At 52.6% G+C, this 57904-nt stretch overlaps 2 protein-coding genes, 1 long non-coding RNA gene and 1 pseudogene across 11 annotated transcripts; 2 read left to right on the forward strand and 2 right to left on the reverse strand.

Annotated features, from left to right (window-relative positions):
- Window positions 1–1066, forward strand: part of LOC110743674 — a 1696-nt pseudogene extending 630 nt beyond the window's left edge.
- Window positions 1067–13630: 12564 nt separating this feature from the next.
- Window positions 13631–15834, reverse strand: CHST14 (carbohydrate sulfotransferase 14). Its single transcript, XM_003900772.3, has one exon. The coding sequence runs from the start codon at window positions 15578–15580 to the stop codon at window positions 14450–14452; it is 1131 nt and encodes a 376-aa protein (XP_003900821.1). The 5' UTR covers window positions 15581–15834; the 3' UTR covers window positions 13631–14449.
- Window positions 15835–18564: 2730 nt separating this feature from the next.
- On the reverse strand, window positions 18565–47031 carry BAHD1 (bromo adjacent homology domain containing 1). 9 transcript variants are annotated; one of them, XM_009209928.2, is made up of 8 exons: window positions 46787–46864; window positions 41208–41299; window positions 27195–28640; window positions 24774–25156; window positions 22781–22940; window positions 22246–22322; window positions 21358–21458; window positions 18565–20861 (listed from the first exon to the last, which is right to left on the reverse strand). In XM_009209928.2, exons 3-8 carry the CDS (start codon window positions 28624–28626, stop codon window positions 20672–20674), a joined length of 2343 nt encoding a protein of 780 aa, XP_009208192.1. In that variant the 5' UTR covers window positions 28627–28640; window positions 41208–41299; window positions 46787–46864; the 3' UTR covers window positions 18565–20671. The 9 variants fall into 9 exon arrangements, with proteins under 9 accessions (XP_009208192.1, XP_009208193.1, XP_009208195.1 ...); XM_009209929.4 differs by lacking the exon at window positions 46787–46864 and adding an exon at window positions 45483–45828; XM_009209931.3 differs by lacking the exon at window positions 41208–41299 and having other exon boundaries at window positions 24774–25153; window positions 46787–47031.
- Window positions 46931–54587, forward strand: LOC108586697. The gene is made up of 3 exons (XR_001904303.3): window positions 46931–47020; window positions 52035–52208; window positions 53279–54587. It is a non-coding gene; the product is annotated as an uncharacterized LOC108586697 (long non-coding RNA).
- Window positions 54588–57904: the final 3317 nt, after the last annotated feature.

A 57904-nucleotide genomic window follows, 5' to 3' on the forward strand; every position in this document is an offset into this window, starting at 1 on the left:
TAATCCTTGAAGGAAATGACACTCAGCTTGTTTCAAATTCAGCAAGCCACAACAGTTAAAAACAACGATATCAGGAAGTTTTTGGATGGCATCTATGTCTCTGAAAAAGTAACTGTTCAGCAGGCTGATGACTAAGATCTAAGAGTTGTCCAGCTACAGAAACAAGATACCAGATGGCTGCTAAAACCTACTTGTGATATTTAAATGATGCAATAAAAGACCTATTGATTTGGGGGAGGGGGGGGGAAAGAAGCATCCTTTAATGCTGTTCTGGGTGATGTTCCTCAAGCTGTATCCTCCAGCCAGGTCCTGGAAGACTTATTTTCCAGGTTTCTTCTAGAAAAGGAATGTAAAACTGAACTTTCTAGACACTTCAAGAACTGGAATGATAGAAGAGAAACCACCCGATATCAAGGAGTCAGGTGTGGTGATACAGGGACTTGTATTTTTGAGTAAGGACACGACACCACAGAGGAAGATGGCAAAGAAGAGAGTGTCTCCTGAGGGCAGGGAGGAGGCAATGCCAAGAGGAAGCTACCCGCAAAGAAGGGCACAGTCATGGGACTAGAGCACTGTCCAAGACTGGCCACCACTCCACAGGCTGTTGAGTACCACGGAAACATACAGTGAGGTCACCAGAACAACTGGAAAAGCTACCATGTTGTTGGGGGGGCAATGTGAGCAGCTGGGATGTTCAAAAGATTAGTGGGGGAGCAGGACAGAGAGGAGTCTGCACTTCTGGGAATGACAATGCCATCTTATTGGTCTTAGAGTCTGCTAAGGGCTACACATCATTTAAAAACACTAACTGGTAAATTGCTTGATATTTGATCTTTGAGGGGGTCAAAGTGAATCACTACTTTCTGAGTCCTTTGAGACAGACTTTAAAGTTGAATCCTCTGACATTTTGTAGGTTTTCTAATTTTCCTTGTGACAATTATAGGCCTGGCCACAGATTTAAGAAAGAATATATCGGCTGGGCGCAGAGGCTCATGCCTGTAATCCCAGCACTTTGGGAGGCTGAGGCGGGCAGATCATGAGGTCAGGAGATCGAAACCATCCTAGCTAACACGGTGAAACCCCATCTGTACTAAAAATACAAACAATTAGCCAGACATGGTGGCAGGTACCTGTAGTCCCAGCTACTCGGGAGGCTGAGGCAGGAGAATGGCGTGAATCCGGGAGACAGAGTTTGCAGTGAGCTGATATCACGCCACTGCACTCCAGCCTGGGCAACAGAGCGAGACTCCATCTTAATAATAATAATAATAATAATAAATAAAGAGGGAAACATGAAGAGTTATCAGTAACAGAGCGCAGCATTTCTCATGCGTGAGTTAAGTACCCCCAATGAAAGAATAAGAAAAAATGCCCATATCTCTGGGCATGTACTCAAGCAAGAACAAACATGAAGCTAAGGACACATATGCTAAGTAAAAAAACCCAAAACTTACAAATTCAAACAAAATTACAACAGAAACAATTCAGATTAACATCATTAACTTCATATGGCAAATGATACTGTGTTTTCTGCAACTGAATTCTACCCACCTGACTATGGTGCCAACCGCTAGAGTACAGGCTTTTTGAGTTTAGCAACTTCGTTATGCTAAGGGCTCAACTTCTTCACCACTTTTTAAATATCATCACCATTTACTTATTAGGTCTGCCCGTTTTTTTCCTAATTAGAATGGAACAATTTGGGTGGAACTGCTTGGCTTCATCTCTGCTGTAAATGTAAACTCAGAAATGGCAATGGAGTGGCAGTGCTCTGTATAAGGCAGTCATTCCAGCTACTAGGAATATTATATAATAATTTGTTTAATTAACATCAATATTTAAAGTTCAAAATTAGAAGACTCCCCAAAATACTTCCTTGAGTCCTCGTTTGACAAAAACCCAAGACTCTTAACCTTTTTTGGTACCACAGCCCCCTTTGGTGGTTTGGTGAAGCCTCAGAAAAATGCTTTGCATAAAAAATACATCAGATTGCAAATGAAACTAATTATATTGAAATGAAACTAGTTATATTGAAATTGAGTTATCAAAATTTTAAAAATATTTTATATAATACTATATTGATATGTATAGCATTCACTGTCCCCTTATCTGTGGTTTTGCTTTCTGCAATTTCAGTTACTTGCAGTCAACCATGGTCCAAAAATATTAAGTGGGAAATGCCAGAAATAAACAATTCATAAATTTTAAATTGCACACCATTCTGAGTAGCATGATGGAAACTGGCACCATCCCGCACTGTCCCTTTCTCTTCACAAGAAGAAAAGAACACAAGAATACAGTACAATAAGATATTCTGAGAATAAGAGAGATATATCACATTCATATAGTTTTTATTACAATATAATTTCTTTATTTTATGATTGCTATAATTGTCAGTCTCTTACCATGTCTCATATATAAATTAAACTTTATCATAGTTATGTATGTATGTATAGAAAAAAACATAGTAATATTGGGTTTGGTACTAGTCACAGTTCCACTGGGGCTCTTGGAAACATTTCCCTCGTGGGCAGAGGGGGACTACTATACCTATGAATACATTAAGGATCTCATAACAGATTTAATAATTCCCGTAATTTCTTTTTTCTTTGTTTGTTTTTTGTTTTTTGTTTTTGAGACGGAGTCTTGCTCTATCACCCAGGCTAGAGTGCTGTGGCACAATCTCGGCTCACTGCCATCTCCGCCTCCCGGGTTCAGGCCATTCTCCTGCCTCAGCCTCCTGAGTAGCTGGGACTACAGGCGCCCACCACCACGCCCGGCTAATTTTTTTGTACTTTTAGTAGAGATGGGGTTTCACCGTGTTAGCCGGGATGGTCTCGATCTCCTGACCTCGTGATCTGCCCGCCTCGGCCTCCCAAAGTGCTGGGATTATAGGCATGAGCCACCACACCCGGCCAATTCCCTTAATTTCTAAGTGGTGGTGAGTATAATTGACATTTCAACAACTGTAAAGTTATATAAAAAATCTATGATTTCTATAAATGACAAAGTCACAGATTTTACTATTTCATAAAATATTTTATATATTTCAGAAGAAGTTAGTGAAAATACGTAACTTTCCCCCCAACTTTACCAATGCCCTGAATTCTGTCCACAGACCCCTAAGGGGTCCTGAACACCCCAGGTAATGATGCTTGGCCTAAACTTTACCCAAACAAGAGGGTTAAAGTAATACACATATATTCAAGAGTAACTGCAGACTTGGATAATTAGGATCTGCCCAGGCATATGGACCATCCGTCTCTCTCCTTCCACGGAGAAGCATGGCCCAGCCCCAAACCCAGCACTCCTGGCCAGCAGGTCTCTGAATGTCTGTGGAACCATTCTATGAGAAGCTTAACTCTCCTGGCATGATGAGGTTCTTACCTGGATCTTCTCCTTTCACCCTTTTCTCTTAAAGAGTCACTGCAGGGGGAGGTGTCATCCTCCTCTTAGCTCTCAGGCACTCTGCCCAGAGAGGAGCGCCATATTCCATGGCATACTTGTGTGGCTCCCAACCCAGGAGGAAAGACCTTAAAGAGATTGCTCATCCCCTGGGAGTAGGAGGGTAACTCCCCAGAGTGCAAGGACCACCGTGGCTGTTACGCAACTGATCATGAGGAGACCCCCCAGAGTAAGAAGGTACCAGCCAGCCATGTGGTTGCCCCCTCCACCCACTCTCTGGCTGGAAAGGGCTGAAATGTCCTAGGGTTGCTAGGCAACAGGACAGAATTCAGTGATGACTGTACCCAGAGGATTGTTACATCCTAAGTACTATGTGTGTGTGTGTGTGTGAGAGTGAGTGTGTGTGTGTGTGTGAGAGAGATGCATCACTTTCCCTGGAGGTCTAGAAGGGTCAGGAAAAGTCATATTTCTAAGGTAGCCTAAAAGGACCACTTGGGGTGGAGGGGTTCCAGACAGGGCTGACTATGGAGGCCAGGGTTCACTGCAGATGGTATGTTACAGGTGTCCCCTGCCCTGGATTACCTTTCTTTCTCCCAAGCCAGACCCTGTCAAACTCTGCTGTTCATTTGTGGCTAAAGGGGGCTGTTCAAGGTGCTAAAGGGGGCTGATAAATGAAGCCATCATAAAAAGAATCCAACTGCTAAGACATCACAGCTGCATGAGATATGAGGGCACAAAGCAAATTACCAGCATCCAGTCCCAGGGCAGCCTCTTAGTAGCATGGGACAGCCCTCGCTGAGCCTCAGCCCCCATTTCCATAAAACGGAGTCAAAAAACCTGTCAGAGTGACTATGAGGATGAAATGTGCAGGTCCACCGGAATCTGACATGAGGAAGCCATCAGAAAATCTAAATTAAGGGATGTTCTGCAAAACAGCAGATTTGAATGCTTCAAAATGGCAATGGTATGAAAGACCAAAATAATAATAATAATAAAATGAAAGTTGTTTTCGATTAGAGGAGGCTCAGAAGCCGTGACAACAAAATGTAGTGCATGACCCTTGATTGAAAGCTGAATTTTTTTTTCTTTAAGAGATAGGGTGTCGCTAAGTAGCCCAGGCTGGTCTCTATCTCCTGACCTCAAGCGATCTGCTCTCCTCGGCCTCCCCAAGTGTTGGGATTACAGGTATGAGCCACCGTGCCCTGCCTAAATCCTGGATTTTTTTTTAAAGTCATAACACATGTTATTCAGGCAATTGGGAAAATTTTAGTGTGGACTTACATAATACTGTTGTATTAATGTAAAATGCCTTAGTGTTGAGTACGGTATTCAGTTAGATAGCAGAGTGTTCTTTTCCTTAGGAGACACATGCAGAAGTTTTTTGGGATGAAGCATCATGATGTCTGTAATGGAGTCTGAAATGGTTTAGCCTAACATACATATATAGAGAGATAAAACAAATATGGCAAATGTTCAATGGTGAATCTAGGTCGTGGATGTTCATTGTTATAAAATAGTTATAACTATAAAGTAGTTCAATGGGCATCTTCAAAATAAAGAAAAGGAAAAAGGTGTACTGACCCCTCTTAGCGCAGGGTCTGGCACAAAGAAGTAATCGGCAAATGGTGGCTCCTTACTATGATGAGCTGACTTTTGCGTCTACATGGGGATGATTTCCTAAACCAAGAGAACAATGCCGTAGAATGGTGGAATGACAGGCTTCTGGCATGGGCTGGTGGCAGGACTTTGAGTGCTGGAGGCTTCCCACTCTGCCTGGCTCTTTAAGGAGTGTGAACAGTACTCCCAGATACAGAGGGCTCCCCCGCCTCAGATGGCGGCATCATGATCTTCACACTGTGGGAGGAAGATGTCTGGGCCCAACCAGATTAGGTCATCAGCCAAGTTCAGAGTCTGGCCTTCAGACTTCTCTGTGGAAGGTAAGGAATTAGAGCTGAAGATGATACTTTTCATCCCAGCCTTGTTGGAGGCAGCCCCCTAGGTGCAGAATTCAGAGAGCAGACAGTACTTTTGTGAGAATGAGGAGATGTTCCTTCCTTCCTCTGGAGACCCAGCCTGTGTCCTGGTGTCAGCTGCACAGACACACACAGCAGCCCTGATCAGTCCATTGTATGTAATATTGGCTTCCATGTATTGAATGTCAGGCACTTTCTGTGACTTATTTTGAAACCTCACAACAATTCGTCAAGATAGATATTATTTTGCTCATTTCACTTGTGAGGAAACAGAAGGTTTAAAGGCTTGTTCAGCTGGCCCAGCCAGTAAGTGCTGGAGCAACAGAGCAAGAATCTGAATCTAGGACTTCCTGACTCCTAAGCTCTCATGCCACTGCTGCACTCCATTCTTCTGTGCGTGGAGTTTTATGCTGTGCAAATCTCCCTTCCTCATGTGGTCTGCAAGATCACATAAGGTGGTGAAGGTGACAAGTGAGGAGACTGAGACTCAGAGAAGGGACTTGCTCAAGATCATCAGAAGCTTGTGGCAGCGCCTGGACTAGAATGCCAGAATCTGCTTGCTCTGTCTCCTTTATAACTAAGAGACTCTAACAACCATCAGAGGCCAAGCCCAGGACCCAGCCCTGCCTTGACCACTTCTTCCATCCTGGACCCCAAGCTCCTGCTATTGCTTCTTTAGTGGAACATCTCTCCTTCCTTCCAGTTGTCTCATTTTAAGAGGCAATATGCCAACTGCCAGATGTCCATTGAGATTTGTGATTTCTCTTCCTGCAGAAGTTCCTCTTCCCATCCATCATTCCATTAATCCATTTATCCATCCAACTACTTATCTACCTGGTCATCCATCCTTCCATTCACACGTGTTACACACATACCTCTCCCTCCATCCAATCAATCATCAGGCCTTCCACTGATTCAACATTTATCAAACACCTGCTACTACTATGTACCAAGTACAAAGAGAAGACCTGGCTCTTGCCTTTGGAAAGCCTCAGTTTGTAGGATAGACAAGTAACAGCATGGGTTGAAAGCTGTCCTAGAAGTATGCACTAGGAACCTTGGGACTTCAGAGGAAGAAAAGGTTAACTAGTCAGTAGCTGAGAAAGGCCTCAGGGAGGGCCAGCATCTGAGCTGCAATTATGGGCCTCCTTCCTTTTCTCATCCTCCTCTGTGGCCATTGCTCCCCCAGTCCTCTATCTAGTTATTTTTTTATCTGTTGGTACCTGGGCTGAGGATAGTCTCAGTGGGCAAAAATCAAATACCCCTCCCCAAAAGTTGCACAGGGGCTAGCGTTTTCCTTTCTGGCTTTCCTGCCATAGTTAGGCCAGCTCATTCTTTCATCTGTCGGAAAAGCTCTCTTTTTTTTATTACTGGACACCTGTACCCAGGCAGCAGAACTTCCAGGAGACTGGCCTGCCACTGTGTCTGTCAGCTTCTACGGAAGAGGCTTATTATACATTCTCATGGGGGAGAGAGGGATGCCTGTGCTGCCAGGAGCCAGCCGACCCCCAACTCTGCTTAGCTCTTCAACCAGAAAGACTGGCCCCACCCAACCAACCCCCCTATTCTTGGGTCTGTTTCCAGTGCCTTCCACCAGGCAGCCTGTGGCCCTTCAAAGCAGCACATTAAGAGCCCAGCCTGATCTCCACCTCCCACGGACTCCTCTGCTCTGGTGGCCCCTCTAGCCACGATGCTTGGAATCTGAGGACTCTGCTGCCCGTGGGCTCTGGCGGGAGTCACAGAGGCAGCTCAGTCTCTCTAGCACTGAGAACAGAAAAATAATCAGGTGATGCTTGTTGGGCTCCTGCTCCTTGGGCTGCTGTGAGGCTGAATATCTGCTTTTCTCCATCTGCAACCAGGCAGTGAGGCAGCAGCCCAGCAAGTCTGGGGCCATTGCTGGGCCACTGGCAGGAATGGCTCCTCCTTCCCGAACCCTTGAAGTTCCTCATCTCTCTCTGCTCCCCAGTGCCCTACCCCAAGGCTGAGGCTGGCACAGCTTTCCTGCTAGAGGGCTCAGGGGGCAGTAAATGACCTGGCCTGAACTTGGTCCTCCTTGTCCCCTCACAGTGGCAGATCAGGGCTGATCCTGTGACTCCCTTTGCCTCTATGAGTTCTCCTCTGTAGATGAGTCCTCTGTTGAAGCAAGGATCAGGCAGTGATGAGCTGAAGAGCTCAGCAGAAGGACGCTACAGAAAATCTGACATTCATATGTATGCAGGTCCCCGGACACTCTCTTTGAGGGAACTTTCCTTCCCTCTCAGGCTGCCCCTGGAGTTTAAGTCCAACCAGATAATCACATTGAGAATAAGATTGGACTATATCCTGGAAAGGTCCATGACACTAGCATCTAGATTCGGCCTCTGAGTAAGTCTGCTCCCTCCACCCCAGCTAAGGATGTGAGCCTATGAGAGAGGAAAGCAGACAAAGGTGAGCATCAATATCCAACAATTAATGACAAAGACATAAACCAAACATAATCAAAACCTGCAGTGAGTTGGGTAAATTGCAGAGAAAATGTCCTGAATATTATAGCATGAGTATTTCAGCACAGTGATGGTACATGTCTTCCATGGTCAAATGAAGGGCAGAGGCCAGGCATGGTGGCTCACATCTGTAATCCCAGCACTTTGGGAGGCCAAGGTGGGTGGATCACTTGAGGTTAGGAGTGCAAGACCAGCCTGGCCAACATGGCGAAACCCCATCTCTACTAAAATACAAAAATTAGCCGAGCATGGTGGCACACACCTGTAGTCCCAGCTACTCGGGAGGCTAAGGCACAAGAAATGCTGGAACCTAGGAGGTGGAGATAGCAGTGAGCCAAGATCATGCCACTGCACTCCACCCTGGACAACAGAGCAAGACAGTCTCAAAAAAAAAAAAAAAAAAAAAAGAGGGCAGAGGCAGTGGTCCAGCTATAAAGCCAGGGGATGGCCATGGGGGAGAGTTTAGTTCAGTACCCCTAGGACATCGAGAGCTCTTGCTAGGCCCACAGCTGTTTTCTGGTTGTTCCAAAGATCACTGTGTCAACAAAACCCCTGGGGGCCAACTCCCATAAGTCACAGCAGACGTGCCAGGTCTGCGCAGAGGTGCACTGCTCAGCTTGTTCTTCAGGAGAACTTGCTGTGAGAAGTGCAGCTGGCTGAGAGCCTCCGGCTGCCACACCTTTCTGTCTGGCTCAATATTCAGGTTTCCCCTGGCTGCTTCTACCCAACGCCTGAACATGCCTGGGGTGCTAACGCTGCACCATTTCTGCCCACAGAGAACCCCTCTAATAGGCAATGTTTGCCTGTGATTCTCCACTGGCCTTACAGAGACTTTCTCAAGATGCACTGTAATCTGAGACTCTTCCTACCCAATGCTTCCTTCCTTCTCTCCTTTCACAAATGTAGGCTCTTTCTGCCTCCTGCTCCTCCCTTCTCCTTTATCCTTCACAGGTGTTTTCTCCAATAAACCTCTTGCACATCTAATTCTGTCTTTGTATCTGCTTCTCAGAGGATCTGAACTAATAGTCTAGTACATTCATGGTCTGGGTGCAACAGTACTGGAAAGCTGATCTTCAGGTAGGCAAACGTAGGGGATTTTATAATAGTCGGAGAGACTTGTGAACAGAATCATTTGAGCAGTGTTGAGAAGGAGGGCTGGAGAAGGGTACACGAATCAGAGAGAAGGAACATGAGGCACATCAGCAAATCCAATAAGCTGGGTAGTTTATAATGCATATTCATTTTGAAGGGAACAAACCTTAAATGGACAGCAGTGGATTGGTTAAAGAAAATGTGGTACATACACACCATAGAATACTACACAGCCATAAAAAAGAGCAAAATCATGTCCTTTGTAGCAACATGGATGGAGCTAGAGGCTATTATCCTAAGAAAATTAACACCAGCAACAGAAAACCAAATACTTCACAGTCTTACCTATAAGTGGGAGCTAAACATTGAGTAAGCATGTCCGCAAAGAAGAAAACAATGGACACTGGGACCACTTGAGGGTGAAAGCTGGGAGGAGAGTGAGGATCCCAAAAGTGCCCAGTGAGTACTATGCTCATTACCTGGGCAAGGAAATAATTTGTATGCCAAACCCCTGCAATACACAGTTGACCCATGGAATAAACCTGCACATGTATCCCCTGAACCCAAAAGTTAGAAACAAAAATAGAAAAAGAAAAACCTTAACTGGAGCTGAGTTTTAATCCCAACCCCGCCATCAATTTTGGGCAAGTCGCAAGTCACTTTGGCTCAATTTCCTCATCTAGAAAATGGAAATAATTTTACTTACCTTGCTGGGTTGTAAGAATGGAGAGGATGACGCTTGTAAAGCACCGGCATGGGTACTCTCAGTTCACAGTAGCTACTGTTCATTATTAGTCTTTCTCTTTAGGAAGAGAAAGAATGTCTTCCTCTTATTTAGAGCCAGGCAGGCGCTCATTCAAAAACAAAGATCCTTGCAGCCTGGGCAACACCAAGTCTCTACAAAAAATAGAAAAAATTAGCCGGGCATAGTGGTGTACACCTGTAGTTCAGCCACTCAGGAGGCTGAGGTGGGAGGATTCCTTGAGCCTGGGAAGTTGAGGCTGCAGTGAGTCATAATTGCACCACTGCACTTTAGCCTGGGCAACAGGGCAAGACCCTGTTTCAAAAAAAAAAAAAAAAGAAAAGAAAAGAAAGATCCATCCTGAGCGGGGGTCTTGGGAGCTTGGCCCTGTGGTGATAGGCCCATGGAAAGGTGAGGGTTCAGTGTTCACCCAGGGGGGTGGGTCAGCTGCCCGTGTCTGCCTTATCGTGTCCTGAAGGGGCCCTGTGTGGTGTGGGGGCAGAGGCGAGAGTGGGAAAAGGAGCGGGAAGAGCCTCCAAATGTAAGGTGGTTTCTGGGCAGTACCTTCAGATGAGATGAGAAATGGACAAGAAGTGGAGCCTGGAAGTAGAATCACAGTCGAGACAGGAAGGCCCGCCTGCTTTGGGCTCCTCCCCTTCCCTTTGTCCATAGGCCTCAGCCGTGAGGGAATTTAACTGCCCCTGTGCCTAGGACACCTGGGTTGGGTTGTCTGGGGAGTAAGTTCTAAAGGGGCCCCTTGTCTTTTGAGGGGACAGGCGGTAGGGTAGGGCATGGCTCCAGAGGGTCGCAATGAAGAGGATGAATCCGCCAGGTGCGGTGGCTCACGCCTGTAATCCCAGCACTTTGGGAGGCTGAGGAGGGCAGATCACAAGGTCAGGAGTTCGAGACCAGCCTGGACAATACGGTAAAACCCCATCTCTACTAAAAATACAAAAATTAGCTGGGCATGGTGGCAGGCGCCTGTAGTCCCAGCTACTTGGGAAACTGAGGCAGAAGAATTGCTTGAACCGGGGCGGAGGGTTGCAGTGAGCGGGGTGCAGCCACTGCACTCCAGCCCACACCTGGGTGACAAGAACAAGACCTCTGTCTCGAAAAAGGGCAGTGGTGAAACCGGCCTGTAATCAGCACTTTGGGAGGCCGAGGAGCCAGGCGAATCGAGGAATCCAGGAGATGAGACCATCCTGCTTCTTCACGGTGAAACCGTCTCTATTAAGAAATACGAAAACTGGGGTGGCGGGCAGCCTGTAGTCTAGCTTCGGGGAGGAGGCTGAGGCGAGATGGCGTGAACCGGGGAGGCGGGCTTGCAGTGAGCTGAGATCCGGCCCTGCACTCCAGCCTGAAGTGACAGAGAGATCCGTCTCAAAAAAAGAAAAGAAAAAGGGAGAAAGGAGATCCCCAGAGGAGCCACAGTCAGGCGTCAGTCCTGAGGGAATGCCCCAGCCCTGGTGACCCACAGCCGGTAGTGCCTCCAGCTCTGGCCTGGGTACCCAGCATAAAGCAGGTCCCACCAGGGCCCGCTGGACGCCACATTTCTATGCCACCTCCTTGGCAGCTTCTTTTAAGAAGTCTGTTTTCCTGAAAGGAAGCTAGATGACAAATTATTTTCCTCAGGTGCTGACTAGAGGAAAAATAATGACCCAGAAGGTGGCATTTGTCTCCCTTGTCCCCCTCTCTCCTCTTCCCCACACCCTCCTCCCCACACCACAGGTGTCCAGTTGTGGCTGTCAGGATGCTCTATGGCCCAGCACCCCTTTTCTGCCTGGGAGGAGAGTAGCCAATAAATTAACCACATCAAGAGCACGATCTGTCTCCCACTCCTCCAGGGCAGGAACTGGTAAAAGTCAGCTGGGCTCAATTGGGTTCTTTGCAAATGAGGGAATGAAAAAACTGAGGAAGGAGAGTGTTTGCAAATACCCCTGACTACAACCCCACCTACCCTTCCTCTAACTTCGCTTTCCTATTCCTTCTTCTCTCTACCCACACCTTCCATAAGCCTTCTTCCTTTCCTCCCTCCCTCCCTCCTATTTGGGAGGCAGACAGACCTGGGTTGGACACTTTCGGCAGGTTATTTGTCCTCTCTGTGCCAGTTTCCATGTCTGTAAAACAGGATGACCCCACCGGCACGTGGCTGTTGTGAGGATTAAATGGAGTGAGTACAGCAGCTGGCCCCAGTGTTTGTTCTCCAGGTTCTCTGTTTGTGCTGCAGGCCCCAGTTAGGGGGGACTGATTAGCTGCTGTATGTCTGGAGCCGCTAAAGGTCCCAGGCAAGGAGGAAAAAGAGGGTGCAGTACGGGGGTCCTGAGGGGTCGGAAACTCAGAGAAGGTCTGACTCATTGGTAGAGGAAGTAAACCCAGAGGTCAAAGGGGCCCTGCCTAGAGGTAGTAGTGATCTCCAGTGCTGGGCCGGACACAGTGTCCTGGCTTCTCCCTCATCCCCACAGGCCTCTGAGGGGTCAGGTGTTCAACCAGCATCCAAAAGAACATCCACTGAGCCAGGTGCGGGGATGGGCCCTTTTATTCATTTTGTTTTCATTAACTCCCTCCTACCCCAGCAACCTGCATGAGATCAGTGTTTTCATTCTCACGACACACTGGAGAAAACAGAGGCTCTGAGAGATAGGTAGGCAGCTGGTGAGGAATAGGGCTGGGACTTGATCGGTCTAGGTAAAGTCCCCAGAGCCAAGGGGACTCTGAAGAAGGACATCTGAACCAGACAGGGGGTCAGGTAAGGACTCCTGGAAGCAACATGGCCTGATGAGTCATGGTGGAGAGCCATAAGTGCCCATAGAAGCCCCCTACCCCAAATTTGGGAAATAGTGTTAGTTTTCCTCTCCAAAGTCCAACCAATAGCAAAGCTAGGGACAGGCAGCACCTGCAAGGGGGCCCCCCCGCCTCCCTTCCTTGGACCCCACCTCTTACCATAGCCTCAGGTCCCTAAAGTACAGCAGTTCCCACTGGGGGTATGTGAAATAGGGCTAACAGAGAATGGCCAGGTCTGCCCTTGCATCTCTCCCATGGGCCCAGCAACTCCTGGTGGGCCTGGGATCTCTGGAGAGCAATGGGGCAATGGGCCATACTGAAGCCTGTCCTCTGCTGCTCCAACTGTGTTCCTTCCACAGCTTTCTCTGGACCTAAGACAACAAGAGCCTGACCCTCACTCAACCTCCTTGCCTGCCTTCCTTGTAATGCCAGAAAAAATCTCCTTGCTCACACAATTTTTTCATTTGAAAATGGTCTGGGGCCAGGTGCGGTGGTTCACACCTGTAATCCTAGCACTTTGCGGGGGCCGAGGTGGGCAGATCACCTGAGGTCAGGAGTTTGAGACCAGCCTGGCCAACATGGCAAAACCCTATCTCTACTAAAAATACAAAAATTAGCCAGGTGTGGTGGCATGTGCCTGTTGTCATCCCTGCTACTTGGGAGGCTGAGGCATGAGAATCACTTGAACCCGGGAGGTGGAAGTTGCAGTGAGCCGAGATGGTGCTACTGCACTCCAGCTTGGGCAACAGATTGAGACTCCAACTCAAAACAAAGAAAGAAAGAAAGAAAGAAAGAAAATGCTCTGGGGGACCTTCTCGTTCAACTCTTATTGAATAAGAGGAGGAGGATCCTGTATCTCCTACCCACCTACTTTTTTAGGGAATAATCCAAGTAGGTATGCTCTGGACCTGAGGCCATTCCTAACAGGGCTTGCCCTTTGGTGACATCCCAGAATCTGAGTCTGTGATCTGGGATAACCTATTAGAAAGCCCCCGAAGTCTCCACGGAATGGCAATGGCCCACTGGACCAACCCAACCAAGTGATACCTTACTTTCTCTACCTACAGGCTGCCTCCCCTGACATGGGGAGACAGACATCAAGGAGATCTGCTGGGCCCACAGGAGCTCCAAGGGAAATCACAGAAATGCTCACCTTATATATAAAACTGCTTTATTAAAAAGTCAGCTATTAGGAAAACAAAGCCCTTACAAGGGTTCTATCAAAAAGTACAAATTTTAAATAAATGCATCAGAAAAATGGCAGCCAGATATACCAGCCACAGTCACAACCTCAAAGGCCTTGTAGGGAAGGAAGGGAGAATTAGGGAGGAGGTTCCTAGAACTCAAGGAAGAGGCTGGGCACAGGGGATCTTTGGGTGCCTGCAGAGCTGGGTCCTGGAGCTACCAGGCAAGGACCCTGCTTCCGTTTTCCTTTCCTTGGAAAAATGGAAAGAACTGGCAGGTGCAGGAAATGTTGAGTCTGGAGCAGAAAGGCACAAAAGTCATTTATAAGGTATGATTACTCACTCCAGTCCTGAGGCACATGGGTTGAATAAAATGGGGGATCAGAGCCACAGGGTCCCCTGGCTCTGGTCATGCTTGCCCCTGGCTGGTACCATCTCTGAGTTTGGCCACAGGTTAAATTAAGGTAGACCAAGTGGACTGTGTAATCCCGGCAGCCTGGGATCTGGAGCCAGTCTTTAGATCAGGTATGTTGCTTCACTGGCAAACTGGTGTCTGTCCCCCAAGAGACCCCCCCCAATGAGAAGCAGCAAGTCTCCTGCCTAGCCCTGTCCTCTGAGTCACTGTGGGCACCCACCCTGGACAAGGAACATCTGAGGGCAGTCTCCGCCATTCAGGCATCCTGAGAAGCCCCAAGCCCCAGAGCCAGGGTTTCTCCGAATGACAGGCAGATGCACAGGAAGCTGGCGTTGAAACCAGTCCCCACCAGCTGCTGGCCCCACACCCTATGGTCACTGCTGACACGCCTCCTTGGTGACATTAGGCAGTGGGTAGGCAAAGAGGGAGAAGTCCAGGATATACTTAGGCAGCACATCCTGCAGCAGGGCCCGGGGGGCACTGCACAAGTGGTAATGCAGGCTTTCGGGGCTGGCTGGCCGGTACCAGGCCTGGCGAGCTGGAAATTGGACGTGGGGTGGTGCCCGTACCCACTCCAGCACCTGATTGGCATCAGCCTCCAACCTCTCATAGGAGCCCACAAAGTCATAGTGCACGGCACAAGGCTGGCACAGGTGGTACACGGGCATCCAATGCTCATTCATGCGTTCAGGGTCTTCGTCCACCAGGTATCTCAGGAACTCAGGGAATGTGACATCGTCGCCTGCGGGGCTGGGCCCCGCCCCAGCCCTGTACCGCCTCACTATCTCAGCCCCGTAGCGTTGCTGGTACTCTCGGATCTCGCCAAATTTGTTGCGGTAGGCAGAGAGGAGGCGTTCCAAGGGGTCCCGCACAAACAGGAACTTAAAGTAGTGCTGCAGGCGGTAGCGAATCTCCTCAGGCCGCAGGTCTGCCAGGAACACCAGGTCACTGCGGTGGTCCATCTTGAGGCGGACGTCCACGCTGTCCAGGACACCCGCCAGCACCTTTAGCACCCGCTTCCAGTTAGAGCAGGCCACCTTGGGGACGTAGCAGTAGAGGAAGCGGTAACGGTCACTTACGAGGATGTGGCGCAGCAGGGTGCGCCGCTGCCCCACCGGCAAGTCCCAGGGGTCCTGGGGCATGCCCGGCTGTCCGCACACCGCCCGCAGGGTCCTGTTCCGGACGTCCTGCCGCACTTGCAAGTCCGCGTCCCCAGCACTCAGGGACAGGCCCCCAGGCTTGGGGGCTTTCCCGCGCCAGGCTGCGCCCTCGCGGCCGGGCGGGTGCAGGGGCAGGGGCTTCATCTCGGCCAGGATGCCCCGCTCGATCATGAGCAGCAGCCCGCTGGAGGCCACGATCACCGCGAACATCAGCATGGACGGCAGCAGCAGGGGCGGCCCCCCCAGCCCCGCCCGGGCCCTGCCCAGAGGGGCCCGCCTCAGCGCCCGGCCCAGGGGCTCGGCGCCATTTGGGGCCGCCAGCGGGGTCAGCGGGCGGGGGAACATGGTGCTCCCGGGGTGGGGGCCTGCGCGGGCCCGGTCGATCCGAGGGCGGCCTGGGAGGCGGGCTCGGGCTGGGGGCGGGAGGAGGGTCTGGGCCGGGAGGGAGTTGGGGAGGGGAGGGCAGGGGACAGCCCTGGCGCGTGTAGGGTGGCCGGCTCCCGGGCTGCGGCGCTGAAGCGGGCGGCGGGCGGAGGGCGGCGGGCGCGGCGAGGGACCCGGGCCGGATGTCCCGCCCGGCCGCTCTCCACCCGCGGCCTCGCAGTGACACAGGCGCGGGGGCGGGCCCACGCCGGGGGCGGGGAGAGGGGCGGGCGCCCCTGCGGGGCGCGGGCTGGGGAGGGCGCACGCGGACCCCTACCCGGAAGAGGGCGCCTGAGTCAGGGCCACCCCTGTCCTCTGGGCTTGGGGACAAAAGCTGCTGAGACTTCGAAGGCAGGAAAGACTCGAGGCCGCTCTCGTGCAGCGTGTGTCTACAGGGAGCTGGACCAGGGGGATCCACCACAAACTCAGGCCTGCCCTAGCCCTTCCTCCAGCAACCGGTCTGGAGGCAGGGAGGCCCGCAGCGCTCTCTCCGAGTCCAGACATGCCGGAGGCTGGTCTTTCCAGCTGGAAGCAGAGTCCTCGGTGTGCTCCCCCTTGCCACCCTTACCTCCCTCCGTCCCGCAGGTCGTGGCCACTCCAGGAAAGAGCAGGACTGTCAGACATTGACCAGTGTCTCCATGGTGACCCTTGTGTTTAGCAATACCTGGGGACTGACTACAGTGCTTGTCCACTGGGTAATGCTGAAATGTCTGGAAATGGCATCTCCCCTCCTTTATCTTCTCCTCACCAGGCATGAGACAGTGGGATAACTGGGCACTCTGGGGAGGGGCTGATGGCGTTGGTCTGTCAGCTGCTGGTGTGGCCAACACACATTTGGAAGGGTGAGGAGCTGAGGGCACAGAACAACTGGGAAACAACACGCAGTCTCCTTGTCTGGAGCTAAATGTGTGCTCCATGGCACCAGGCTGGTCACTTGGGCAGACAGCAGACCCCAAGTGCTTTGGATGTCAGCAACCACCATTTCCCACTGGGAACCCCGCTCAGTAGCCTGACTTTGTCCAGCTACGTTCTTGCTGCCTGTGGAGAGTCAGCAAGGCTCTGAAGCAGCAGAGCAATACGATTAGAGCCCAAGTGTACTTCGGACAGTGGCCGCTAAGTGTTTTGTATTCATTATCTCCCTTAGTTGTTATAGCCACCCTGGCAGGGAGCTAGTGTGGGCATTCCCTTTGTATAGCTGAAGAGAGGCTCAGGGAAGATGAGACTCAATATGGGTGGTTCTGATTCTAAAATCTAAATTCCTAGTCGCGGCCCTTGAGGTATTAATGGGGCATATCACGGAATGGCTAGAAGGGAGGAAGCAGCTGACGTGAGGGCAGACTGTACAGAGCAGGTGATGGAAAACAGAAGATACTACTGGGAGAATGGAGCTACCAGGGATCAGATGAATTCAGAAGAATGAGGGGACTTGAGGGATGAGGTGACACCAGAGGGCTCACTGATGGCCCCCCAATCCCAGCAATAGGAAAGCACACAGGATGAGCCAGGGGCAGGAATGGCAAAGCCTTGCAGCCTTCCATCTCTCCAGGGCAGACTCTCCACATCCGATTGCCCCGGTGCATCTGCAGGCTACCACCTGTCCATTTGCTGCATCAGAAGTTTATGTGAAGGTTTTGCCTTGACTACGCTGCTCCTTGCTTCCAATAGTTCTAAAGGTATACATTTCTGGTGATAGGATTTTCTATTAAAATCATATTTTCCAGTAAGTATGTCTTTTAAACCAGGAGAGGAAAAAAAGACCTTAGACCTTTAAAATTTTTTGATAATGTGGCTACATGTGCTCCCTTCTTTAACGTTAGAGAGTAGTTTTCCGTGTTAGCAGTCAGGGTGAGGCAGTGGGAGTCCTTGGGCCTGGAACTTATCTCCATACCACTTTGTCTGTAAGATGAGGACAGGCTACCACTCACCTCAAGGGAGTCTTGTGGATAACACACTGAAGGCAGAACTAGAAACATGCATGGTGGTGTCTGTGCCACCAATAACTTCTGAAGAAATGATCCTGCCCACACGCACCATGCCTTAGCAAAACGCAAAAGAGGGCGCGGGGTGTGCTGTGTGCCGTGGCTCCCAGGAACCTCTATGGCCTTAGAGCTGCCCCACCTGGAACATGGTCAACACTGAGGCTTCCAGACTGGGACCAGGGCTGGGCTGAAGCAGGGGTCAGCTGGCCACAAACCTTTGGCCCCATGATGTGGCCTTTATTTCCTCAGCAAGCAAGCACCACCAGCTGCAAGACACCGAGGTCCCAGTACAGTGCTGGCCAGTTCCCCAAGGTGATGAGGAGGGATCTTTTTTTTTTTTTTTTTCCGAGACAGTATCTCACTCTGTCACCTAGGCTGCAGTGGTGTGATCACGGCTCACTGCAGCCTCGGGCTCTTGGGCTCAAGCAATCCTCCTACCTTTGCCTCCCGACTGAGACTACAGGCATGCACTGACAGGCCTGGCTAATTTTAAAATTTTTGGAGAGACATGGTCTATGTTGCCTAGGCTGGTCTTAAACTCGTAGGCTCAAATAACCCTCCCGCCTCTGCCTCCCAAAGCACTGGGATTACAGGCAGGAGCCACTTCGTGAGAGAAGGTATCTTTACCATGTACCTACTTGGGGACCAATTTCCAAGTCACTGGCCAGGTGAGGGCTGGCAACCGAAGTATTTTGCACAGACCTAAGCGGGCAGCTGTGGCCACCATGAAATCAAGAAGTCACCTCCAAGTTCCCAGTCCCTCTGTCTCCTCCCCTCACTCTCTTTTCCCCCTGCTTCCCTGCCCTCTTTGCTCATTGGCCTCAGTGAGCACCCATGCCACAGGGGTTAAAGAGGGACCTCTGAAATAAGAATAGTGAGTCTTTCCACACCCACACATCAAAAGACAAAAGGACACACAGGAAATGATCCTTTTCTAAATCAATACAATTTCTCAAATTTATTTTTTTCTTAAAGAAGTACTTCTAATCTCTGTCAAAAGGGAGGTGAGGAAAGGTCCTTCCTCCCTTGTAAACACTGAAATACAGATCTGGGAAACCAGGATCAACACACACAAAAAGTGCATTTTACAAAATATCAACTAAAATATATTTTACATGGATTATGCTTCCATTGAAATTCTACCAGCTGCATTTTCAGGTTCGAAAAAATATTTCCACATCTAAGAGATTTCAAAAGCATTTAAGTTCAGGGCAGCAGACCCTACCTCCTGGGAGGAGGGCTATGATCTCCTTTCCTGCTAGGTGAGGCTGGGCTCCTTGGCAGCAAGGGCTCAGAATGAGCAGGCTCCAAGCCTGGCTCTGCAGAGCCCCCACTGCCACTCTGCCAACCTCATTTACTGCCCCATCCTCCCAGACGGACACCTTCCTCCAAACAGCTTATTCAATACAAGGAGACCCAAGTCCCTTCCCTTCAGGTTTGGGATCAGGCTTCCCAAGCATAAATTCACCTCTGAAGCCTCCAGGCCTCACCCAAACCCAATGACCAATCAGGAGCAACTCATCTACTAAGGGACAGGGCAGGGCATGTCGGGGGAGCCCTCAGGGTTCATTTCTACCTCCCTCTGCAGCCCCTGCCCAACTGTCCTCACCCAGTGCCACCTCCTCAGCCTGCTGGGTTCGTCTGCCCCTCCTCCCTAAGGGAAGACCCAGGGCTGCAGTTCTCAGCCCTGGCCCCTGCCCCTGGGAGTATGCCCTTGTGGAAGTGCTCAGCTAGCAGGTTCCCAGCGCCATGCCCAAGCCACACTGCACTCCACTCCCTCTCCCACCATGCTCCTCTTTGGTACAAATAGGAAATAGCCAGGCTGCTCCAGCCCCCTCACAGAGTCTCAGGGCCAGGGCCAAGGCCTAGTCTCCACAAGGACAACAGGGGACTGAGCCTCTTAGTCTACTCTGGGGAGCAGCATGAGGTGAGAACAGGGCCTCTGGGCAACAGGAACAAACTGAAAATGCAGGTCCTTAGCTCCTAGAGTAAGTGGCTGCAGCTCAGCAGGTCTGTGTACTGATACAGTGTTGATTCTCGCTGGGATGTAAATTAGTGCAATCTACAAAAGACTAGGGAAAAGGTGGCAGGGCAAGGGGAGCCACAGCACTCCTTTGGTTTGATTTCAGGTGGGTGTGGCTTGAAAAATCATGTGTGAAGTTCTGCAAGAGGTTTACTGGAACCTCCATGTGTAAGGCAAGAGGAAAAATCTCCAACTAATCAGGTAGCAATTTTCCTTGCCCCCTGCCCCCAACCCTCTCCCAGCACCCATCTTCCCTCCCAGACATGCCAAACCCCACAATCATCAGCTAACTTTCTGGGAAGCCAGACCTGCTGGGTGGCCCTCTCTGGGAGGTGGACAGGAGACTCCCTCAAGCGGGCCACACCCATGACTGTGAAGGGTGGGTCAACTTGTCCCAGCACCAGTTGCTACTGCAGGGCAAAGGAGGAAAGCCAGACAAAGGCCTCAAGTCTAGGAAGAGGAAGTCAATGCTCTGGAAGCCAGACTCTGGCTCTCCATGCCTCAAAGGAACAAGCTCAGAGCTGTGCTGGGATCTAGGAAAGCCTGGTCCCAGGCTGAAGGGGAAGCGGCGGGTCACAGTGGGTGAGGTAAAGCCGGCTCCCACTCCCCCTTTGAGGGCCCGGAGGAGGCTACAGAAGGGCCTGTTGAGTCTGGTTCCTGAAGGACCTTGCCCCTCCTTGCCACCCCCACCCTCCTAGGGCCCCATGCCCCTCAGGCTTGGCCCAGCCTCAGAGAAGACTACTTCTTCGGAAATCTCCACCCAGGGGAACCACAGAAGGTACCTTGGGCCAAGCTGAGAGCTCTGATGCTTTTCTTATACCCTGGCCTCCCCAGCTCCCTCCCCTGGGGCCCAGAACCCACGGGGGCCCCTGCCCTCCCCCCACCCAAGAAAACCACAGGCCAGCAAACTTAGGCCTCTGTGGCCCCCTAACCAAGTGCTGTGCTTCAAGCAGTGCCCCCTACCCCGAGCCCCACTTGCCCACAGGTAGCCCCAGCGTGGGCATGAGGAGGCTACTGGGGGTTCTTAAGGATGCGCCCGTGGCGGAAGTCATAGACATGGCGGCAAAGGAACACCAGCTCAGGGTCCGTGTCCTCTGGCACTGTGCGGTGGGGTGGGGTGGAGTAGTCTGCAGAGGGGGGAACCAGTGCTGTCTTTCGGCTGGGAAGGCCTTCGCCTCGGCGCTTGGCCATGGCACAGAACCTGCAGAGAGATACCATTCACTATCTTTACTACAGTCACTTTTGCAGAAGACCAATTCCTTCCCTACCCTACTCTACCCTGACAGCTAGGCTATCCTGGCTCCCCAAGGGGTGGTGCTGTCTCCACCCATCCCAGGGGTGATGCCTGCTCTGCCAACCACCAGGCTATCTTCTCTGTCACTGGAGAACCACACCTGCCAGGGCCTCCCTCCATTCGCCTACCAATTCGCCAAAATTTTTTCCAAGAGCAGTAATGTTACCCCCCAACTCTGCTCCAACCATTCTACCTCAGTGTGGCAACAATTTTTCTTTCTTCCAAAAAAGAATCAGATGGTAGAGGCAGGCAATAAGGAAGTAAGTTCTGGGAGATTAGGCTCAGGGAGTAAGATCAGGTAGAGAGCAGAATGAGATCCTCTTGGGGAATTCCAAGCAGCCCCCAAATATGCCTGGGGAGCCTGAGGGAAGAGGCCAGCCAGAGGGTGCAGGGAACCACCCACCTGCAGTACTCGGCAAAAGTCAGCACATAGCACTTCTCCTCAATGCAGGCCACACTGTTCTGGTCCTGATGTCGCGATGCAAAGACTTCATTCTGCAAGGGCTCAAAGGGAGACAGGTGGAGGTTGTTACCAGGGCTGGAAAGCACCTCATTCCAGAAGCAAGGTGTACATTAACCCCTCTGCTGGCCTGCTGACCTGCGATGACTCCAGCAAGCCAGGAAGCTTCCCTGGAAATTCAGTCTAAGTATGCCTCACCTACTGCCTCCAGGCATTCCTCCCGAGTCCCTTCTAGGTCCCCTCCTTCTCCAGAATAGCCAGGTATCTGCTCCAGCTCCTGACTCACTGACCTCCCAACCCCCAGCTCTGCCTAGCGTAGGAGAGGGGAAATGTTCATCTTTCTAGTTAGATGAAAAGTCCCTGCAAGGGAAAGTGAAATAAAAGGTGAGCCCAGGGCACACACAGGTGGCAGTCACCTCTTTCAGCACACGGCTTGGTGGAGAGCCTATGGGGTGTTAGAACGAGTCTCTTCTCCCCTCCCTCCCATACTATAGACAATACCAAAAGTGACCAGGTATGCAGCTCCACCTCACCTTTCCTGTTGCCAGGAGAACACATCCATTTGCTCTCACTAGCACCTGCTACCTCAAGGGTTCCCTTTCTGTTCCCCTTTTTAAGACAAAGGTTATTATTCCCTTTGAAACATGAATTGGGGCAGTGCTGGGAAAAGAGAATAAATCCTGGGTCCTTTCCCAGGTTCTCTGGAGTCCAAAGTGACAAGCGAGGGATTTGACTACAGCCCATGGCTGCCCTCCCCCTACCACGTCTTAGTGCCATAACCTTTCCCTCTGTCTCTCCTGCCCTCCCTGACCCATCTGCCGGGCAGCTCACCTCGTGCATGCTGGGACTGCGGCCTCCCTGTAAGTGCTCAGGTCTGTAATACCACAGGAGGCTCATCATCAGCTCTCCTGGGGGGACAACACAGTGGTTATAGCTTGAACTGGCAACTTGTGTTACTCAGGCAGAGAGGCTGGCTGGTTGCCCTGGAGGTTCCTCCAACCTCAATGCCTGGCCCAATCCTGCAGGCTCCGGCAACCCATGTCCCCTGCCCCAGGCCAAGCATTCAGAGGCCTGGAATGCTGTTAGGCATGGAGGGAGAAGGGGGAGAAGGCACTGACAGGTGAGGTGGGGGGACAGGTGCCCAGGCTCTGCTGGCTGGAAAGTTTAATGAGCTGATCCAACCCAAGCCACAAGGTCACCCACAGCCCTCGGCAGCAGACAGACCCCAGCCGAGTGGAAGGCAGACTCTGTGCCAGGAACACGGGGAGACTCATGCCAGGTCAAACTCCAGGCAGGGGCCAATCTGGGGCCTACAGTTCTGCTGAAGACAGCTGCCCCTTGGGTCCCCAGCCAGAGGGAGAGGTACCTGACTCGGGGTTCTCCCAGAGGGCAGAGATCTTGGCCACATAAGGTGTGGAGGTCTTTCGTGGGCCTGACTTGAGGAGGACAGTGTCCCGGACTCGGATTGTCTCCCCATGCCGCTCTACCGCCTGGTAGCTCTTTCGGATGGCTGGTTCCGGCTCATCCTAGGCAACAAACCAATGACACAAATAGGCTTGCAGGGCCACACTCAGAGTAAGGACAGAGGGAGGAAATGACATCCTCTCCATCCTTTCCTCACGGTAGTCAAACCACTACCTTGGTTTTATCAAACCACTATGCTTGTTTAGATGGGGCTGGGGCATTCTCATGGTTGGAGAAAGGATGGGAAATGGGAACAAGGGTGGACAAGTGGCCTGATGCTTCTGGGGCTGAGGTCTGACCACCACACCCTTGACAGCTGACTCTCACTCCAAGCCCCCCAGTGCTGGGTAAGTGCTCATGCTTCCTAATGGAACAAGTCTCGGTCTGAACTCTTAAACCACTGTTATAAGGGGCACAGCCTTTGACAAATTATTTCAAGTGTTGCTAAGCCTCAACTTCCACATCTGTAAAATGGGATTAATTATAGGAAGATGGGATATATATCGCATAGGATAGTGGCGAAGATTAAAGGGAATAATACTTACAAAGTGCTTAGCTCAGTTCTGGCATCTAAGACGTGCTCAATAAATTTTATTTATTTATTTATTTATTTATTTTTAGAGACAGGGTCTCACTCTGTTACCCAGGCTGGAATGCAGTGGTGCAATCATAGTTCACTGCAGCCTCAACCTCCTGGACTCAAGCGATCCTCCTGCCTCAGCCTCTCAAGTAGCTGGGACTACAGATGCATGCCACCATGCCTGGCTAATTAAAAATTTTTTTTTTTCTGTACAGACAGGATCTTGCTATGTTGCCCAGGTTGGTCTTGAACTCCTGAGCTCAAACAATCCTCCAGCATCAGCCTCTGAAAGCTCTGGGATTATATGCATGAGCCACCTTGCCCAGCCTCAATAAATTTTAGTTGACATTCTTTTTAATTAATTACTTTTTTTTTTTTGAGGTGGAGTCTCGCTCTGTCGCCCAGGCTGGAGTGCAGTGGCTGGATCTCAGCTCACTGCAAGCTCCGCCTCCCGGGTTCACGTCATTCTCCTGCCTCAGCCTCCCGAGTAACTGGCTAATTTTTTGTATTTTTAGTAGAGACGGGGTTTCACGTGTTTGCCAGGATGGTCTCAATCTCCTGACCTCGTGATCCGCCTGCCTCGGCATCCCAAAGTACTGGGATTACAGGTGTGAGCCACCGCATCCGGCCAATTATTACTTTTAAGAGCCAGGGTCTCACTCTGTCATCCGGGCTGGAGTGCAGTGGTGCAATCAGCTCACTGCAGCCTTGAACTCCTGGACCTAAGCAATCCTCCCACTTCAGCCTCCCGGTGCACAGCACTGTGCAGCTAATGTTTTTACTTTGTAGAGATGAGGTCTATATTGCTCAGGCTTGTCTCGAACTTCTGGCCTCATGTGATCTTACCACCTCCATCACCCAAAGTACTAGGATTAAAGATGTGAGCCACTGCACCTGGCCTCTTTTCATCATCCCAGATGTTCTCTGTATCACTAATTTTCTCTGCGCATTCCAACTTCCTCTATATACTTATCCAGAAAACTTCTCCATTGACAGTCCTCCATTTTACAATCCAGGGTATAAGGGACGGAGTGAGCAGGGAGGGGAGGGGAAGACACTCACAGAGATGGCAGCCACCAGCTATGACTGTGTGTCTCCTGACCTCCCTGGGGTGTCTGGTACAGGATCAGTAGGGGGCTAGGGAAGCAAGCTGGGTGGGCCAGCATGACTGATTCCTGGGGTACAAGTAAACTGGAGTCCCCTTGTCACCTCTCAGAGTAGCTAGAACCAGGTGCTCCTAGCACCTACCTCACTGCAAGTCCTGTGTCCCCACTGCCTCCCTCCCTCTTGTCATCAGCTAAGAGCTGGCACTTACCAAGACATACACGGCCTTCTCACAGGCAGCCCCCACAGGTACCCAGCCATTAGTGCGGCGGCGACGGCGGCGGCGAGGGCGTGGGCGCTGGACACGTGGCTGCTTGGGGTGACTGGGCCTGCGGGCTGCCTTGCTCCTTGCAGTGTGCCTGCAGCTGGAGCCCGTGCGCAGACCTGACTTAGAACCACTGGGCGGTTTGGCGCTCTGAGGGCACGCACGGGCTACTGTCTGAGGCTCCGAGGTGGGTGTCTGAAGATGGGGGACGGGCTCTGCTGCAGGTGGTACACTGGGTACAGGGCATCCCAGGAGTGGGTGGGCGGGTGAGGCTGGGTGGCCAGCTTCTGGGAGAGGAAATTCCAACTGGCTCAGGGATCTGCAGCCTTCTAGGAAAGGGAGAGAGTGGGTCAGGACAGGACCCCCATCACCCATCTGTTTCAGAGCCTGCTCCTGTCTTAATTCTAAGTGTGCAACCAAAGGCCAATGAGGTGGCCAATGGGATCAGACGCCTTTTTATGGTGGACTGTCAGAGTGACTCTCTAAGGGGACAGGGGTGTTTCCTGATCTTGGAGATTGGTCATCTCCCCTTTTAGTCTGAAAGAGAGGTGGCTGGAACATCCTTTTTAACTTTCTTTTTTTTTTTTGAGACAGTCTCGCTCTGTTGCCCAGGCTGGAGTGCAGTGACTCCATCTTGGCTCACTGCAACCTCCGCCTCCCAGGTTCATGTATTTCTCCTGCCTCAGCCTCCTGAGTAGCTGGGACTACAGGTGCCCACCATCACACCCAGCTAATTTTTTTGTACGTTTAGTAGAGATAAGGTTTCACCACGTTAGACAGGCTGGTCTCAACCTACTGAGCTCAGGCAATCTGCCCGCCTCAGTCTCCCAAAGTGCTAGGATTACAGGCATGAGCCACCGCGCCTGGCCCTGATATTAATTTTCTAAGGCTTTCATAATGCTTGAGAATAGGGGTTCTGGAATCAGACAGCCTGGGTTCTGCCACTTACTAGCCATGTGACTTCAGGCAAGTCACTTAACCCTCAGAGCAATATAAATAGTAGTTACAAATATCACATACATTTGGTAACTGGCTGGTTTTTTTATGAACGTATTAACTCATTTCATCCTTACAAAACCCCTACGCGGTAGGTATCATTACCCCCATTTTATAGTTAAGAAAACTGAGACACAGAGCAGCTACTGACTTGTCCCATAGTCACATGGCTAGGGAAGTGGGGGAGAACATTCCACTCCAGGCAGTCTGGCTCCAGAGTCTGTGCTCAATTACGTGGCAAGCAGCCTCCCATATGTAAAGCACTTAGAACAGTGCCTGGTACGTGGTGTTTACTGGTGTCCTTATTAGGGGGAGAGGATGAGGGTCTAGACTTGGGGAATGGCACAAAAAAAGAAGGAAAACCCTCAGCAGCAGCCTGTTCTCATGTCACAAGAACTCTAACTCAAGCCACAACCTGAAATAACCAGTCTGGCCAGGGCCAACTGGTCTATAAAGTTGTTTTATAGACCCCTACAAGGAAGGATGTGGGGGGAAGGGAGATCTGGAAAGTTCAGCCCTCACCTCCCCAGCAGCAGGCCAGACCTGCTGGCCAGGATGTCTCATTTCCACCCAGGAGGCAGGCAGGGAGCCTGGAGAGGCAGGTGAGGATACCTCTGCCAGTTTAGGGAAGAGAAATGATTCTGGGAGTGTCTCAACAGCCGGAGCATGGGCAGGTGTCTGGGTCTTGTCAGGCAGGCAGACACCAAAGCTGTGGGCCCTGATTGCATTCCATCCACGTCAGGGAACTCTGTCTGTTCTCACGGTGTACCCTCTCTATCCACACCCAGCAAAGTGATGCTCAGTCTGGGCACTTCTTTTTCAAGGCCTGTATAGCCAGGGCAAAGCTGCCCTGTGCAGTAGGTACCACCTACTGAGCCTGGTACCTACCACTCTTCCCATGAATACTGAACTTCACCTGCATGCAGAGAGTACTGGTTTCTAGAAAGTAAGGAATTCTAGCTTTCCTTGAGGAGGGCAGAAGGGCCAGGCCATTAGAACAGTTTGGTAAAAGTCCTAATTCCAATAACTAACCTGCTATTCAGAGTCTAAGAAGAAGTATCCCAGGATGAGGAGGGAAGAGAGGCCTTCCTGTGGCCTGTACCACTGCAATGCTACCTAACTGCCAGGCCAAGAATCTCCACAGGCAGCCTGGGAAGAGCAAGGCTGTCCACAACTATACATGGGGCCCTGTTCTTGGGAATGCTCCTCTGCTTGGGGCACAGACTACGGGAGTTCTCGCTTCTGAAAGCCCCTACCTTCCAGTTAGCAGCCAGACCCCAAGGGAGACCCCTGCTCAGATCAACGGCCCAACCTCCTGGGATGCTGTGTCTCTGAGACTCCTCAGTATATCCCGGACCCAGGAAGCCTCACCTGCTGCAAAAGGCATTTTGTATGGGCAGCCGCCACAGGTAGTGCCAGCGCGGGTGACAGACAGGGGCAACACTCCGCAGATGCTGTAGCCGTTCACTCCAGTGTCCTCACTAGAGCAGTAGCGAGAGGAGCCCCAGGGAGGGTGCTGAAAAGGGGTGCCTGAGGGCACTGAGCTCGGGGCTAAGAGGAGCCCCTCTTCTTGAGGTGCAGCCACTGGGGATAGCTTGCCCTCAGGGAGCATGGGGCAGGGCGAGTAGCCCCCACACTGCAGCCCCTCTTGGCCACAGTACAGGTAGAAGCTGCCTAGTGCAGTGAGCTCGGGCCCAACACATAGGCCACTATAGTCGGCGGGGTTGCCAGGCATCGGCAGCGGAGACAGCTGAGGTGTGGGGAACGAGGGCTGATGCAGTTCCTGCTTAGGGGCAGGTGACTCCTCGCCTGGGCGCCCAGGCTCTGGCTTCAGAGCCGCCTGTCCACCCATTAGCAGGGGTAGGTGAGGGCGCAGCCCCAAAGGGCTCTCCAGAGCCTTGCTCAGGGGCTGATGAGATGGCTGGACGGATGGTCCGCGAGGAGTTGTAGACGGCCATGACTCATCAGGGCAGCCTTGCCAGCCGGGTGGGCCTGCAGCCTCCCCAGAGCTGGCCCCCTGCCAAGCCTTTGGATAGTTCTTGCCATTGACCTTGGGCCACTTTGGCCTCGGGGCCTTGGGTGCTGGGGGCTCAGTGGAGCGCCCATCTACTTCTGCATGGGCACGAGGCAGACGAAGGGGTAGCTCCCGCTCCTGGCTCAGCTTTAGGAAAGCAGCTGCGTTCAGGCTAGCCAGTCTCTTGGGAGCTGGGTCTCCATCTCGGCGGGGACCTTCATCTGGTGCTGGCTCTGGAGACAGGTCCCGACTTCCTCCTCCAAGGTCCCCCAGCCGGGGCCGCTTCTTGGAGGAGGACCAGCCCCCAGTAGCACGATCACGGTCACGGCTGCGGTGGGGATCCCCCGCTCGACTGCGGCGGGTGCCTGCCAGGCTGCTGGTGTCCTCTCGCTCCAGCAGCAGGTTATTGAGAGCTTCAGCATTGAGGGAGGCCAGGCGCCGCTTGCGGGGCTGGGCAAGGCCAGGGTCCTCACTGGATGGGGCTGGGCTGGGGGGCTTGGGCAGGTCAGGCGGTAGCTCATCAGCCTCATCTGCACTCCGGGGACCGGCCACATTCTCCAGGCGAGTCAGCAGCACTTTGCAGGCCTTGGGCTTCTCAGGAACCAATGGGCGCTTACGAAGTGGGTAGTTCTTGCGGCGCCCTGTGAGGTGACCTGGGCTCTCAGGCATGCCTGGCTCCACACCCTCAGCCCCCTGCTCCATGTTGCTGTCTTCCATCTGCAGGGGCTCTTGGCGGCCACTGGGGCCCGAACTCAGCATGGGAAGAGACTTTCTCCGAGTGTGTGTCATGGAGTACTTCCAACCTGCAGGACAGAAGGTGGGCAATGAGAGAAGCCCTCTCTGGCCTGCCCCTGCCTGCTTTCTCTCCCACTGCAGCCTACCCAGCCCCAGGTGCAGTGACCCTGGCCTCCAGTATGGGTTTTCCCAGGACTCCCCTTCCAAAGTGTGAAGGTGCAGTGCAATCAGGCTACCAGCAGCTGTGCAAGGACTGGTTCCCCCCCTTTCCTTTTAGCCTAGGGTTATCTCTGAACTAAGCCCCTGAAAAGCCTAGGGAGCAATGCAGACCCCAGGGACAGGGGATAGGAGGAGCTGGTGGCAAAGCTCTTTGTTTTCTTTCCGTCCTTCTCTCACTAGATACTCATCACTGGATAGGAGGAGGCTCTGAAGACAGAGCCTCCCAAGATGGGGGCTTGAGTGGTAGGAGTCCATCTATTCTTTATTATTTTTATTATTATTATTTGAGAGACGGAGTCTTGCTGGAGTGCAGTGGCGAGATCTCAGCTTACAGCAAGCTCCGCCTCCCAGGTTCATGCCATTCTCCTGCCTCAGCCTCCCAAGTAGCTGGAACTACAGGCGCCCGCCACCATGCCTGGCTAATATTTTTTTGTATTTTTAGTAGAGAGGGGGTTTCACCATATTAGTCAGGATGGTCCCGATCTCCTGACCTCGTGATATGCCCGCCTCAGCCTCCCAAAGTGCTGGGATTACAGACGTGAGATGCTGCGCTTGGCCAGGAGTCCATCTATTCTTTCAAAAGTATAACCAAGGCATTAACAACCCCCTCCCCAAACACAGGGCTTCTGAGGTTGGCCACAGGAGGATAAGAAGACAGATAGTGAAGAGTTGAGATGGGGAACCTGCCTGCTGGGCCATGAAGAAGGCAAAGTCAGTCTCTGAGGACTCCTCCCCTGGCACATAAAGCAAGATCGCCACAACCTGGGTCTGGCTGGAAAAGCTCTATCAAGGGTGAAGGCCTGGCTTTGAGGGGCCCATGGTGGAGAGGTCTCAGCTTTGAGGGGCCCATGGTGGAGAAGTTTCATTTGAACTTCAGTTCAAATTCCAGGCAAGAGCAGCCCAAAGGGTGCCAGTACCTAGGGCAAGGGTAACAGTATGGCCGGGATCAGCATATTCCTGGGGATAGAGAAAACCCAGGGGCTGCACACTAGACCTGCCAAACCGCTTTAAACCCCTGCCGGCCACAAAGAGTTGGGAAAAGAAAGTATCAAAGAGAAGCACTAACACAGGAGACAAACGCGCTGCCTTGCTAGTTGTGCTCAGTTCTCCCTCTTTGTAGGCAGGGGCAGGATGCAAGGAGGTGGGGAAGAGTCTCAGGGAGCCCAAAGCCCCTGACAGGAAATGCGTATGACCAGGCATCATCCCCTAACTTTGCTTGGCAAAACACTCCAACATACACCTGCGGCAGCCTGAGCCTCAGTTCTGAGTGAGAGGCCAGAGCTGGCTGTGCACTGGAAGCTGGCAGAGCCAAGGCAATGAAGAACTGCAGGGGGCGGTGGTCAGAGACTGCAGAGCTGTTCACTTCCTACCACTCAACCCAAAGCACACAGGCTGGCAAGTAAGGTGCCAGACAAGTTCTGTCCCTCACCAGGCACCCCTGCAACCCATCGCCACCCAGCAGGCCCAGGCTTTTCAGCTTAATTTCCCCACTGCTATTGTTGTTCACACTCATTCTACAGAGGAACTGAGAGCAGTCCCTGCTGGGCCAGGATTTAACCCTGAAAGTCCCAAGCCTGAGGGCTCCCAGGCATTCCTGAATCTTCCCCTGTTAGCTCCCATGGCCTTGGGCCAGTGGGTGGGGTCACTGGACACCTCCACTCCAGAGACATGCTGCATTAGTTGAGAAAGAGTTCTCAGAAAACCAGGCTGAGTGTGGCGTGGGCAACCCTCACCCCTGAGAAAGGACACGGAAAACTGGAAAGGAGAGGCAGCATGACAGGCTTTGCTCTGGCCACGTGCGGGGACTTGCCACTGCTCAGAGACCAGACCCCGGGCAAGACAGAGTCACAGAAGGCAAATCCATTCATTCCTGAAGCACAGACGGAGAGCTCCTAAAAAATCCCAGGCATTTGCTAGGTTCCCTAAGTCTCTTTCCTGCTTGCAATCAGGGTGACCACCTGTCCCTGTCTGCTCAGCAGGCTTCCTGGCAATGCCGGGCGTGGTGGCTCACGCCCGTAATCCCCACACTTTGGGAGGTCCAGGCGGGTGGATCACGATGTCAGGAGATCAAGACCATCCTGGCTAATATGGTGAAACCCCGTCTCTACTAAAAATACAAAAAAAAAATTTAGTTGGGCATGGTGGCACGAGCCTGTAGTCCAAGCTACTTGGGAGGCTGAGGTAGAAGAATCACTTGAACCCTGGAGGTGGAGGTTGCAGTGAGCCAAGATCGTACCACTGCACTCCAGCCTGGGCGACAGAGCGAGACTCTGTTTCAAAAAAAATAAAATAAAGCATCCCATTGCTTATAACCCACAGCCCCTTCTCTCATATCCAGGCACCCCTGTACTGGAGGTGGAGGAGCAAGCAATGAGAAGCAGCAGAAGCACATCAGTATTTCCTAGGAAGCCCAGGTCCAGCCCTCTCCAACTCCCAAGAGGCCTGGAGATGATGGATGAGTGAACAGACGATGCATCTGAGCAGGGGCCAAAGCCCCTCAACAGGCCCCAAGTTACCAGAGGGGCTGGGCCTAGGAACAGCTGGGAGCCAAAGTGGAGATCACCTGGGCTTGTGGTCTTTGAGGAAAAGGACACGAAGTACAAAGTGAGGAGAAGGCAGTTGGGAAAGACAGCACAGGGAGGTGCTGTCAGGCCTGACTAGTGGAAGCGTTCTTAGCAGGGGGATGACTGGCCACCCCGACCTCCAGTTTGCTGGGAGACTGGCTGCATGGGCAGATGGTCGTCGATCTTGGGATGGTTGTCCCCACTCAGTCTTCCCCTCTCAACACACAGAGGTCCCAAGCACGGAGAGGTGGGAAAGAAGTCAGTGCCTTGACTACACAGCTTCCACTTTCAGGAGTCTGAGCCCAGAGCCTTTGAGAATCTGTTCCCTGTGGACTACTGTTGCTCTTTAACCTCTCATTCAGCTTTCCAGTCCCTCAGGGACATCCACTGCTTCCCTGGGGGGTAGGGTGCTGACATCCTGGGAAGCCTCTGAATCACAGGGTGCGAGTCACATTTCCAAATCGAGCAGAACAGCCTCCTGCTAGCCTCCCTAAAATCTGCCAAATCCTCTGTCACTCGCTAAAAACACCCAAAGCCATCAAAAGCACATCACAAAACAACTCCTAGCTTTCCTGTGGTGCAAAGTCCAGCCACTCAGCATCCTAACGAGAGGCTGGGGTCTCTGCTGCCTGCCTCTCGCTGCACTCCAATCTGGGGACAGCGTGTGTGAGTCATGCTTTGAAGGCAGACAAAGAAGCAAGAAGCTTGGCTGCAACTTTTTCCCTGGGGTGGAGCTGGGCGGAGGGGCTACAAGCCTGCCAGGGCCCCTCCAACCCACAAGGGACGGCCCAGCTACAGGGCTGGTTGGGGAGAGGGGATCCCAGCAAAGTAGTAGGCTTGGTTCCCCTCTCCTAGCCCTGCCAATCCTCCTGCTGCCCCTCCCACTTATGCACTAGCTCACCCAGAAACTTTCAACCACTACTAGGGGACAAGGTACGCTGGGGTTCTCTCAGCACTATCCCCTCCTCTCTGGGAAGCTGTGTCTTCCCAGACACGAGTGGTCCATGCCCCCTTGGGAAGGTCTCTAGGAGGGATTCCCAGGGCACTTTCTTGACACTAAAAGATGTCAAGAAAACTCTCACTGGAGAAAACCAGTTTGATGGTCCCCAGCTCTGATACAGCTGCCAGGAAGGACAGTGGCTGGCTGGTGGGCATACAGACCAAAGACCCAGAGAAGCACAGGTTGAATCCCAAATCCTCAGAAGTGTACTCTAAAGACAGCAAACAGGCCACCTTCACCTCAGGGGCATCAGGATTTCAAAACTGAGGGGGAGGTCAGGCCCAGTTAAACTGTCACAGTAGGGTCTGGGAGTAGTTATCTCCACAGAAGCAGAAAGGGACAGACAGATGCCCTGGTCTGGCCCTCAGGCTGTAGCAGCACCATACACCAACCCCACCAGCACGAGCAGAGCACAACCAAGGTGCTTCACGCTGGGCTGAAGGTTCAAGGGAGAGTCAAGAGGCCCAGAGGAGCATGGGGTGCTGGCACTGCTTTGGGGAAACAAGGGTGGGGGCCTGGAAGGGCAGGTCACAGCCCAGATCACTCCCACAAGCAGAGGCTGCCCGGGGCAGGAAGTGGCCCTCAGTTGTGGTTGCTGCTTTCCCCTTACTTACCCAGCTCTGGGTTGCACCCCGCACACCATCCTGAGGGTTTCAGGACTGCACTTTAAATTTTGCTTTTCAGGCTTCTTTGGTTTTTCTTTTTCGTTGTTGTCTGTGACAGGGTCTTGCTTTGTTGCTCAGGCTGGAGTGCAGTGGTGCAATCATGGCTCATGGCAGCCTTGAACTCCCAGACTCAAGTGATCTTTCCACCTCAGCCTCCTGAGTAACTGAGACTATAAGTGTGTGCCACCATGCCCAGGTAATTTGGTAGGGGGGGGGGGGGGGGGGGGGGAGGGGTGCAGAGGGCCTCACTATGTTGTCAAGGCTAGTCTCAAACTCCTGGGCTCAGGTAATCCTCCCACCTTGGCCTCCCACAGTGCTGGGATTACAGGCATCAAACCCAGCCCGGTTTATTTTTAATGAGAGGGAGGGAATCGTGGGAGTCTTAGATAAGGGCAAATCAGGTCATCTGAGTGAGGGCTGGGAAGGACCCTGCCCCATTAGAAGCCACCTCCTTCCAATTACAGCTAAAACCACAACTGGAGCTGAGTTCAGCATTGTCCTCCTCTGCATTCTCTCTTGGAATAACCCCTCCCATCCGTGAAAGGAATAAAACACTTGTCATGAGCACTGAATTTCTTGAATCTTCTATCAGGGAAGAAAAGTGGAAAAGGCACAAAACCAGGCTCCTTTTCACTTAAATTTAGTTGCTGTTACTTTATGGAGAAACAGGTGAAGCTGCTGAAATTCTTATGGTAAAGCCAGGTAAAGACACAGCTAGTAGCTACTGAATCTCTTAAAGAGCTGGTAAACCGGGCGCGGTGGCTCACACCTGTAATCCCAGCACTTTGTGAGGCCAAGGCGGGCGGATCACGAGGTCAGGAGATCAAGACCATCCTGGCTAACACGGTGAAACCCCGTCTCTACTAAAAATACAAAAAAAACTAGCCAGGCATGGTGGCGGGCATCTGTAGTCCCAGCTACTCGGGAGGTTGAGGCAGGAGAATGGCATGAACCCGGGAGGCAGAGCTCACAGTGAGCCGAGAATGAGCCACTGCACTCCAGCCTGGGCGACAGAGCGAGACTCCATCTCAAAAAAAAAAAATAAAGAGCTAGTAAAGCAGAAAGAACCAAAGCATTGAGTCAGGCAGACCTGGATTTAAATGCTCTGTTCCTCCTGAGCAATGTATTTAACTTTTCCAAACTCCAGATCCCTCATCTAAGATGGATATACCAAAAAGAGTCTTCCTTAAGAGTGGTGGTAAGCAGAGGCAGTCAGGCCAACTTCCCCCATCCTTCCAACCCAACAGAGGAGGGCAGATGGCCCTGGCTGCCCATTCCCCACAGCAGGAGCCTGGGACAGATTCCACCTACCCCAGTGAGAAATCTGAAAACCCAAGCTTGCACCTGAACTTTGCTCTGCCACTATTCCACTAAATACACCCTAAGTGCCCACCCCATGATGATGACACTCCTCCTTTTCCCTTGCAGGGCCCAGTGTGGGGTGAACTGTGGGGGGTTCAGTTTACAACTCAGCAAGAGGGCTGGGGCAGAAACTATCCCAACAGACCCTGAACAGCAGCTCTGTGCCTCTGAGAAACACTCAACTCTACAGTGAAAGGCCAGGTTCCTCAGATGCTAACAGCAGGGCTAGACCCACAAGGTGAGGTCAGAGGGTGTGTGTCCTGCCTGTCTGTGCCACCTGAATGAGGCTTCGGTGCAGGCACCCATGCAAAGCAGAAGTCTCAGCTCCACAGCACAAAGCTGCAAGGAGCACTGTCCTCAAAGAGAGAGCAGGGGCCTCAGCCACTAGCCCTGCCTCCTCAGTGCCCATTCAGCCTCACTTGCTGTGGGCACTCAATTCATTCTGCAACCAGACTGGGAGCCTAAAAACACCTGGGCAGGAAGCATGAAGTACAGCTGAAAGGAACTGGCCTGATCCATCTGGACACAGGCTTGTTTTTAGACTGCCCTCGGGTCTGGTGGCAGGGGCTGAGGTCAAGAGAAACAAGAGTATACCTTTCAGATCTAGAAGTTGCTATACAACACACAGATCTCCGAGTGAGAAGAGTGGGCAGAGAGCATTGTGTTTTAATCGTACCAGTGTTCTGCCTTACGAACTTTAACCTGACAAATTAGAAGGTAATCACATGCAATAAAAAACTAGTCTTTAGACGCTTTCTTAAAAGGCACACGTCCCTACTTTAGGCAACATGCCTTCCCCCAGCTTCTTTCCAGTACACAACTCCTGTGTGCATAAGGTAGACCGGCATCCACAGGTGCTAGCCCAGCTAAGCCTGCCCCTCATTCTCAGGCACACAGCACCTCTTGTGACCTCTGCCCATTCAGCCAACATTTGCTGGCCCCCCACAGCAGAGGGGAGACCTATGTGGGGCTGGAAGCCACTTCATGCCAATGCTAATCCTACGTGGCCTTAGTCAACAGCTTGAACTCTGAGCCTTGGTTTCCTTGTCTAGACAGCAAGGTTGTTGTGAGGATTAAGTTAAATAAGAATGTGTGTGAAGTGCCTAGCAGAGTTCCTGGAATCCAGTAGGTTCTCAATACAAGCTCATTTGTTTTCTCTTTCCCCTACAAGCACCAGACGAAGTGCTGGAAAAAACGCAAAAGACTCAAGAGTTGGAGCATGGGCTGGTAGGAAGACAACAAGATAGTGTGACAAGGGCTATAATGGACTGCTCAGAGCTTGGCTGAGGGGTCCCCCCAAGGCAGCTTCTCAGAGGGTACATATGAGCCAGGCATTTAGACACTTACTGAGGGGCCTACTTTATGCCACGTGTACCATGGGAACAAAAGCCCAGAAGGGAGTGGGCAGCACTCTGAGAAATTCATTTCATAAATGTTTGGATGCAGGAAGGGGTGACAAACAAAAGCTAAAGTCTTTTTTTTTTTTTTTTTTTGAGACGGAGTTTATGCTCTTGTTGCCCAGGCTGGAGTGCAATGGCACGATCTCAGCTCACTGTAACCTCCGCCTCCTGGGTTCAAGTGATTCTCCTGCCTCAGCCTCCCGAGTAGCTGGGATTACAGTCACTCGCCACCACGGCCAGCTAATTTTTGTATTTTTAGCAGAGACAGGTTTTCACCATGTTGGCCAGGCTGGTCTCGAACTCCTGACCTCAAGTGATCTGCCTGCTTCAGCTTCCCAAAGCGTTAGGATTACAAGTGTAAGCCACTGTGCCCAGCCCGAAAGCTGAAGTCTTAAAGCAGGAAACAAATGCAACTTTTCCCAGACTCACCCCTATTGGCTCCACGTAGGATGACTCCAGGCAGGGGTTGGGGGGCACCCCTTAACTCTGGGCTAAGGCTCCCTCAGACCCTCCCATCTAGATGCCACACTGCCCAGGATCAGCCAGAGGCAAACCTACACCTGCAGCAAGACCCATTTGCTCTGAGCAGCTAACAATGTAGGAGGAATAAAACAGGGGACAGGGCACCCCAAAGCACAGCAACGGGCCTCAGGAGAACCAGGGGAAACCTTGTGCTACTGATGCACCATTCTTCAAAAAACATGAACAGCTCACCAGCCTTCTCCAAGCACCTGCCCAGGAATGGCAAAGAACGTGTGTTGGTTCAACCACCAGGATATTCCATGGACCAACAACTCAGATTTCTAAAATGGCTTGCCAAGACTACAGGTGCTAGCTCCAGTCCTGAACAGAAACTAGCCAGCCAGGCCAAGATGGAGCTGTCTCCAGCCTCCCCAGCAGAGCACTAACCTCCTGAAAGAACCAGCTGTGAGGAACAAGATCCAAGACCAGGCCTTCCCCACATTCCACTAGCAGCAGCAGAATCGCAAGGCAGATCCTATCAGAGTTATGGGCACCCTACCCAAATATCACTCACCTAACTAGTTAAGTGGCTAGTGCCACCTCCAATAGGATGCCAGCCCTATGGGGGCAGGTAGGCTCTGCCTTTCTTAACAGTAAATCCCACCCACATGACTTAACGAGAGCTTAATAAGAAGAAATGAAGATCTGGCTGTCCACCTGCCCCACCCTGTGTAACATCTTTATCCTAGACTTAAGTGCCACTTGAGGCCCAAGACAAGAGCCCTCTGACCTCAAAACTCTCCTCCATCCCAGGAGTCCACTGTGCATCTTCAATTTAATCCACAGTGCAACAAGGTTACAATAGGAAATCTCTTGTATTTTCACGGCACAACCCTCCTTCATTACCATCCTTTTTCATTTTCTTTTTTCTTTTTTTTTTTTGATACAGGGTCTTGCTGTCACCCAGGCTGTAGTAGTGCAGTGGCACAATTATAGCTCACTGTAGCCTCAAATCCCTGGGCTCAAACAATCCTCCTACCTCAGCCTCCCAAGTAGTTGGAACTACAGGCCCACACCACCATGCCTGGCTAATTTTTAAATTTATTTTTATTTTTGTAGAGACAAGGTCTCACTATGTTGCCCAGGCTGGTCTCAAAGTCCTAGCCTCAAGTGATCCTCCCACCTCAGCCTCCCAAAGTGCTGGGATTACAGGCATAAGCCACTATGCCTGGCCTTATCCTCTTTCTTCTCTCTCCCAAGTTGCCCAGCTACCTCAGGAAAGCATTCCACTGGCTGCCCCTAAACCATTAAGCAAGTGACTGTAGTACTACGGACACTTGTATCAAGACAAAGAATGTCACAGATAGGTGAAATTAGGAGCAAAGAACTAAAGTTAAAGTTAGCATTATCAGTCCCCAGACGCCCTAAGTGTGCAGGGTTGGAAATTTCTGATTCACTGCAGAGGTGTCTACTGTAAAAGGATGGTAAATGTTTGTCAAGCACTCACTACGCTCCTGGGAAGGTCCTAAGCACACTACATTCACTATCTCATTTACCTTCACAACAGTCTTATGAGCTAGTTGTTACCATTTCATCCTAACAAGGAAAAAAAACAGTTACAAAGAGTTAAAAGGCCGGGTGCGGTGCTCACACCTGTAATCCCAGCACTTTGGGAGGCCGAGGTGGGTGGATCACCGATGCTGGGTGGGAGTGGTGGCTCACACCTGTAACCTATAATCCCAGTGCTGTGGGAGGCCAGAGCTAAGAGACCAGCCTGGGCAATACAGCGAGACCCTATCTCTACAAAAATAAAAAATTAGTCGGGCATGGTGGTGCGTGCCTGTAGTTCCAGTTACTCAGGAGTCTGAGGTGGGAGGATTGCTTGAGCCTGGTAGGTGGAGGCTATAGTGAACCATGATCACGCCACTGCACTCCAGACTGGGTGACAAAGCTGGTTCTTAAAAAAAAAAATGTTGCTAAAATCCTCCCAGGATTGAGGCGAGCCATCCCAGTGTCTACACCAAGGTCCACACTTCCTGCACTGCGACATTCTGCCTCTACTTAGGGCATCGCAGGACAGCTGCTGGATCACAGACCAAGATGCAAGATAACTTGCACATCCAGTTTTATTTTTCTGTGCTTTGATTATTGGCATTACCACACATTATTAGTTTTCCTACCACAGAGGAACCAAAGATGTACTCCAATTAAATGGTATGTATGGGCTAAAACATAAATATAATTAAAAAAAATTTTTTTTGAAAGAAACTTTTTTTTTTTGAGATGGAGTCTTGCTCTGTCATCCAGGCTGAAGTGCAGAGGCACAATCTTAGCTCACTGCAACCTCCACCTCCCGGGTTCAAGCGATTCTCCTGCCTCAGCCTCCTGAGTAGCTGGGACTACAGGCACACACCACCATGCCCATGTAATTTTTGTATTTTTAGTAGAGACGGGGTTTCACCACGTTGGCCAGGATGGTCTCAATCTTCTGACCTCGTGATCCACCTGTCCTGGCCTCCCAAAGTTGCTGGGATTACAGGCGTGAGTCACTGCACCCAGGCGAAACAAACATTTCATATCCTAGAAAAAGGTGAGATGCTAAGAAGTTAAGTCACGGCTAAATAAATAAATGAATAAATGAGAAAGCTTCAAGGATACATTGTCCTGATTTTAGAGTAAAGCCAGAAAAAGGTAACACCCAACCAAGCATCTATCCGTATCTCTTGACTCAGGTGAAATTCCCTTCCTCCAGGTCCAAACCGCAATGAAGACTAAAAACTGGTCATCACGCTCTAAACTGTCATCTTAACATGCAAAGACATATTAACTGCCCCTTGTCTACCTCTATCTGGGCCAAATAAATTCAAGTCCTTTCAATTTCTCTGGAGATCATCTCTGTTATTCAATCCTTTTTATTTTTATTTATTTATTTATTTTGGAGACACAGTCTTGCTCTGTCGCCCAGGCTGGAGTGCACTGGCGTGATCTGGAACCTCTGCCTTCTCGGTTCAAGCAAGTCTCCTGCCTCAGCCTCCTAAGCAGCTGTTGGGATTACAGGCGTATGCTACCACACCCGGCTCATTTTTGTATTTTTAATAGAGTCAGGGTTTCAGCATGTTGGCCAGGCTGGTCTTGAACTCTTGACCTCAAGTTATCCACTCGCCTCAGCCTCCCAAAGTGCTGGGATTTACAGGTGTGAGCCACGGCACCTGGCCTCCATCATGTTTATAATTCTTTTTTATATTCCAGCCGATGTGAAAACCCCTCCAGGCACAAAGCAGGAGACACCCCTCACTACTGAGGAAGGCCCTGCTGGCCCTGACTATGGTGGAAACGTGACTTCACCCCTCCTTCTGGCATACTTGTCAGGATCTCCTGGCATCAAGCGGCACCCTAATAATACCTTTCCCACGATTTCTACATAGGTCCTCTAAAAAACAGTAATTGACCTCTAAACCACCTGGCCACATGAGAATGTGATTAACAATTATTCCTAAACATTGTGGACAGGCAACCAGAGTTGGAGAAGGGTCTGTGTGGGCTACCCCTGTCCACTGCACGCAGGAAGCTGAAAAAGCTGCACCGATGGAGGCTAGGAGTCCCTAAAAGGCATTGGAGATGGAACAAAAGTAGGAGCCATCAGCACCACTCCAGGTGAGATCCCTGGGGTCAAGAGAACAGCAGAAAGACAGGTTCCATTCTCCTTACCCAAGGACAGGAGGTCAAAGCACCTCTTTTCCCCAAACCCACTGGAAAAGGAACACATGCAAGCAAAAATATAGAGACCTAAGTTCCTGCCTGACATTGATAATACTGATTAAGAAAAGTCACTTGCTTTTTTCATTCAGTTAACTTGGTCATAGTGCTTGGAAATAAGTTCTCAATTCAAATTAGTGAGGCTGAGAGACACACCCATTTTTTTCTCCTGGTGGATTGGGCCTGCAGAGGATCTTAAAGACAATGTTATTTTTTTGTGTAGGGGGAACACTGAGTCAAGTGAATAACCATTCTTGCAGGCGTTTCCCACTGGGAAAAATGAAATCTGATGGTCCCACTCCCACCCACAGAAACACAACACCAAGTCCTAGAGGTGACTGTACTCCAGGGCCTGCTGACAACGTCACCTGGGGCAGGACACCAACACCCCTGTTGGAACCCCAGGGCTGGGCCGGTGCTCGGTGGAAGTGAGGGTGCTTGTCAGGCTGTCTGGCCCTGAGCAGACCATCTGCAGCCTCACTGCTGCTGGTACTCTTCCTCCTCCTCCTTTTTAGCCATTTTACTGCTCATTAGTGGCAGTACCAGGAGGTGGGCAGGGGAACATAAAGGAGCTGAAATTCAAACCAGCCCATTTTACACCAGTTAGGTGCCTCCCATAAAACCAGGCAAGATTTCACCATCCAAGACCTCCCTGTCCTCTGTCCGGCGGAGGTCTAAGTAGCATGATGTGTCAGGAGATACACAATCTCGGGACCCCAGGATGAGGAGCCTCTACCTCTAATTATCATGAGCTCTTGACTACACATGGTATTTTCTGTCACTTCAGGGTTAACAGGCATTTCCAGCCATGAGCTGGCCCATCAAGTCAAGGCCAGGAAACCTGCAGAGCGGGAGTGCTAGGGCTGCCCTCAGAACCAAAGCACACTTTCCTTGTCCCTCCAAAGTCCCCAGCACAATGGCAAGTTCACAAAGGAAGTGAGCCTTGCCAGACTATGCTAGCAAATTCCCATAAATACTTGGGTCGGGGTAGTACTGCTTATGTAAAATGCTTCCCCATTGAGAGATGCTGCTTTATTTACATTCTTCACAACCCATTCATAAAAAGGAGGCCCTTTAATGTCGGGGCTGTTCGTATAATGCTCCATAAACTCGGCAGCTTCGCCTGGCAGCCTTAGTTCAACACAGGCTACTTCTCAACTCCAGAGACTTTTTTTCCTTAAGGTTTTTTTTCTCCTTAATGACTCACCTTGCGACAGGGTGCTGAGGCCAGATGTTGCCGGAGCAAGGCCAAGAGGAATAAGAACAGATAAAATGAAAACACACAAGTCTTCCTGGATGCTGGAACAGAGAGATGAGGAGGAATGAAAATAATTTTGAAAATTCCCCATAGAACTCCAATTTGAAGCATGTATGCTAGGAGGCTGAATTCCTTCCAGGTTTACTAAAACTTCCCTTCTGGATGTCAAATGCTCCCCAACTTATACCTCTAACCAGACAAGGTGTGAAAGGGTGTTTTTTTTTTTTTTTTTTTTTAAACTCAAAAGCTCTCTCTGGTTTTTAATTTGCACTAGGGATGAATAAATAAACAGAAATTTTCTCTGTTTCTTGATAGAAGTGTTCCAGGGGCTGCTGGCTCCAGAAGGGGCACAATTTGCTCAGAGTGAAGAAACTCAGGCAATCCCCAGAAAGAGAGGAAGGACCGTGTTCTGGGACACACAGCAAACACAGCTGAGGAGCTGAGAGCCCAGGAGATGCATTCTGAGGTGGCTTTTCTCCTGCTACAGTAGAAGGAGGAGAGAAGTAGTAGGGATTTTTTTTTTTTAATTGACGGGGGAGCGGCCTGAATTGCCATGGCAACGGTGAGGGGTGGCCTTCCCGCGTAGAAGGGAAATGCTGGTCCATTAATCATCAAACTGGGGCACAAAAGGGAGGTTTGGGGGAAAGGGGATGGATGCAGAATATATTTTTTCACTATCTAGCCTCTAACCAGTCACCAGTCCTCTTTCCCGTTTACCCCATGGTCCAGGGTTGATGGTAACAAAAACAGAAGCCTGAAGGAGCGGGGACTGCAGCTTTCCTTTATGAGGGGACCAATGTGGGGCTGATTGCGCCTCTTATGTTGGTGATGCCCCCATAAACACCTCTTCCAAACCAGGCCCAAAAGTCCCATCTCTGGGCCAGACCCAGGAGTATTTGTTTTTTCTGTGCTCAGAATCGTGTTTTCTCCCTCATTTGCACCCGGTTTGAGAAGAGATAAAACATATGGATTCATTTAGCATGAACAAGGAAAACTGCATAAGAGCAGCAAAGCTGGGTAAAAAGAATGGTGGTCCGGTGAGGTAGGAGGAAAACAGGATCACAGCCCTTTTCCAATGTCTATACGGTATCACATAAGCAATCCATAGGACTCTTCACCAGCAGAAATATCAGAAACAGCAGTTAAATTTCCCATTTACAGCACCCCAAACATGCCCCATCCATATGCCTTTGACAGAAAGGGCTGGAAACCTCCAAGGACTCCAATATGAGCATTTCTGGAGAAGCTGAAAGGAAGGTCTCCTCCTTGTTCCTGCCTAACTCAGCAACAAACCACATTTATTCACTCAACAAAAATGATGTGCACAGCACTGTACAAGAAATACCATAATATTCACACACACACACAAACACATAGGTTTAACACTCATATTGTTCCTGTCCTTAAGAAACTTCCAACCTACAAAACCACTCAAGAGGATACCACATTAGAAAATCCAGAGTCATGAGCTCAGGCGCAGATGACTGTGTTGGCCTGGAGTGGCCTAAGCAACAACCAGACTAAGGACAAGTGGGATTCAAGTGGAAGTAAAGGAAGGGGAGTGGCAGGAGTGAAGATGCAGGAAGAAAAAATGTCCTTGGTATGGCTAGGGAAGAGCTGAAGGGGACACTGTCTAGGGTCAGACTGCAGGTAATGGGAAGCCATTGCAAGTTTGTGAGAAGGAGAGTGACACGGGGAAGAGGTGTTTTAGGAAGAATGACCTGGTAGCTGCATACAGACTGGATCAGAAGGGCCAAAGGAATCAAGAGGGAAAGGGAGGTTATAACAACAACACAGGCCTGACGTGGGGACAGGAGGGCAACAGAAAGGAAGAAAGAGAGGGAGATATCAAAAAGAACCTAATCACTGGCTAAACTCGCTGGAGCAAACCCTCCTTAACCCCAAATCTGACAGGCATGAGTCTCCTGCCAGGTAAGAGCCCCACCAAAGAGGGAAATGCTATTTGGGCAACTCCCCTTCATATTCCAGTGGCCAGACCCGGTCATCCCCTTGTGACTGCCACTAAAAGAAATCACGTATCGTGTAGCCTCACAGGAGGCACAAAGGCCTTGAGATTCATCATCACTGTCTGGATTTTAGACACGCAATTAAATTAACTCAGAACAAACTTTAGCCTCCTGAGTGAGGTAATACCTCCCTTTCCCATATGCCTCAGCTCCATCCAGGCTGGGGTCTAGATCATTCTCGGGAGGTCCATGGGGGGTAGCCATCAATAAACTCCCATGCCCATGCTACCCCTCTGACAAGACAGACAAGCAGCTTTCCCAGGTGGGATTACAGCCAACCACAGTTGAGAGTGGCTTCCAACCAGTCCTACCTGAGGTGGGACTCGAACTCAGATTCTCAGCAAAATCCACATTCTAAAACAGCCTGAGTTTCCCTGTCCTTACGATCCCAACTCTTCTTTTGGGTGTGGGGTTCACACGGGAGACATGGGAGCCCTGAATGAGTTTTTACAAGCAGGTAAACAACACCCAGCTCACAGCTGGTCACTGGTGGAGTTGGAGGCACTCACAGCTTAAGCCAGTGGTTCCTAAGCGTCCTCCAAGCTGGCCAAGGACAGTGGTGTCCCTCCAAGACATGTGGTCCCTCTGGGCCCTTTTTCTCTTTTTTTGAGGAAGACAGCGAGGTGAAGAGCGTAGGGAGGAAAGTCTCAGGTGGCACAAAGTAAAAGGACTGGAAACCTTTTTATTTCATTATTAAATTCCTGCCTGAATTTATAAACTCAGCTCCTCATTTCTCTAAGTGGGTACCACCTTCGTGGCTAAGGAAAAGTGCTGGAGACAGCTGTGGAGGGCTGGCGGGAGCCCACTGAGGCGGTGTCTTCTGTCCGAATCCAACTAGTCGTCTGCACTTCTAACACTGTCGACAATGGGCGACTAGGAGACGTCCCAGGTGGGGTTAGACTTCTGCCTGTAGGCAGACTCTGCCTGCTGAAAAACCACTCATTCTTGACAGGCTCTACAGCGGCTCACCGGGTCTGTCGCCTCGGTGAGTGGCCACCCGGTCGCCACCAGTCAGGGCACATCATGAGCATACACCCCCACCCCTGCCCCTCGGCCCCCGGTGAGTAGACCCCACTTCCCAGAGCCTCAAGGCCAACAGCGAGCGGCTAGAGCGGCGAGCCAGTGCCGCAGCTCCTCCCGGCGGGCGCCCCGGCCCCCGCAGTCCCCAGGGCAGAGTCCGGCCCCGTCGCCCGCCCCTCGGAGTGGGTGCCTCGGACCCGCTCCCCTCCCCGACGCCACCACCTGCGCCCGCTCCGGCGCCGCCTTTGTCCAGCGCTTCACCGCCAAGCGAGCCCCTCGGGCCCGACCTGACCCGGCCCCCAGCCCCGGAGGAGAGGCGGCGGAGCGAGCAGGGCAAGACCAGGCCGGGCCGCGAGCACGGGGTCCCGCTGTCACTTGGAGGCGGTCTGACAACTTCGATTCCCCCGCCCCACCTCAGACTCGGCCGCCGCCCCGCAAGGTCCCCGCAGGGCCTCCCGCGGCCCACACTCGCTTTTCGAACCGGTCCCCTTCCGTCTTCGGCGCCTCCCTTCCTCTCAGCCCGATGGAGTCGGGTCTATACCACCCTCCCCCCGCGCCGCCCCCGGCCCGGCGCGGCCCTCATCCCCTGCCCCCCATCCAGCAATAACCGGTCAGCTCCCAGCGCGGGAGGGCGCCCCCCACCCTGAGCGGGCGATCCCGCGGCGCCGCCCCCGGCCGCGGCCCCTTGCCTCGGGGACCGCGATGGGGGAGGGGGCGCGGCGGGGGCCTCGCCGCCCGCGCACTCGGAGGCGAGCCGGCTCTGGGGCTGCGAGGAAAGACCGGCGTCCTCCCGCCCTCCGCAGCTCGGGACGCCCGCGCCGCCGCCGCCCGGCCGAGCTGCCACCCTGCGGCCGCCACCCACCCCGCCCCCGGCCTGCAAGGCAGGCGGCCCCCGGGGGCTGTCACCTCGAGGCGCGCCGCGTTCCCCGATGGCGGGACCGTGGTGCCGGACCCAGGGGAGGGAGGCTGCGCGAGCTGGCGGGCGGCCGCACCTGCTTCGCGTCGTCCGTCCGTCCGTCCGTCCCTTCCCGGGCTGGCGGGGGCGGTGGCGCGGCGCGCTCGGTGGGGCGCGCTGACGGGCGGCCGGTCCTCTCCCCCTTCGCTCCTCTGCCTACCTCGCTAGCTCCCTCCCTCCAGCTCGCCCCTTCCCCCTCCTCGACCCCGGCCCCTGACTCACCAGAACGGGCGGAGCGGACGGCGCGGCTCTGGGCGCCCGCAGGCCCCGGCCGGGCTGGAATCCGGCGGCTGGAACCCCCCGGGGGCGCTCAATTCCCGGGCTCCACGCTGCTGCGTCAGCGCCTCCTCCTGGGGGCCGGGGCCGGGCGGGCGGAGCGGGGACCGCGGCCGGGCGGGGCCGTCGGGGGGGGGCGGGCGCGCCTGGCCGGGGCGGGCGGACGGCGGAGGCCGGACGGGCGGGGCAGGCAGCCGGACGGGCGGGCGGCGGGGGCCGGGCTCCGGGATCCGCTACGCCGCTCGCGGTTCCCCCACAAACTCCCCGAGAGCGGAGCCTCCGCCGCCCTCCTTCCTGCTTCCTCGTCCCCAGCCAATCAGCAGCGCGCCCCTCGGCCAGCTCCGCCAATCAGCCGCCCCGCCCTGCGCTGGCTCCGCCAGCCAATCCGGCCCTCAGCTCCCCCTCCCGGTCTCCGACCAATCAGAACCGTGGGTCGGTCGTCCCAACGCAGGGGGCAGCACGAGGCGGCCGGGGGAGGCGGTGCGGGGAGTGGTGGGGCCTGGGGGGAGGGGTGCGGTGCCAAGGGTGGTGGCAAGGGGTGATTTTCTTTGCCGGCTTCTTGGATTTTTCTCTTAGTCTTAAGAACCTGAGCCCGTATCCCACGATGACTCGACCCCAATCCCCCAGCTGCTAGCCCCCCGGAAAAATATTATCTACCTCCGCCCTGGCCATCACCCCTCCACATCGCCTTTCCCCCATAGCCTCACCAGCACGCGCGGGAGAAAACTGTGGGCCGAGGAACACCCCACCCTCTCCGGAGGCTGCTGCCCCCAGGGCAAAGCTTCGGGAAGACCAGCCGAAAATGAAGCGAGAACAACCCCCCTTTCCTGCAGAAAGGGCCCCAGACTCCTGCAAAAGGGCCCCGACTGCTGAGAAGCCCCTCCCGCCCTTGCCTCATCTTTCCGACTTCCCTGCCTGCCACGTCTCCTTTCCTCTCCAGCAAGGTCGGTCCTGGCTCGGTAACCCCTCACCCGCATCTCTTTTTCCTCTTTCTGCCCTTCACCTACCGCCCCCAACCCCAGCTTCTAATTCACCCTCTTCAGAAGCAGAGTGTGGAGCCCTCATCCATTTCCAGCTGACAGCAGAGCCTGGTCTGTGAGTCCTTGACACCCACACACCCTCTTCCACCACCGCGGGGGAACATCAGAGCTCTCCGGGGGAGGGAGAAAGGGGCGGGCAGCTTGACAGGAGCGGCTGGACTCCCTCCCTCGCGTCCCCAAGCTATGGGAGAACCAAGTGTAGACACTTACCTGGCTTCCCCCTAGTCACCGAATGCTGTGGCTCCGTCTCTCACCCCCACAGACGTGCCTTCCCAAGCCCGAGCACGCTCGCGGGGTCAGTGGGGTGGGTGGGCACAGCGGGCTGAGGTCACAGAGAGAGATGGGAAGTCCCTGTTAGGTGCGGGAAGGAGCTGTGTCTTGGGCACCTGGTGGTGCCAGAGCCCGCCTAGGACTTCACTTCAGTAAGCCCGGGATATGCACACAGTAGGTTCTTGAGAAATGCTGAGTTCACCCCTGAACAAAGCCTCATTCCCAATTCAGGCGGGGGAGGGGAGCTTTAGGAGGTAAAAGGAGCAGCGGCAGAAAGGGTAGTGTCAAGTCACCAGAGCGCTGGAGCAGCCCAGGGAGGGGCTGGACCCCAGGAACGCCTTGGGCAGAGAGAGGCACCCGGAGTGCTGAGGCTGCCCAGGCAAGCAAGGAAAACCCAGCCTTGGAGTGTGGCCCAGGGGCTTCGGAGGGGCTCCTCCTGCACCACACACAGCGCCCAGCCTTTCCTAGACCTTGGGACTCCAGCGCTCACCCAGGCAGCCTTTTAAGACAATCAGGGCTGCTAGCCAATATGGCTGGGAAACAACCTCCCCCAGAAGCAGTTCCCCATCTGCCTCCAGAGCTGTCCAGGGGGCCCAGACTGTCTTAGCTGTTTGGGGGGACACATTTAAAGGAGGGAAAGTTTGTGAATGGGAGCTAAAAGCTAAGACTGTGGCACGGAAATGTCTCGAAGGGCCAGGTTCTCCCACTGCCACTTCTCCCACCTCCCACCCTTGGGGAAAGCAAAACCCCCAAAGCTGTAAAAGTAGGACACTGAAAGATCTCTCCCCTTCCTGGATAGGGCAGAGGTTCCCGGCAGTGGCCCCCCAACACACAGCAGGCCAGCCCTACTCCCCGCCTCACAGAATTCCCCCTCTCCCGGTCCCAGTCTGTCTCATGGGGAAATTAACCCCATGGTGGCCCCCACTCGTCAGAGATTGGTGGTGGAGGGTACAGCAGTGGTGGCGGAGGGTACAGCAGTGGTGGCCACGGGAGCAGAGCCATGCTACAGGCCAAGACAGAAGAGAGGCCAGGCTCCTGTCTGCAGCCCAGGCGGCATTGACCTTGGCAGCCACTTCAGGCCTGATAATGGGCAGGGATGGAGGCTGGGAGGGTCAGAAGAGGAACGTACCTGGTGGCAGGGAAGGAGACTCAAGTGGCAGGAAGCCCACACTCAGCCGAGGAAATGGTAGCAGATGAGGTGGCAGGACTGGGTGTCTTCCTGGTGTTGGCATCAGGGGGCCCTGGGGTGAGCAGGGGAGAGTTGTTTTACCTGGGGTCTCGGTGGGAGGGGAAGGAAGGAATACCGACTGGAGAGGAGGCAGAGTAGTCATGACAGCCCACTCTACAAGTGCCTGCCTGGCCGCTGGAGTTCTCTCCTCAGAGCCTCCCGTGTGGGTGACTGTATCTGCTGCCCCAGGAGGCTCTGACTGAGTGGGCTATGGTGCGGGGACACAGGCTGGCTAAAAGCACTAAGTGTTCCTCCTGTGCCAGCTCATTGAGCCACCTCTGTCCCCTCTTCCTCCCTATTGCTTGTTAAAACAAGCCAGCAAAGAAGAGGCAGGGGCTACACCCTGTCTGTTCCCCAAAGGGATCTTTTGGCCTCTTCTAGCCTCCTTCACCCAACTTTCAGGGACCTCTGCAACTGGGCCTCCTTCTTTCCCAGTCCAAAGCCCTTCCACAGCTGGAAAGGGCTCCACTTCTTCCTCCTTCCTTCGGTCCTGTAACCTTTCCTGAGAGAATGCTGCCCCCACCCCACTTCACTGGACAACTGTGCCAATGCCTGGGGCCCATCACCTTTCCTCTCCCTGGTATGTTTGGCAGCCCAGAAGTCTCCCACTGAAAAAAGGGTTTGGCACTTGGTCTAGAAAGAGGAATGGGTCCATCAGGTCTCTGGAGTCTTCCCCCAGCTGCTGCCAGGCAGGGGCTGTCTCTCCCCAGACACCTCCAGACCCATCGGGAAGGGTTAACTGCCTCAGAGGGAGATGCCGGAGAGGAAAACATCCAGGGCCAGAGAGAACACACGGCGCACCCCTCCCCCACCACACACAACCAGACTGACAGCCAGGACAGACTGGCTGCTCCGTCATCTCCAGCCCAGCCCCAGCACCTCCCCGCCACTGCCCGCTGCAGTCCCCCAAGACCGCCTGGCCTGAGATCCAACCACCTGGCACCAGGCAGGGCACCCCAGCAGCAGTGCAGTCCCTGCGGTGGTGGCAGTGACCACTTTCTCCTCCCTGCACCCCTGCCCGGGTCCCATCTTCTTTCCTGGAAGTGGGGCAGCCCCCATCCCAACCCCCAGAGCACCTGAAGTCTAGGTCCCCGCAATACTTACTGAGCCACCTGGCTCCTCAGCCCCACTGGAGGAACTGAAGAGCACAGCTCTTTGCGGGAGGGACATCAAGGCAACAATTAAATGCGGCGACAGCACTTGCCCCTTCCCCCATCATAGGAAGCCCCCGGGGGGTGGGGGAATAAAGAAAGCCGGACTTTTATAGTCCTTTTGCTGTGACCCACTCCCTCTTAAAGGGATTGGAACACCCCTCCTTAAAGGGATCTCCAGAAATTATTTGCCCCCAGGCAGATCCTAGTGCACAAGTCTGGTCTTCACCTGCGGGGGCCCTCTTCCCTAGGGATTGGGAGGTAGAAGTGCTACTCCTGACTCTTGAGCTGGAGGGGCAAGGTAGCCTCCTACCACCAAGGAGCCAGCTGTTGAGCGCCCAGTGAGGAACAAGACCTCTCTCTCTCCTAAACGCACCTACGGCCCCGGCCTTGGGGGTGGGGAGGTCCCGGTGAGGTAGGGACTGTGTGGGACTCAGTCTCCGCACAAGAAGGAACAAGGGGGCTGCACGCGCTCAGACTTTGGGGAACACATGTCCATGGCGCTGTGTCCAAAACCCCCATCTGCCCAGCGCTAGCCTCCAGATTGCCGGCCAGGGGACGTCTTTGCAGTCTGCCTCTCCCCGTAAAAGCTGTTTCTGCATTCTCCTTCCCGCCCTCTGAATCCCGTCTCCTACCCTCTTTGGGGCCCCATGGCTTTCTCTTGGGGTGCATTCTCTGCCCCTCACCCCAGTCGCCTCCTCCGCAGCCCCAACAACGGCGGACTGCACCCTATTTCAGGCTCTCTCCAGACCTAATCGGAGTGTCCCCGGGGTCCTTCTCACCCCGCCCACACCCCCGACTACCGTCAAGGGGTGGGGGATGGGCACCCTCCCGGCTCCCGGGAGCCCCGCAGAGTCGCATCTTAGCCCTTGGGCTCACTCGGTCCCCAGTCTCACCCTGCCTCTGGGACTGCAGAGTTCAACGAGGGGGGTGGGTGTAAGTGGGGGAGGAGGTGTCCGAGGGCAGTCCAGCCTGAGAGAGGGACAGAGTCGGAAGCGGGCACTCACTGAAGCCACCCCCCTCGCCCCTCCTCCCTTCGCTGGGGGAGGGTCGATGCTGCCGGGGGAGAGGTTCCCCGGCGCTCTGGAGCCCCCTCCAAGCCCCCCACCCCTACCACTCCCTGGAGGAAAGGCTCCCCCAAGGGCTGGAGCTCCAAGCCCTCCCCCCCGGCAGCTGCGGCAGCCTCCGGCTGAGGTCAGGCTCCACCTCCTTTCTCCAGAGGGAGAGCGCGGAGGGTTGTTTGTTGTTGGGGTGTGAGAGACAGAAGGTTCGAGATCACCTGGCCCGGTGGGCACGGCTCCGGAGCGGGAGCTGGGCCGGGTGGGCTGGCTTGGGCAGGAGCCCGCCACAAGGGTGAAGGACTCCCCTCGCCCACCCCCAGCCCCAGCTCCGAGCCCGCGGCCCGGCCGCCCCCTCGCCGCGCCCCCGCCGGGCTCTCCGGCCCGCGTCGGGTGCCAGGACGCCCCAGGCAGAGGGCCTGCCTTAGGGTTACCACGGGGAGCCAGGCTTTCCTGCTCTCCAGGATCCTGCAGTCGGAGGCTGGGATGGGCAGGGGCTGGAGAGACAAGTAGACAGAAAACAGAGTGATAACTTTATGACAGCAACATGTAATGGCTGCTGAGGAGGAAGGAAGGCTGCCAGGGTCTGCCCCTGTCGAGGGGCTGGGTTGAGGTGCGGGGACGTTCCGAGAAGGGGCTAAGCCGAGAGCGGAGCCTGAAGGAGCAGGCACTCTTCGGGCAGGCTGCCATAGGTGGGGGAAAGATGAGGACACCCCAAGCGCGAGTACCAGTTTCAGCAAAGGTGCAGAGCTGTGGTATGGGGTGAGGCAGCAGATGAGGCCAGAGAGGTGGGTAGGGCCACCTAAGCTTTGTAAACCCTGCCAAGGAGCTCTGTCCCAAAGGCGTTGGAGAACATAGAAGGATTTTAAGGAAAGGAAGCTTCTGGTCTGAGATCCGAGAGGCGAGTTGGGAGAGCAGCACGCGGGGTGTGAGTTCAGGCAGGAGGATCTTGCATCTCAGTTCCCTCGCAGTGCTCACCTGTTCCAGGGACTTCTGACCTTGGGTCTCGCCCTCCCTCCCAGGTGGGTGTTGGGTGGAAAGGGTCTGCCCTGGAGGAAAGAGAGCGCTCTTTTAGCGCTGCCCCCAACCCCAGCCGCTCCTGCCTGCCGCCCACCAGGAGCTCTACCATCTCTGTCCCCGGGGAAGAAATGGAGGGGCCCCCGTGCTCCATCTCCTCCCTCGCCCTCTAAGATAGGCAACCCTCCCAGAATCCATGTCATTTCCAGAGCAGTAACAAGAAAAACATGGGGACCAGCTTCGCTTCGCCCTCCAGGTGCTTTTTCCCCACGCTACTGGAGACAAACTGGTGGTGGACATTTGCCATAAAAACCATACAGGAACAGGGGCAAATGACATCCTATATTGGTTTCTCATTCTCACCCCAATCTTAATAGGTATATGCAATTACTATCACCATTTCACAAATTAGGAAATTGAGGCTTAGAGCCATTAATGCCTGGCCTGAGCCACACAGGCAGGGCTTATACCCCAGCCGAAATTGGAACACTTGCCCAAGCCTCCAACACTGACTTCTGCAAGCTTGGAGAGGCTGACCCCACTGGACTTCTGAGGCCAGGGATGGCCAGTTTCAATAGGAAGGGGTGTGGGGGTGTCAGTGAAGTCTCATGCTGTAGCCCTGCCCTTTCCTGTGAGCCTTTTCCCATGACACCTGGAAGCGGATTCCCTGGGGCTTTTCTTTGGGGTCTCCAGCATAGGTCGTGTCCATTCATATTTGTTTATGGATCTCCCAGACTCCTCCAGAATCCTCATTCTCAGAGTCCAAGCCTGACTTCCTGGAAAGGTCTCCCAAAGCTCAGGTGAAACTCTCCTGAAGCTCAAGGCCACCTTGCTCTCTGCTGCACTGAACTCCACGGACTCCAAGCTGTCTCCTCCTCACACATTCCTGACCATCTGCTGTTTTGCCTGTAAGTCTTTATTTATAAGATTATAAACCCCTGGAGGGCAGGCCTATGGCTTTGACATCCTCTTTATGGCTTCCTGTGTCTAGCACAGTCCTGGCCCCAAGGAAGGATGGCATTCTAGGTCTCTCATAAGCTGGCCCCAGGACACACAGCCCTCTACCTCTCCCCTTTCACAGGCACACTTAGGGCTCCCAAACTAGTAGCCTTTGAGCAAAAGTAAGCAGGCAGACAAGTTCTATTTAACTGTCTATGGGACTTTCAAAAAAGATTAAAATTAGGGGCCAGTGCTGGAATTTTTGGAGATTTAAAATAAAAATCCAGGATTACAGTTTCTCTTGAAAAAAATCAGATTTGCTACCCTTGGCGCACATTTTCACTTGCAACAATAGGTTGGTACTAAGTAGCAAATGCAGTCTTTATGGGGTAGGCATGCTCCAGTTTGCCATGCTCCCACCTTGCCCATGTGGAACATTTACGGGACCTGAACCCTGGAGGTTTTCAGGTGTGTGATCCTTGCCCTGCATTGTGGCCACAGAGACATGGATGGGTATCGTGGTACAGGCCTTTGCAGTGTCTACTTCCCTTGAACAGACAGCCCTGTTGCATTCTCATGCCAATCTCTAGTACTACCTTCATTATCGCCCCAGGAGCAGATGTTTACTGAGCACAGTCCAAGATCCATGGACCCAGGCTGGAGACGAAAAGGGAAATTAAACATGGTCCAGAGTTTGTGGGCTCTTCTAGGTGACTCCTGAGAACATGGAATGATACCTGGCAAATAGTAGTTGCCTAATAATGCTTGGTGAACTGAATAGTAAATAATTGGTAAATAGAAACTGAATGGATAAATACACGGAGATGGGAGAATCATTCCAAGAAACATGACATTTCTGTGATGATCTAGGTTTGGGTTGCTTGGGACCTCAGCTTCTAGGGTCACCTCCTTCACTGTTACCAGAACACTTATCTGCTCAGATATCAACTTGGAGTATGACTTCTCCCCTGAGGAACTCCCAGCACTGCGGACTGGAAGTCCAGGGATGCGTCCACTATGGTTGGTTCCTTTATTCCAGACATACAGACCCCTGGGAAGATGAGGAAATCCAGATCTGGAATGGACAGTGTATTGAGAACCTCCAAAGCCAGCAGGAGGTCCAGAGGGGGCAGGTGTCTTACAGAAGACATGAACAGGCACTCAACATATGTTTCTTTATTTAACCCTCAAGAACTCTGGTAGGTAAATGTACTCTCAAATTTACAAACAAATGAGGAAACTGAAACCTGGAGAATCTAAGTAAGTGCTCAAGATCACATAGGCTTGGAGTGGCTCCAAAACCTTCACTTTTTTTCATGCGACATTTAACATATAAAATAGAGGTCTAACCCTTTATAGGTATAAAACCTTTCTTCTTTCTACATTTCACATAGCGTAGTGGTTAAGAACACAGACTTTCTGAGTACAGTCCTGGCTCTACAGCTTCTTAAAACATATAAAGTACTTAGAATAGCACCTGATGTAGCCAAGTGCCCCCAGAACATTAGCAATTGTGAATCTACTTCATCATGTCCAAATCTGGCCATGCCTGAAGCCTGCCCTGCTTCCATGCTGGAATCAGTCTTCCACCTCTGTTTTGTACTCCTTATCTCCCATCTGGAGCCCTGACAATGTAGTGCCTGTGGCTGTATTCTGTCCACCCAGCAGTGGGCCCCACTCTGGCTTCAGTAAGGCAGGATTGTGCCCTTTGCTAGGTGTGGGGGAGAGGCCAGCCCCTCTTCCCATGACTTCTCCACTCCACCCTCCCAAGGCCAGGGCCCTATAGCCATTCCCCTCTTCGGGAAAGATTCTCTGTGGCATCCCTAATCTCATTCCTCAAGGTGAGATAGTTCCATCTCCTACAGGCTCCCAGCCACAGCCACTGACCTCTCTAGTCTTGCAAAACCCAGAGCAGAGGAGAGAATCACCTGCGGTTCTTTTGCCACCCTCACTTAACCTCAGTGAACCCACAGCAAGAGCCAGGACCAGCCCTTTCCAGCAGACACCCTCTGGGGGGACTACAGTCTGGGCCACAAGTATGGTGTTAACCAACCACAGTGCCACCTGTGCTCTGCACTGTTCAGACACCAAGAAGACTTGGGAGGCCATGCAGATAGCATTGCTTCTGACCTAGGAAAGCTACTCCACCTAGCAGAGGCATGATCCTCAGAAACTGAAGAGTGCATCAAAGAGTATATGACCTAAGCAAGACTGGGCCAGATGATTAGTAGCTGGAAAAGTGACATCAAGACTTAGATATGGTAGGCCAGGCACAGTGGCTCACACCTGTAATTCCAGCACTTTGGGACGCTGAGGTGGGCAGATTACTTGAGGCCAGGAGTTCGAGACCAATCTGGCCAATGTGGCAAAACCCCATCTCTACAGGTGTGGTGACACACATCTGTAGTTCCAGCTACTCAGGAGGCTGAGGCATAAGAATCGCTTGAACCTGGGAGGTGGAGATTGCAGTGAGCCATGATTGAACTACTGCACTCCAACCTGGGTGATGGAGTGAGAGTCTATCTCAAAAAAAACAAAAAAAGACTTAGTTAGATATGAGAAGCCTGACAATTTTTCCCCTTGGTTTGTGAATATTATACTATATTTAAAAATCTAATAAGGGCATTTATAAAAATTACACTTAGTTATATGGACAACAACTCTTCTTTGTTGAAAGGGATTATGGGAAATCAGCAATTGCCTGCTTCGTTGCCTCCCTGTCAGGGTGTATTCTGTGATAGGTAATGTTCCTGGAGAGATTCCATGAGTTAGGCACTGCATTAAGCTCTTTACACATACTCTTAATCCCCAGCCAGTCTTATGAGATAGATAATGTTATTATTCTCATTTTACTGATGAGAAAACTGAAGCATAGAGAGGTTCGGTAACTTCCCAGGGTCACGTTAATAATAGTGGAGCCAGGGTTTAGATCCCAGCCTTGTCACTTTTAATGATTTCTCCATCACTTCTTCCTTTTTTTTTTTTGAGACGGAGTCTCGCGCTGTCGCCCAGGCTGGAGTGCAGTGGCGCGATCTCGGCTCACTGCAAGCTCCGCCTCCCGGGTTCACGCCATTCTCCTGCCTCAGCCTCCTGAGTAGCTGGGACTACAGGCGCCCACCACTGCGCCCGGCTAATTTTTTGTATTTTTAGTAGAGACGGGGTTTCACTGTGGTCTCGATCTCCTGACCTTGTGATCCGCCCGCCTCGGCCTCCCAAAGTGCTGGGATTACAGGCGTGAGCCACCGCGCCCGGCCACTTCTTCCTAAATAAGCTTCCCCAAACAATTCTCTACTCTTACGTTTTCCAAATGTCTGTTAGCAACTCATTCGAATTTTACACATGAAGTTGCTGTGAGCAACATTCATCTCGCTGTTAGATTGGGGGCAAAATGTTGCAAGTCGATTGTCATATTTCTTTATAAAAAGATATTCCTTTGGCAAAGCCGTTATCAAAAGTACCCTTTCCCTGCCTTCTGCACTCTCTTTGACACTGAAACATCAATATGGTCTTTCAGGAACATCAGATACACTTCAGCCAACTTCCAGCTACAAGCAAACTCAGTGTTCTCCCAATGTTTCCACTGTAGGGTAAAGGCACTGGCAGTTTTAAAAGTCAAGAACCTTGGACTCATCCTTGGCACCTCCCTCTCCCTCCCGAGCCGCCACCCATAGCTAATCCATCACCACAGCCTGTCATTTACTGAGGCCTCCAGCCTCGAATCTCCTCCCACCTCTGTGACCAACCACAGCCCGGCCTCCCGCATCCACTCTGCCCCAGTCAGAGGGCTCTCAGTCAGAGGGATCTTTCCAAAATAGACTGCATCATAGCACTCTCCTGCTTAAACCCTTCCGTGACTCCTGCTTACACTCAGGATAAAGATCCAAATCTGGAACTGACTGTTGTTGCCGCCCCAGCCAGGAGGCTCTCTGATCTCATCTCTCAGGCTCAGTCACACTCCGCAACCTGCGATGCTTTCTTCCTGGCAAGCCTGGCAAGCCGGTGATTCCTGGCTAAGACCTGCCTCCCTGGCTAGGCTAGGGTGAAAACCACATCTGTGTCTGCCTGGGTCCTACTGTTTCCCCATGGCCCACAGGGTACCTGCACATGATAGGTTCTCGGTAATAGCTACTCAGTGATGAATGAATGGCAGAGAAATCAAGACTTTGCCTGTGCCGCAGCGGCTCTGCAGCCTGACTGCTCTGCCAGGTGGCCACAGTGCTAGACTGCCATATTAGCTTAGAAAACTACCTCCTGCAGCCACACTGTGTGCCGGGCTCTGCCTCCCTAACTTTAAACACACTCATCCTGACCCAGTTTGCCTGTTTTCAGGAGTGATCGCCAACATTTGTACTTTTTGTGACTTGTACATATTTTTACTATAAAATTTCCTGACCTGATTCATTCAACAACTGGATAACAATTGGTTATGGGTTTGACAAGGCAGACTCATTGAAATTTGGAGGCATAAACAGTTCTGGCTTTGGCAGTCCAGATGGCTTCCCCAAGAAGCTAGAGGCTGTGGCCCCAGAACTCTGCTCTTTTAGCTGCTGCTAAAAAGATGGGAGAATTTAGTTCAAGGCAAAGCCTTGCGATTCCCCCCTGCCCACTCCTGCCCTGCCTGCTCCAAGGCCGCCCTTGATGTTTTATTTAAATCTGATTTCATCTAGATAAGCTTGGTGGAGGGCAAAGGAAGAAGTCATCCTCCCTGCAGCCTGCCCCCCGCCACCCCCGCCGCTTTGCATTCATTATGCAAGTATTTGTTTGGAGGGAGAGGGGCTCCACTGAGCCAAGTGCAAAGTGTTGGGGATACAGCAGCAAACCAGAGACAGGTGGGTATGTAGTGGGTTAGTGCCCATGCTGGGTCTTAAAGAATGGGTAACATTAAAATTGGAGTAATTGAGATGTCTCATAATTTTTATGTCTATCTCCCCAAATAACTCGTAAACTTTTTTGGCCCCATACTGTTACTAGTCTTTGAATCGCTGGCACCCTGGGACATAATGGTCCCTCAGCAAATGCCAATTCTTAATTGAGCAGGGGATTGGTGGATGTGGGGGCAGGTCACTCGAGTGGGCTGAGCCTGGGGTGTGCCAGCTGGGGAACAGGTGCCTGAGTGAGGAGGCTGGCCACGCCAGAGCATCCACTGGCAGGGGATGGAGTGGTGGGCCACAGGGCTCGGCAGACCCTCTGAGGCACAGAGAGATGAAGTTCCACGGGGCAGCAGGGAAGTGAGTCGTATGGCTGCTCCTGGTGAGTGAGCAGGCTGGGTGGGGGATGGGGCTTATCAGGGGAGCTTGTAGTGTAAGATGGCTGAGCCTACAGGAGTGGCCATAGCGAGTTTCCAGCCTTGGGGAAGAGGGGAATGCAGAATTGGGAGAGGGCCGGGTCTTCATTAGTGAGGGAAACGCTGTTGGGATCCACACAATGTGAGCTCTGAGGCAGCTGCAGATGTCCCAGGCAGGGCTGAGGAGCCTGCATTTCTCTGCCCGATCCTTCTTTGGGGAGGCCTCACAGTCAGTCCTACAGAGAGATTGTCTTGTTGCCCCTATTGGCAACAGGCTCCACACTCTGGGGCACTTCCAGGGCTCTTGCCCCACCCCCCACAGCCTCTCTCCAGGCTCAGGAGTTCCGAACATGAGGTTGCAGCCCCCTTGGAGGTGTGGGT

This window comes from Papio anubis, chromosome 7, assembly GCF_008728515.1.
Source record: "Papio anubis isolate 15944 chromosome 7, Panubis1.0, whole genome shotgun sequence".
Classification (NCBI taxonomy): domain Eukaryota; kingdom Metazoa; phylum Chordata; class Mammalia; order Primates; family Cercopithecidae; genus Papio; species Papio anubis.

What these genes read in the sequence shown, in the direction of transcription:
- CHST14 (XM_003900772.3), bottom strand. Translation starts at nt 15,580, where the DNA reads ATGTTCCCCCGCCCGCTGACCCCGCTGGCGGCCCCAAATGGCGCCGAG.
- BAHD1 (XM_017960522.3), bottom strand. Translation starts at nt 41,349, where the DNA reads ATGGGGAATTTTCAAAATTATTTTCATTCCTCCTCATCTCTCTGTTCC. An exon ending in CAAAATGCCTTTTGCAGCAG is followed by an intron (nt 25,157 to 27,194) that starts GTGAGGCTTCCT and finishes TCCCTTTCCTAG; the next exon opens with AAGGCTGCAGATCCCTGAGC. An exon ending in AGAAGGCCGTGTATGTCTTG is followed by an intron (nt 22,941 to 24,773) that starts GTAAGTGCCAGC and finishes TTTGTTGCCTAG; the next exon opens with GATGAGCCGGAACCAGCCAT.